Source organism: Triturus cristatus, chromosome 11, assembly GCF_964204655.1.
Source record: "Triturus cristatus chromosome 11, aTriCri1.1, whole genome shotgun sequence".
Lineage (NCBI taxonomy): Eukaryota > Metazoa > Chordata > Amphibia > Caudata > Salamandridae > Triturus > Triturus cristatus.
In genome coordinates, this window is record NC_140594.1 from 6,957,914 (window position 1) to 7,030,002 (window position 72,089).

A 72,089-nucleotide genomic window follows, 5' to 3' on the forward strand; every position below is an offset into this window, starting at 1 on the left:
GGGGCCACTGTCTGCGCTGAAAAAATGCTTGCTCTATCATCCACAAAGGGGAAGGGGTGCGAAGGGTTACCACCAACTTGAAGTTGGTGGTAAAATAGTAGGTGCCAGGGCTCTGACCAGGAGGCCACTGCAACTTGCACCACCCATCGCCCCTGTCATCATTGCCAAAACAACTACTAACCATCTCTCTTGCATGTAAATGCCACAATTCAGATTATTCCAGGTCCCCAAAGCTAAAGGAATGGCTGATGAGGCAGGTAATAGCAATTTTAATGTATATTCTATTCCTAAACTACTGTTGTTCTGCTCATCTCTAAATGAGATGAGCAGCGCCACCATGTGGTGGACTGTTCCAAGTATGGTGTTGACAATAAGGTGCCGGTGCGGAGCACCTGAAGCCAATTAAGTGCCGGTGCTTAACACCGGAAAGTCCCGGCTCAAATTAAGCATTGGGTGGGTGGAATTTTGTGGATCCACACAGATTCCAGAACTTTCCATCACAGAAATATGAGGAAAATGTGTTGTTTTTTTACAAAGTTTGAGGTTTGCTAAGGATTCTGGGTAACAGAACCTGATGAGAGCCACACAAGACACCCCTCCTGGATTCCTCTTGGTGTCTAGTTTAAAAAAATGTATAGGTTTGCTAGGTTTCCTTAGGTGCCAGCAGAGCTAGGGCTCAAAATCCACAGCTAGCCACTTTACAAAAAAGGGTTACTTTTCACTGTAAAAATGTGGCGGTGTCCACGTTGCAATTTGGGCCGTTTCCTGTCGGCGGCACTAGGCCTACCCATTTTTATCGGGAGACTTAGGGGAGCACAGAATTGTAGAGCAACTTTTATTACCTATTAACTTTCAATGTATTTCTGCCTCCCGAATGTAAGCCAATGTGTAAAAAAGAAGTCCCTTTGAAAAATATCCTATAATTCACATGCTTGTATAGGTACCCACAATTTTGGAGATGTGCAAATAGCTACTGTTTCTAAACTCTATATTTTGTTGCCATAGGGGATGGCGTAGCAGCGAAGGAGTTAAAGGGAAATGGGCTGCATCACAAAAAAATGTATGAAAAGTTTTCTTTTCATTTTTTAAGAGTAGGTAGTGATCAAAGGGACTGCTGCCTGCTCTTAAAAACAATTTCAGCCATATTCACAAAAGGGGAAAGGATCTCTTGGGGACCCTTTCCCGTCTGCAAATGGGTAACCACCTCCTCTACGGAGTTGGGAAATTATGAATGTTTTGTGCCCGCATTCTGGGCGCAAAACATTCATACATACCAGTGCTATTCGGTATTAGGAAGGGATGCCCTAAACATGCTTCTTCCTAAAACCGAATCGCAAAAGTTACTGAGTCGCAAATTCATTTTACCGGTCGCAAACGGCCCGATGGGCTGTTTGCGACTGGTGAAATGCTGACGGCTCGATGGGCTGTTTGCGACTGGTAAAATGCTGACGGCCCGATGGGGTGTTTGCGACTGGTGAAATGCTGACGGCCCGATGTGCTGTTTGCAGCTGGTGAAATGCTGTCGGCCCGATGGGCTGTTTGCGACTGGTGAAATGCTGACGGCCCGATGGGCTGTTTGCGACTGGTGAAATGCTGGCCCCAAAATCTTTTTTGCAGTCACCAATGTCTCAATTAGCAGATTTCTACAAATCGGGCCGTTTGCGACCACATAAAAGCTTGGTACATCTGTCCCATAATTCTTTGTGCTGATTGCTTAGAAGGTTATGAAGATTCATACTCAAGGATCTATTAAACTCAAACCAACTATTCAAGGTGTAAGTTACCTCCAGCCTCGCTATTGGCACCAGGCTCCAGGCAGCAAGCCATTGGACGGAAGCAGTGGCACAGGAGTTTTGAGAGGCACCTGACTCCAATGTATGGTATGAAGTTTGAAAGGAAATCCGCTCTACTGTACAGTTGTCTAACATCGGATGGTCAACATATTTTTAATCAGCCTTCTGAAAAGCAGGCAGATAAGGCACAGCTGGATGCTGCACATTGTTCTGAAGAGCCCATCGTAGTGGCGGAAAGACACTTTTTTTTAACAGTTCTTTTTATTAACCATTGGAGTTATCGACCTTATAAGTTACATACAAAGTAGTGGTGTGACCACAAAGATCAGACAATAGTGCATTACAGAGTACATGCCAATGGGACACAATAATGTATAATGATTACGGTGTTGGTGGTTCGTCAAAGGAGGGGAGAGCAGGTGGGACGCAAATATTCCCTCGATAGGCATTCCACTTTCCCCATACAGCAGACCATTTTTGGGGGCAGCCCCTCGCAACATTTACAGTTTTTTCTCTGAGCATACACCAGTCCATGTCCGCCTGCCAGGCATTGAGTTTTGGTGACACTTCCGCCCCCCACAACTGTGCGATATTTCTTTTGGCCACCATTAGTCCCAGAGTGACCCATAGTTTATCTTTGCTGCTTAGGTCAGTGGGTTCCCACATGTTTAACGGAAAGACACTTTTACGGTACGGTAAAAAAGCACAGCAGCAAGTACTCTCCTCCAGGAATGCAATGGTAGCCAAGGCTACAACACTCTGCTATGGCTGCAAGAGAACTTAGCAGGTCAGAGAATGCTGGCTCCTCTGCGTCTGTAGGAGCAATTAGTACCACAGAGCTCGAACAGAGGTGAACAAGGGAAAAGAGAGAAACCAGTGAACCAACAGAATGTGTGGTTCTTGTTATCACAGTGCAAGTTCCAGCAACTGCCTTGCAGTTTCTAAGGCTTGCAAGAAGGGTAAAAAGAACAGTTATTTTATTACCATGTGAAGAAATAGTCAGAAATTAGTTCAAAATAACAATATTCTACAAAAGAAAATAACACAAATTTACAATTTTCAGTGTTTTTAGTTGACTATGATATTCAGAGAGGGAGGTCTGGAACAGGATCCAACTTGTGAAAGTCATGTTATGTTAATAACACCTATAGCGCGCGAATACCGCTGGTCTCTTGCCGCTTATCTGAATGTTGTGAAACATATTTTTGCCAAGGTTCTTTACATAAGAAATTTTTCAGTCTTTTCTGAAAGGGGAGGTGGGCAGTTTCTTTCGTTAGACTTTCTGGCAATCCGTTCCACATCTGTGGTATCAAACCCGAGAATGTCCGGCCGCCTAAGGTTACTTTATTAAAGGGTGGACAGGTCAGTAAGATCAGAGGAGCGTTGGCAGTGACCGGGCATGTCGTGCCTCAGACGTTGAAGGAAGTGACCGGATTAGGGCCACCCAGGTCACTAGGGACCACCTCTCAGCCTTCCGTACAAATGAAATGTCGATCAGACAGTAGAGAATACAAACAAAAGTTGTTTATTAGTAATACACTCGAGCGGAGTCCAATCTGACCAGCCTCCTTAGAATGCTATAGGAGGACTGACCCCCATCCACACAGTAACACAAAATATACATTTCCAACATCTCTAAAGACTCGCCCAGGCTGGAATTTTCCAGCCTGGGCACTAATGAACAAAGGGGGTACAGAAAGACAAGCTACCATCTTGAGAACGGGTACATGCTATCTTCGTTTCAAACTTACTCTGCCCATGCCCGTCTCTCTGAGAGTAGGAGCAGGGCTTACCAAAAAGGAAAGGCATGCAGAGACAGAACGATCTATTCATTAGTGTAGTGAATCTCAACCTTGAAAATGATAAAGAGAAACTATCGACGCTGCTTTCTTCTGAGGCAAACATAGTGTGATGGAAGCTTATTTTCGATCATAGTACAAATTGGTGGCTGAATAGAAAATGGTGCCGCAAATGCTAACTTAAGTCGCACAATGCTAGAAGGAGTTGGCTAGATGCATTCTCAGTCCAACAGACCCTCCTTTTAGCATTTGCTAACAATTCTGTCTAATGCTAGGAGGGCGATAACTACTCACATAATAAGAAAATCATTAGTACATGATAATACACACACTGTTAATATTCAAATATGCCCTTGTCAGTAGATATCAAATTGTGGACGACCTGCATCATCATGGCTGAAGACTTAGCATCATGTATTAGTGCTTTCGGTGTGGGTGTTAACTTTTCATCACAATAAGCACAGCAAGCATGAAGGCAGTGTATGCATAGGCAACATGTAAAGCAAACACCCGCAATTTCTATAAGAAAAAGAAGAATTTTCCATCCCCAGGATGTTATTAAACCCCAGAACCAACCAGAAAGACTCCAGGTACCATTCTCTTGGTGGATGTCAGATGCGAGCCTATGAAGCTTCTGCATAGCAGTGTATACATTCGGAGCATGGTCCGGTATGTAAACACAGCAACTATTTCCAATGATGCGACAAGCTCCTCCCCAATCAGCAAGGATGACGTCTAACACCATCCTGTTCTGAAGAGCAACAAGCCTCGTAGCCTGGAGCTCAGCTGTAATATTTGTCAAAATCCCTGTCGTGGTATTAATGACCCCTTCCACAACTCTGGTGAACCGGCGAATGTTGAGGCTATTAGACATAGGACCTCAAAAGTTTATTCAAGTTTTTATTATGCGTGATTAATTAAAACCATTGCATACAGTGCATTAGCAATAAAATCAAGGCACATTACATTAGTACAAAAAATTAAAGTTTAAAATGAGGCGCATTTTTGCTGTACATAAAACTTTTCGAATAATATCGGGAATGCATGTGTCCCTAGCACTGTTGATACTAAATCTGTTAAAAGACAGTTCGTGTGGGATATCTATTTAAACTGACAAAATGTTCCCATGCGACAAGTAAGGCTCCCCGTAACCGCTGTTTTTAGCATCCTGATGTCATTGTAAGAGGCCGTTGTATGGGATTGCGGGCTGGCTCAAGTAGTACCAAAGACCGTGGCTGCTGAAGATTGGTTTTTCAGTGTTGTTGCAGTCAAATCAAGAAATGTTATGAGGCGTCAGTTTAGCTGTACTAGAGTAGGATTGAAGCACAGCATCAGTGCCTACAGGACCTAACACCATGCTGGTTGAAGAATGGTTTTCACAGCGTTATCCGTAAGTCCTTTAGCTTCTTACAGATGCATATAATGTGGATAAGGTTCTCCATGCCACTGGCACACAGACAACAAGACTGATCTCCATCCCTTCTTTCCCAAGGTGGTAAGAGCGAGTTGATCGAACCAACTCCCATATGGAGCATCAAGAATTTTTCCGTGGTCGCAATCTTTGTTCCTGCCTCGAGGTAGGGTTGGGGTTTAAGGACTTCGTAGTTATTAAGCACAACCCAGCCATGAGCACGTTTGGATAGTGCTTTTTTGTCCTCTATAGCTGATATTAGTCTTGTTGACTTGGTTACTAGTTTTTTGAAAGCTGAGTGGCCCATTGATATGTTCCAGGCGTCTGTCAAGCCTAGAGTGTTGATGGACTCCTGAAGGTACATGCTGGCTTGCAACTTTCCAGTGCGAGACACCTCTACCCAGAGATGATTATTCAATGACCCTATTTCTGCTGCTCTTATTTTATGCCACCTTTTTACAAAGGCTCCCTTTCTTTCGGTCACCTGGTTTTGGAGGCCGAATTCCAACCTAATTTGGGCCGGTGAAATGTATTTAGGAAGCTGGAAAATTGCTCGATAGGCAGTTGCTATTACACTGTTGAGGGTTGCTGCGTCTCTTCCAGTCAGCGATTCACTCCCAATTTCGCTCGCAGAACTTTTAAAAAGAAGTCAAGCGTTAGGTCCGGTAACATCTTTTTCAGAGGTTTTAGTGCTAAGTAAGTCATGGCTCCCTTCCTTCGCAGGGATTCCAGCTGCGGCTTGAAGGAGTTTTTATGATCTAGCAACACGCCCAGATATTTATAATTTGTCACTTGGTCAAGACGTTTACCGGCCAGATACCATTTAGGGTTTGCCTTCTTGTGATGATTTACTGCCAACATTTTTGATTTTTTTTAAGTTTATTTTTAGAGCACTCCGTTGCGAGAATTTGTAGGTTGCATCAAGAAGATGTTGGAGTCCGACGGGTGTCTGGCTAATCAGACTTAAGTCGTCGGCATATAGCAGGTTCGTCAATGTCGTACCCCCCAGCTTCGGCACATGCGAAAGGCAGCCATCCAATTCCCCATGTAGATCTGCCAAAAAAAGGCTAAAAAGCAAGGGGGCAAGGCCGCATCCTTGCTTTAAGCCCTTTGTAGTGGTGATTCTACCTGAAAGATGGTTCCCAGCTCCTAATTTAATTCTGATCCATGTGTTAGTATGCAGTTGAATGAGTTGATCCAAGAGGGGTGGTGGTATGCCCCAGCTGTCCAACTTTTGCCAGAGCTTGGTGCGATCTACGTGGTCAAAAGCTTCTGAATAGTCTATGAAGCAGAGGTATAGGGGATACTTGCCCTGCTTTGCAGCGTCCATGAGCATAGTTAGGGCCATGCTATTGGCCGTTGTGCCGTGCCCTTGGCGGAAGCCTGTTTGGGTGATGGGTATTATGTGGTTCGTGGAAGTCCACCCGGCCAATTCGTTTAGAATGATCCCGCAAAATATTTGGCCTCTGTATCTATAAGGGCTTTCAGTCGATAGTTGTTAGGGGCAGACCTCGCTCCTTGCTTGTATATTGGGCTGATTATTGAGCCTCTCTATGACTCAGGAAATGCTGTAGTTCTTAAAGCATGTCGTAACACTGGAACCAATGCATTGCTCCAAAATTCGGGGTCTTGTTTGTACAACATTGGTGGAATGCCGTTAGGGCCACCCCCCCCCCCCCCCGTCTGCTTCTAGCAATTTGTTTCCTTATTGCTATAGCCAGGGGGCATTTTGCTCGTCTTCTGCACTTAATAGGCAGTGAGGGCCAAGTGGAAGTGCCGTCTGCTGGTGCATAGGATTGGGTAGTCCGCTGTCCTCTCTGCTTGGGCAGTGTTGGTTTGTTTCAGCCCTTATAGAATTATTGGTGCAAGCATTACCTGAATCAACAAGGGGGGTGATGATTTCTAGATCTTGATCATTAAAGTGTTTGAAAAGATAGTCAACCCAGGTGGCTTCAGTGATGTTGGAGTCTATGCCAGGATGATTAGGCTGCTGCAATTTGTTGACTGATTGCCAGAATTTTGCTCTGTTTATCTGGCTTGCATCATAATAGAGCTTGGCCCATAGTTCGTTTTCCTCTTCTCTTTTGTTTGCCTATATCCTCCGCTTCAGTTATGTTTTTAGTGCGCGAAGAGTATCTTGCAGGCTCTGGTCATTTGGAAATCTGCATTGTTGCTTTAAATTTCGATTTATGGATCGATAGATCGCTTTAGTGTTTTTGAAACTGGGCTCTTTGCCAGCTTGATTGGGATAGCTGCAACTTTCCTCTGTTTCAGGCCTTGGCTAGTTGAGAATTTTACTCCTAAAGATGTAACAAACTTTTCCTAACTTTTCACGGGCTGGGCTAAGTTAGCGCCCCCTTGACTGTACAGGGCTTTGGCTGTCGATGTTATTTCTTCGATGTTGTCAGAATTGCACCTTATTCTTTTAAGGTTGCTGGTTCCATCCAGAACGATTGATTTACTAGTTTCTGGTGTTGAACAAGATTCAGCTCTTGTGGCAGGTGATCGCTGAATTCATTATTGCCAATCTTAAAGGTAGCAATTATATTGAACATAGTCAATGTCGTGAAGGTGTAATCTAGGTGGATGATACCGTAGTCGAGTGGTACGTGGCTGCTGGTGGGTTGTCCTCTTTAAACTGGCCATTTAGAGCTCTCATATTTAGGTGCTCCAAATCCCGGAGCAAATTTGTCGCAGTCCTTGAGGGCTTGATGGTCTCTATTACGCCTTGCATTGGGATACCCCATGCACCTGAGAGACCCTGCGTTGAATCATCGGCCTGGGTAGGTCCTAATAGGTGCATGTTAAAATCTCCGGCCAGAATGATGAGGTCTGTTGCCTCCTCGACCATTCTTCTCTGTAGCTCCATTAACAACTCCTTTGCTGTTTTAGTTTTTTGTTTGGGATGCACATAAACATTTATTATTACCTCAAAAGGACCTCAAAAGGGTAAAATACCCTTCATAGCATGAGTAAATTGCTGCAGTGTAGTATCTGTCTGGTCTATGTCTTCTGTGTTAATAAGCCTTTTTATTCAGAACAAATAGGCACTCCTGCGTTGCAGTCGATGGTCCCTATGATAATTGGACGCTGCTATATACACTAGAGGAAGGAGGAAAGAGAGATAGCGTACACCTGACCATCCTCTAGGAAGCCACACATAAGCTTGAGACTCAAAAACAAAGTAAATATTATGCGTTGGGAGCAGAGGCGGGCTATTGCTCGTGCTCAATGTCTAAGTATAGTTGCAATTACTCTCCCCACCTTTACCTTGCCAACAAACACAAAACCCAGCTGTTGTGTTGACTACCGGCAGCGGTATTGCCTCATCATGAGTAATATTGCGCATCTGGAATGAACTGACGTATTCTGTGTCATTAAATCCCTGAAAATCCAACATTTCATTTTGAACCCATGTTACATTTTTCTCCCTTTCATATACATTCATGCAGGCTGTCGGGGATAATGTAGCAGGGGTCCCTTGTGCTCCCGGAGTAAATCCTTCGTGAACACGTATATATTCTAACACTGTAGAATAATCGGCAGATGTCATATTCATAGCACAAGAGTGATAATGGCTGTATACCATAGAGAACAACTCAAACCAGTCCTGCGTGTGCACCTGCCTCCAAATGCCAACGGGCACCAGCAGACCAAGGAACATTTCAATGTCTGCAACTAGCGACATTACAGTCGAAGAAGCTGCCTCAGTCAATTCCTTATAATACCCAGTTGGATTTTTCCTAGGGTCAGGTAAAAGGGTCTTAAGGGACAAAACCTCACTCCTTTTCCACGGAGTGTAGACCCATTGTTCTTGGAAATGGGCCACTACTCTCTGTCTAATAACAGTATTCTGCTGATCCCGTAGCTCCGGTAGTTCAGGCTGATATATGGGGTGAACTTCCCTCATCAGAAACTGGGACACTGTCTTCGGGTTCTTCTCAAACAGCCTGCCTCGATAAGCTAACAGCGTTGCAACATTACCGAAAACCTCCTCAGGAGACATACCAGCAGCATACACATTGTCCCTGATTTCATAAATAATCTGAGGTGCTGCAGCGTTGAAGCACTGTTCCCACAATCCAATCAGTGTATCCGACATGTGCTTCAGGACATGCTGCTGCACGAACTGCTTATACTCTCTCATCACAATCCACACATCTTCCATACTAGAGATGGGGTGACGAGCCCACTGAGCTGTCTGATTGGCTACCGCCTTTTTCTCTTCATCTCCCACATCCGATCGTATCAATATCCGCCCCAGTCACTCCCTAGCAGTCGCCCAGTCCCGCCCCCCACTCCCCGTACAGGAGTCCCGCTACCCAGTACCGTCGGGAAATGAAGGACAAGGGAAGGAGTAGTGACAGAAGGAACAGGCACTAATGTCGGCAATGGCTGTGTCGTGGGTGTTAGGGTAGGAGAGAGAAGAGACGCTGACACCATAGGAGTAGCAGGGAGACTCACAGTTATCGCAGGCACAGAAGGCGAAGCCACAGAACCTGCGGGAAGCACGGCGGCCAAAGCAGCTGTGTCAATAACAGAAGAAACAGAAGCAACAGGGTCAGAAGAGACAGACGACTGGGGTTGCAGTACAGCAGGGTATGTTCTCTAGAGATGTGTACAGCTCCCGCCCACTGTTACCACTTGCTTGGCCACACACAGACCACTGTCCTGCTTAATGCCAAGGCTTTTCACTGCTGGTCCAGTGCCCGGAGGGGAGCTCAACTCCTGGGGCCAAAAGACTATCCGTCCAGGGGTTCCCCTTTGTCATGATCCAGCACTTTGGTCTTGTCTGGATTCATCTTCAGCGAGTTGGCTGTCATCCAGATCTCAGTGAACCTCAAGATATTCTGCGCATTCAACTGCGACTGCATGGAAAATGGCAAGACCTGCTGAGTGTCGCTCGCATAGTTGAACAATCAACAGTCCAGCTGTACTGGTGCTGCAATCAACGGCTGAATATAGATGTTGAATAGCAATGGGGATAACACAGAGCCCTGAAGGACCCCGCTGGAGACATGACCACCAATCTGTACCCTCTGTGATTGGTCATTCAGGAGCGACAAAATCCACAGAAGTACAGACCCTGTTGTCCTGCCATCCGTTAATGGTGCATGAGAAACTGATGGTCCACCACATCAAATGCTGCTGAGAGGTTTATCAAAGTCAACTCAGAAGTGTTCTTATCTGCTGCCAACTGAAGTGTGTCCAGTTCAGAGAGAATCACCAGCTCAGTACTATGATGGGCCCGAAAACATGATTGGTGGGAGTGAAGCAGTTGGTGATCCTCCACAACGTCTGTGAGGATCTTAGTTACATGTCGCTCCAGAGTGTTAGCCGGAAATGGCAGCAAGGACACTGGGAGGTAGTTCTTTAAGTTTTTAGGGTCTGCCCCCACCTTCTTCAACAGAGAGCTAACCCCAGCCCTCTGAAACCTTGACGTAACTATGCCAGATGCCAGATAGGTGCTTAGAAGAGACAGAAGCTTTCCCCCTATCACTGGGAAGGTTGATCTGAACACCTCTGGTGAACAAGGGTCCTCTGGCGAACCAGATTTACCAGCCGCCAAAAACGAGGCCAGTGTCTCCAAGCTCAGTAATAGGAGTGCAGATAACTGCAAGCCCTGATAAGGCGATACATCCACCGGTACCAGCGAGCAAGGACACAGAGGGGTGTTCCTTATTTCATTCTGGATATCCCTGATCTTGGTCATAAAAAAGTCCTGCATCCGATTACAGTTCTCTGGATCAGCTACCGGGCCTTATCTTTAGTCTGGCTTAGTTCTTTAAGCATCTTGAAGATCTTCTTTTGTGGTTCACTAACTTCAGTGATCTTCGAGTTATAGAAGGCTGCTTCAACATCCACAATCGCCCTTTTATAGGCGCCCAGCTCAGCTTTATAATTACTCAAAGAATCCGGTTCATAGTGCTTACGCCATTTCCTTTCATACTGACGAAGACTCTGTTTCCCATCTGAAAGTGAGTGGGCATACCAGGGGGCACACTTAGCCCTCTCTCTTACTCTATCCCTATGCGCTGGAGCTATCCTGTCCATGTTGTCCTGAATCCAATTCATGAACCACACACCTTTTTGTTCCACATCCTCTCCCCTATTTGAAGGGTGCTTTGAGGCCCTTAAGGCCTCCACTAAATGAGCCTTATCTATTTGAGACCAACTGCGCACTGTATGCCAGACTGGTGGACAGTGTGTGTACTGAGCTGGCAGAGAGATAGCAAACCTGATCTGAAAATGATCTGACCAGCCGCAGGGTTCAATCACTACTAGCCTGGCCATCGCATGGTTGGAGATGTTCCAAAAAGTGTCAATAGAGATTCTTAGACTCCCATCATGATTATTTCTGAAAGATTATTTTATGAAGAGTGGTCTGAAGCTTCTAATACTTTCTAATGTAAATTACTGAACTTATGGTGGGAATAAAATTGATATGATATGGTATTAAAAAAACATAATTGCATGCAGGGACAGGAAAGTTTTCACTGAAATCTATGTTATAAGGAAATGTTAAAACATTCTAGGATGGAGTTAACACGGCACAATTGGCGTGGCATAAGGCCAGGGAGTTATTTTGCCATTTTTTTGGTCCCTTGTGAGAACCATGTACTCAATAACATTTTAAGCACACATGCTAATATTTTTGGGTCAGAGGTCACTTACAAGATAATCTTGATCAAGTAGAAATGGTTGGTGTAATGAAGTCTGTTGATTCAGCTGAGTGGATGGCTACCATTGTCTTGGCCTACAGGTGGTCAAGTGAGATTTGGTTGACCGTGGATCTCCGGTCCTAAAACAAAACGTTCAGGTGAATTGTCATTTGCTATCAAAAATCTTACAGATTTCTGCACAACTAGATAATGCTTGCTTTGTTTCCACTATTGACCTGCAATTGGCATATCACCAAATCGAATTAGAAGAAGAAGCTTGTTTCTTGACAACTTTCATTGCACACTTGAGACCTATTGATATTTAAGGATGCCTTTCGGACTAGCCTCTGTAGCGTTGGTCTTTCAGCAGCTGATGTTTAGGTTGTTCAATGGTGTAGAAGGGGTGAATGCTTCCAAAAATATTATCTTGGGCCAGGGTTTGCCCGGGAACGCCCGCGTGCGTCCCGCGCTGCGGGAGCACTGGCAGTGGTTTAAGCGCCTTCGGGCGCGAAGGAAGCTCGTCGGCAGCGTCCGCACCACAGAGCAGGCTGGGGCTTGTGGTTCTTGGCCCCCCACAGGTTGAGGCAACAGCGGTTCGGTCTCCCGCGCTGCGGGGGCAATGGCGGTGGACAAGTATCTCTAGACCATATACTCTTTATGGCTTCCCTGTTCACAGATGCACTGGACAATGTAGGGTCATATCTGCTCAGGCTGATTTGCCCACACATAGGATATAGTGCACCCTGCCTTAGGGCTAAAGGCCTGCAGTTGGGGAGACTTGCCTATATCTGATGCAGTGTATGAGTGGCATGGCACACAGGGCTATATGCCATGTTAACTCTTCTGATTTTCCTGCACCAAGGCATGCAGCCTGGAAGGCAGAGCACATAGCCTTGGTGAGGGCACCCTGGGGTGGCACAACCAGTGATGCAGCCCCAGTGGACCCACTTCAGTACGCATGGCCGAGGTACCAGAGCTACCATTTACTAGAGACTTACAGGGGTAGCCGAATTTCTGCCAAACGTGGTACAGTGTTTTGGGAAAGAGATCTGGCACCGGGAGCCGGGTTAGCCGGGGCCCTGTGCACTTACAGTTCGAAATCACATCAGGCAAAAAGTGTGAGGTAACCATGCAAATAGAGGCACTTTCCTACACCGCCCCAGTCCCCATTGGATGTTGGGCATGAAAACATCCTTCAGATGGCAAACATCACACGTCCTGCAGACCGAAGAAAACTAGCAGACCCAACAAATGTCTTTGCAGCTATCACTCAAGTTGACTTGCTGAATATATTATCATTGCTGAAGAGTCTGGTTGTTACAAGCTGCTCACTGTGTTTACCTGCGTATACAGTGTGACATGTCTCGCTGACAGGCAATAAAACTAGAATCCAGATTGTACCTGTAATTTTGCCAATGAAAATGACATGTTTGATCAAGTACTACCTATGCGGCCTCCTGCCTTAAGTGCATAAGGAGTAGAATGAGTTTTTAGAAAAGGGCGGCATAGCGGGCGCAGAAGGCACCCTGGCAAACCTGGTCCTGCCCTCCATGCATACCTAAGGACGTGCTTGACCCACTGCTGTGTCATGAGCTGGCTGCCAGCAGCTATGAAGTTGCAATGAGGAGACCCCACCACTGTCTGCAGGTCTCGCCCCCTCAGGCACACATTGACCTGCGCCGGTCTCTCAAGGAGGCTGAACAGTCATCTCTTCATGAGTTAGGCTTCTAGCTGCACTTCTGTACTGAGACATTTCATGGGAGCTGTTTACCAGGTGCCTTTTATTGCCATTTCATAAATATCATCAGGTGACAGGGCTCAGTCATTGTATGAATCATCAAGAGCTCCAGAGCAAACCTGTTCTCTTTACACGTCTGTCAAATGACATCTGTTCCTGTCATCGTGGCTGTGAGTAGGGATCGGAGAGTCCGAAATGGGTATGCAGTGCAATCCCATCCGTGACGCCAAAAGAACTGGAAATAACAATTAATTACTGAACTACCCTGAACTACCCTACCAGCGGCTCCCTACCCCACCATGTCCCCCCACCCACACCCACCTTGAGAGTCAATACAATATGAGAACCTCCTTAATACTGGAGTTCATGAGAGCTGGATTAAGGGATCCATAGGACAGGTACATCACGTGTGTGTGTAACCTGCCTGCAAGTGTCCGTTCAGGACCACGTAGAGGAATGGGGCGAGCGTCCAGATGCAGGTCTAAGTGCACCCCTCTAGTGGTCAGAGACCGGCACTAGCTTTACGTGCCTTAACTGCCACGTGAGGCGTTACAACTCCAGACATTAAACTCAAGTAGTGACCCTGGAGAGCAGGGGGAAAACTCTCTACATGTCAGCCTCATCGTTTTTTGTTTGTCAAACAACTATTGCGGCTTGTTGTAAAGTGACAGTGGATGCCAGGCTGGCTCAAAACAACAAAGTGCCTGCTAGACAAAGTCTTCTGCTGCCAGAGTAAGTGCTTCAGAAGTGGGTGCACTAAAGGCAGCTATATTCTTGGCAGACAGGAGGGCATCCGCTGACCTGGTGAACCGCCAGTCAGGATATAAATAAGGTCTTCAAGAAGAGTGCCAGCTTGGAGCCAATCTGCTGAATCCCAACTCCATTCCCACTCTGGGTGGTCTGTTGTGTTTCACCTCCTCATATGATTCTACTGAGGAAAACTGATTACACAGGTCTCCCATCCACCTGCGCGTGCATCCAATGTGAGCTTCTAAGAAGTAGGGTCAGGAGGCAATACACCCGGCAGCGCAAACCTCCAACCCCACCGGTGCGGCACAAAACTCATCTCCCTTGAAGGACGTCATTTAAGGTTAATCCAAAAGCGTAAGTGTTCGTAAGACGTGGACCAGGTACAAAGATTATTTTATAACTAAGATTCATTTTGTTATTTTTATTCCAAAACTGTATCAGATTCCAAGACAGCCAACACGTGTTTCAAAGAACACACACCTCTTTTTTAAGGCTGTGACAGACAGATAGATAGATAGATAGATAGATAGATAGATAGATAGATAGATAGATAGATAGATAGATAGATAGATAGATAGATAGATAGATAGATAGATAGATAGATAGATAGATAGATAGATAGATAGATAGATAGATGGATGGATGGATGGATGGATGGATGGATAGATAGATACATTTCTCAGAGTCGACACCTCCTCTCAGAATGGAAGAGGCGGAAGCACCAAATAATAAACAAAAGAAAACAGTAAAAAATAAAAACGAATAAAAACAATCTCCCGTCTCAAACCTGGAGCCGTCTCACACTCCATATTCCAACCGACTCTCCTTTTTAGAGAAAGGATATATAAGTAGACCTTTCAATCCACGGTATAATCCGCTTTCCGAATATAAACTCTCTCATTATCCCAGATGCAGATGAACATGTACATATTATTTAAAAAAATCTCAATCCTAATCCATAATGCATGGATGACTCGGAGCAGAGAGGGCGCGGGGCTCCTCTTCCGTTAGTGACTCCATTAAACTGCACTGGTGGCTTATTTGTCAAAACCGTAACACTATAAAGCGCAATTTAATGTAACAAAACCTCCCCGATTAAGGACTCGCCATCAACATTATCAGCAATGTGACGACATTTCTAATAATGAATCCACCCGCATCGCATTCAATAGTTTCTCCACCACTATTTGGGATCTGGAAAGTCACATCGATAAAAATATCAAATTTAATCCAATCACAAAGTCTGCAAAACGCTGCCTGAGGAGCCACCGTAGTCTCCGGATTGGATCCACTCAGCAGGAGATGCCTCTGAAAGACACAGGAGAGGATGGGTCAAAGGTCGCACTCATGTGAATCCCTCCGCCATTCTTTGGGCACTATTTATACTCCTCTCAAAAAGCCCGCCAAACGCAGAGCCACGTGGTATAACCCGGAAGAGGGAATCAGGCTCTTAGACACACCTCACAGGTGTGACTGCCAAGAGAATGCCCAGACTGGTCTGGTGCACGCAGTGATTTATCAGCACCGAGGTGACTGGACAGATGTCCAAAGGACGCGGTAGAACCTCTGAGTGGCGGTTCGTCCATTGGGGGCGTTGGGGCGTGGCCCCCCCCGCCCGTAGTTCCCTCGGCGTTTCTAAACTTAAGTAAACTGAATCAGTTTACTTAAGTTTAAAGATGCCGAGCAGCCGAGGGAGAACCAACTGGCAATCATGTCAGTCAGCATGACGTTGGACCGCCCACCCCCTTCAGAGTCTGAAGGGGGTGGGCGGTCCGGCGTCATGTTGACTGACATGATTGTGTCAGACATGGGGCAACAGGCAGCAGCACAAGTGCGCATGAGTGGGGAAGGTGAGCGGATTTTCACCCGTGCCAAGTCATGCGCACTTGTGTTTGCACTGGCTTGCGCATGCTCATTAGGAGCCCCTCGGTCTCCTAATGGGCAGGCGGCGGGCGTAGCGTAAGCTGTGCCGTCGGCCAATCCTGGCGCTGCTGGCAGCGCCAGGATTGGCTGAGAGGGGTTGGTAGGCCCCTCCAGTGCCGTTCGTGAAGGCGCCCAGGGGAGCAGAGGTCTGAGAGGTGGCGTGGACCCGTGGACCGGCTGTGAGGTAAGTTTTTTAAAAAATATTACATTCCCCCCCCCCGCCCCCCCTCCCCGCAAGCCGCGACTGGCATCATGATGGGTGTTGTTAGACCGCCGCACACAGTCTGTTTTAGGTAGGGACCCAGGTCAGTGGTTTATGGAATTCACGTTTATTTAACAGAACGAGGGGGTGGGATGGACAGAACTGATGTACACATGGTTGAAATTAGTTACATACATGCCTGCCCATTGAGTCAGCTGTAACTTCCGTCAGGGTGGGTCTACCTCTCACAAGTGACATAGTTGTTGTGGATTTATGTATGAAGCGGCACATATGATGCAGAAAGTCGTGTAAGCTTAAAATGCCGAAGAAAATGTTCCCAGAGAGGATTTCCAATTGCTTCATCCTCACCAGAGCGGCAAAAGAATCAATCGAATATGACATTTGTAAATGTACTTATTTTCTTTAAAAGGTTATTATAGCGCTGCTGTACTAAGTAGTACTTGCGCACTTTGCATCGTTACAACAAAGTGCAGTCCTCTAAAAAAAAAAGCATTTGGTAATAACCGTCAGAAATAGGACTGAGGTGTGATCTGCACTTTTCAAATGATAATAGATATTTTATTTTATTTGGTAAATATAAGTAGAAATACATTGATGGAGCCAGCTTGTTTATGTGTGGGTAGGTACTAGTGGTCGGGAGCTGTCCAGCATGCATCCCGGTGGTGTTACTACAGGTGACCAGGGATTGGAACCATCTACCTTGAGTCCTTTGAGTGAATTTGCCTATGGATTAGGTGGAGGGAAGCAGTTTCCTGGTTTAGCTTTAGGAAATGATCTCACCACCGCTTTTGTAGTTTTTGACCCTCATTTCTAGCGCGGGATGCCATGAAGCAATATTGTATGTGTATTGTGTGCATATTGGTGGGTTCTGATTCCTGTGTTTGCTCAGCGGTTCTAGGTATATGTTCAAAGACGCTTGGAGGGACTGCACGAGTTACTCTCATCTGGTCCGTGGAAAGGATGGCAGCTTTCACTATTTGTTACCAATGTGGCAGAAATGACGTGAACCAGTTTAGGGCTACGCTATGGAAATGCCTGGAATTGAAAAGACAAATGTAAGACATATAGACAAGCAATTCGTTTTTTTGCATTGTTTCACCTAAGTATCAGGCGGAGAGGTCACTTAATACACTGTTGGTTGAGCTTGGTTTGACAGTTGACAAAAAATGCAGCTTTCTTACCGATACCATCCTCCATTATACGAAATATAAATGTCACTTATGCTGATCTTTGCAGAATAAGCAAATCATTGTAGGCCATGGCAAGACCCTTCAACTGAACAACAGAAATGCCTGCAAATTTTGCCTTTTCTGTTTACACTACACCAATTTTTTTAAACATCGTGGCTAAAATATAGTAGCTCATTTTCTCCATAATTATTTTCCAATGGCAAGAAGGTGGTAAAGCATAACAATGAATCAGCTACATACTGGCTCATTGATAGGTCATTACTTTTGATAGTCGAGCTCCCAATGTGTCACTCTGTAAAGAGCCCATGCTATAGTTATTGTAGTTTACACTTTGAGACAATACCAGCTTTCTATTTTCAATAATTTAAGGAGATTGTCCACCGTGGTGGCAATTTCCATGATCAGTCCACGATGTTGCATCTACTTTTTTTGGTCTCCTTGTCTATGGTGACACTCACAGCCCTACAGTGGATAACACAACACAGCCTTGTTGTTAACTACCTATGTGCACTTCTATATGTGTAGATTTCTGTGTTTATCACTATATATTTCTTCCCATTCTAGGTACCCTAGATTCAGTAGATTGTATATAGACCCTTCACTAATGTATATCATTTTAGTTGATAAAGGATTTCTTGATTGTGCACAACTTCAGCATAAATACTCTTTTTGGTCTGTAAGCAAGAGTACCAGCCTTACCTCATTTCATGGGAACTTAAGCAGCACACATTGCTGACCAGGAAGGCCAGGGCACAGACTATTGTTATGGCGAGAGTGCTGAACATGTAAGCAGATGTTAGAAAAATGTAAACAGAACCACGGCAAGCAAAGATAGACGGTTTCATTTTTATTTTTACATATTTCACATTCGAGTTAATCATTAGTTTACGCAGAAAAGGCTTCTGTAACAGGTTTTGGGTTAACGTACTATCTGTTTTAATGTTTGGTGCTTTTCACCTATTCGTTGATGCTTACAGATAAAATGAGCACCACCAAGTGGGGTGATAGCAAAATGTGTGAGCCTGAGGCAAATGTGTGCTTTATTAAAACATCTGGTGTCATTAGTCAAACACTTCGTTTTATGGATAAAGCACTAAGTGAAGTGGCCAGTAGAAGCGACATGTTTCACTTGCTGATATTTTGTTCCTACTGCTATGGTCTTAGCACTAGAAGTCGAGGGTAAAAAATATTTTAATATTTTATGAGCTTCTGGTATACTGACTATGGCTTGGACAATGCTTCTTTCGCTTGGATACTAGTATATGCCAGGTTCCTTTGTTGTCACTTACTATCTTTAGAACTGAAGCAGAATTTAAATAGATGCTGAACAACTGGAGACAGGACTGCACAGTCATGGAGTTTCCTTCCTAAGAGCTGTCATATCACCGGTGTCTGGTGGTTCTGCTGTTGTTTGCAGTTGTCTTTTAATCATTGATAGGTCGATTAGTGTTATTGCTGTGGCCAACGTTCTTGTCGAAGCATTTGGCTGGTGTTCTGGTTTCTTGCCTTCCCATTTCCTGGCATGATGTGAGTACATTAACTCTCCATCAGCACAAAACATTTTTGCTCCCTCTGTCTCTTTGTCATGTTCTTCATTATGTTGAGTCTCAAGATGTGCCTGTGTATGTCTGTATGTGTGTGTTATGGTATGTATGTCTGTATGTGCGACTGTGTGTGTGTATTTGTGCTTTATTGTACGTGATTCTTTTTTTGTTTTTACAATGTGCTTAATGCATGTGTGGATGGTCTATGAATGTTCCTAATTTTGTCTGAAAATGTAATGAAGAAACAGGATGGGGAACTCATTTTCTGGGGATGACTCTCTTTGTTAAGTGGGGAAACTGAGATTATAATGTTAATGCATTTTAGTTTCAGCAGGACTTCACCTAAGAACATACCCTCTGCAGTGGGCTCTATGTGTGTTTGCAGCTCTAGTCTCTGTGCTTCTCAAATTTGCTTGAAAATGCACCCTTTACCCACTTTTTTTTCAAAATTTTCTCGGGGGCAAAAACCCCCCCGAACCCCCTCTAAGGTGGTCGAGCTCGCTCGCTGCGCTCGCTCGCCACGGTGCACTCCGACTGAAAGTTTACGCCCACCACTTTCAAATGTCACCATCCGCCACTGCTGGGTGCCACTCTGAACTGAATCTTATGGACAGGGTGAGAGGAAAATCTCTCCCTCTGTCTCCCTCTCTCCTCTCTCTCGCTCTCTCCTCTCTCATTCTCTCTTCTGTCTCTATCCCCCCCTCTCTCTCTCTCTCTCTCTTCCTCCTTTCTCTCTCTCTCTCCTCTGTCTCTCTCTCCCTCTCTCTCGCTCTCTCTCTCTCTCTCTCTCTCCTCTCTCTCTTTCTCTCTCTCTCTCCCTCTTTCTCTCTCCCTGTCTCTCTCTTTTCTCTCTCTCTATATCACTCTTTCTCTCTCTCCCCCTCTGTCCCTCTCTCCCTCCCTCCCTCCCTCCTCTCTCTCTCTCCTCTCTCTCTTTCTCTCTCTCTCCCCTCTCTTTCTCCTCTCTCACTCTCTGTTCTGTCTCTCTCCCCCTCTCTCTCTCTCTTCCTCCTTTCTCTCTCTCCTCTCTCTTTCTCTCTCTCTCCTGTCTCTATCCCTCTCTCTCGCTCTCTCTCTCTCTCTCCTCTCTCTCTTTCTCTCTCTCTCTCCCTCTGTCTCTCTCCCTGTCTCTCTCTCTCTCTCCCTCCCTCTGTCTCTCTCTCCTCTCTCTCTTTCTCTCTCTCTCTCTTCTCTCTCACTCTTTCTTCTGTCTCTCTCTGAGAAGCCCCTGGACACCTCCTCTGATGGATTCTCTCCCCCTCTCTCTCTCCTTTACAAGGAGCAGTTGGCAAGTGCTTCTTCAACTCAACACAGGTGAAGGGGCCTGTTCGTGAGTGTTTATTTTCTGCCACCATTGCCAGTTCAGGGGTGGAAGTCACATCTGCGCAAAGGGGTGCAAACTGGGGGGCCCTCGAAAGCAGAGCACAGCTCCAGTGACTCAAAGGCAGTAAACTGAACCTCTCATGAGCGTCAGCCTCACTGGGGACACAACTTACAGGGTTCTCCAACACTGTACAAAGCCTGGAAAGTGCTCCAGTGAGCTCTGCATGGGGCGTTCACCCCAACCCGGCCCACCCAGTTCACGGCTAGGGTGTGAGGAGCTAGGTTTGTTTTTAGGTCGAGTCTGGGCAGCGCAAGCGCTTCTCTGCAAGGCATGTTGCATAAGGTATGGGCGTGAAGCTCCGCCCACTCTCCGCCCAGTTTTTTAATTGGCTTGTGTCATTGTGTATTGTAAACTGTGGCTTTTCATTAGCCAATAGCCATAGTAGTCCCTCCTTAGTACTGCCGTGTCTCATTTTGTAACCTCCCATGGCGACCCCCCCTGTTACATGTGTTGTTACTCTGTAGGCTTTAATTACAGCCTCCGAGCACTATTTTCTCAAATAGCTTTGTCCTGCATGCTCTTGCGGGCAGGAAAAGGCAGGACACGCTCTCTCCTAGCACATTTGCAACGCAAAAGGTCTCACATTTCTGAGAGTTTGAGCTATTGGCGTTGTAAATGACAAAGCCCTTTATTTATCTGTTTTAAAAAAAAATACATAAGTAAAAGGCATTGTCATTTACAATGCCAAGAGCTGAAACTCTCGTAAATGCCAGACCTATTGCATTGCAAATGCTTGTTGAATTTGTAGCTCTGCCGGGGTTAGGTACCATCAGCCGTGGGAAAGGACAGTCATCAAGCTGTGTAACTCCAGAACAGGCTGTGGTGGCTGGCGGTCACTCCCTGGGGGAGTGCCGCGAAGACCACCTCCAGGGGTTAGATTACACAAAGAACGGCCCCCAGTGTGAGCCTGGTGAGTGGGCGGGTCCTTCACAGGGTGGGCTGAGCAGAGAGAGGCTAACATGTGAGAGGCGGGCGGAGAGCTCACTCCTTTGACACTGACAGCTCAGACCCCACACCAGAGAGGGAGCTGTCAGTGACAGCAGGGTCAGAGCAGGATTCATGAGTGCCAACAGTCAGACGTACCGCCGCTCTGGGGGTCTTGGGTAGTTAATACTCGATGTAGGCCACGGCTCCGGTCTTGGACTGAGCACCTAACGGGCATTAGTGAGCAGTTATCCTAAACTAACCAGGCGTGAGATGGCTTCAGATGTCAGGTGTTGGCACTGAGTTACAATGATCAGAGAAGGTCTGGAGAGTTGGGAAATCCTCCGCAGTGATGGAATATTGATCGCTGTGGGAGGGTGGGCGCAGGTGTGGGTAGGGCTGGGGCCGCAGCAGGCTCAAGAAGTGCTTGCGTCACGCAGGGCTTATTGTTACTATCATTGGAGTGCAGCAAGGCAACAGCTGGAGGAGAGAGAGGAACACAGCAGCGTTAGGTACCAAAGTAGGAACTGTAGACATCAACTTTAACTTGAGGGAATAACAGACTGAATGAGCTAAGTAAAACGGAAGTCAATACCAAGGAAGAGAGGGGGGGAATGAGCTTCCTGGTAGACTGCAGAGAGCTCAAAAGATGGTACAGCGCCTAGACCTCTGGCACTATCTAAATATTTGTATTTTATTTTATTTAAACTGTTTGCAATTTTATGTAGCGCGGACATGGCCCGAAGGCATCCGAGCGCTTTACAGCAGTAGAATGATACAAGGGAACAGCAAGTTACAAATACAATGATTATGTTCAGACATATTGCATTGGGAGCTGTGACCAGGACAAATGCAGGCACCGGACAAGGGACGCCCACGGTTCAAGCCTCGATTAAGATGGTAGGGACACACAGTGAAGGTAATTTGTCTCCTGGATCGAGTACGTAGGTATGTTCGAGGGTAATTAACCCGAGAGTCTGTCCAATAGGAAGAGTCCGAGGTCCATTTTTGGTCTAGCCTAGCGCTGCAGCGCGAAAGCGTTGCCATCGCTTTGCGAGGCATGCAGTATACACTATACTGGGGGAAGCTCTGTTTAAGCTCCGCCCATCTTTTGGATTGGCTTAGATTGTAAATTCTGCCTTCTGATTGGTTTTTAGCTTGTTAGTCCCTCCTCCTGATGGCCATGTTCTGATTTGTATCCTTCCAGGGCTATCAGCCCCTTTACTTTAAAAACAATTTTGCTGCTGTGGCTCACCCCCTTCCTTTTTGCAGTCCATCACTTCTGGGGCCAACTCCACCCTCCCCCGCACTCCCGTTCATGCCTTTTGCCCCGCCCGCACTCCCGTTTTAAATGCAATAGGACTCGCGTAAATGCGAGTTGTATTGCATTGCAAATGCTTGTTTTTAAAGTAGTCCCCTCAAATGTCAGCAGCAGTTGCCTTTGTGGGCGGCAGCGCGCGTCACTTCTGCCTTGCTCGAGCCTCCCTGGAGCCCACACCTTCCTTTAAATATACAGCGGCTGCCCGGCAGCGTTGAAAGCGAAAGCGCTTATTATGAACACAGCACTTCCTGTTTGTCCTGTTTGTGGCGCGCATGCGTACTATGTACGGCATCGCGCAAATGGTGAACATACTTGTGACAGACACCCCCCAAGGAAACAGCCTCAGATTTTACTTCTGGACATTCACATTTGAATGTGAAGTTTATCGCTTCTAGGCACGTAGAACCATTGCGTGCTTGCAAATTGCATGGATTTGCGGCGGTGATGAGTTTGATTTTTAATTCAGCTTACTGATTGGAAGGGGGTAAGGCATGTGCTATGGTTTGAGTTAATTAAAACCTGGTGCCCGCAGCTTAGGGTGTGTCACACACATATATCTCAGTAATTTTCAAATAAAAAACGGCTTAAAATATTCCCCGGTTCCTGCATTCTCTTTATAAGGCTTTTTTACCCAAGTAGAAATGCACACGGTGGCTGTCTCAGAGCTATAAACGCCCTTCAAGCTGTAAGCAAATAAAACTCATGTACTAGATTAGGCATGCCAATTCAAACGTGTTTTTTTGCGTGTTCAATGTAATTAATGATGTTAAATAGTTCATTTCGATTTTGAAAAAGAGACAATCGTGTGTCCTCTTGTTTCTCTCTCCTTTCCGTAGCATTTACCCATCCCTCCTTTCATTCCCCGATGTTCTCATTATGCCTCTGTCACCACTTTCACCCTAACCTTGCCTTTTTTAACTCTTCTCTTACATTTCTTCCCCCACTGTTCTGCCTTTAGCTCCGGCTTCTGCGTCAGCTCTTGTATTCTCTTTTCTACCACTCCCCGCGTTTCTCTTCACATGCAGCTTCACCCTCTCACACTGCGTCTCTTTCACTGCTGGTTTATCTCGTCCTATACTGTTGCTCTCCTGCGCTATTACCTCACTGCATCAGTCACTCTTGTTTTTCTCCCTGTCCTTTCCGTTGCTCTCCCCCCAGCTCCCCATTTGCCTCTCCTTTTGCTCCCCCCACTGCTGTTTCTCTGTCTTTACCTCTAGTCCGCACGTATGTCTTTTTGCCGTTTTTATATAGTGCAAAGTCAACCCGAAGGTATTGGAGCGCTTTACATGAGCACCAGTTCCAAAAGCAACCTCTTTGCCACTACGCAACATCTTCGCTCATCTTGGGGCATATCAGCAACAACCGGCGATAATTATCGCTCCGCGCTCTTAGCGCTAGGATAATTATCGCCGGGTAACGTGGATTTTTATTGCTGAGATAGCGTGCTATTAGCAACGCGTATCTCCTCAGCGATAAAAATCCCAGCGCTAACTGCCTAACGTGAGATTATCTAGCGATAATCTCACGTAGTGTGGCGTTAGCTTGGTGATAGGGACTCACAAACTTAGCCATGATATCCACCTTCCATACGATATCATGGCTAAGTCAGTCCTGAAGCAGGCGTAAGGAAAGTAGCGATAACAGGGGTTATCGCTACTTCTCCTGCCGCTATGCTTCATAGCGTGGGGCTTGATGATAGGAGAAATGTCGCTTAGCGACATTTCTCCTGTCATGTTAGGTCAGGAACGCCCACTTTGCATCTCATTAGAGATGCAAAGCTGAGCGTTAGGAATCCCCATGCTAAAGCAAGGTTTCACGCGTTAGCGTGGCCTTGCTAATTAGGCGATAAAATTATCGCAATGTTATGTTATGTTATTAGAGTTTATAGAGCGCACGATTACCTTGCGGTGTCCTGGCGCTAAACACTGATAGCCTGCACTGGAGTGGGGGATTAGAACTGAGAGAAAAACCAAGTTTTAAGGTTCTTCCTGAAGGAGGTGAGATCTGCTGCATTTCTCAGCATGAACGGAAGTTCATTCCAGACTTTAGCTGCCCCGTAGGTAAAACTCCTTCCTCCCCAGTTTGCCTTTTTTATGCAAGGAATTTTCACTAGCTTGGCTCCAGAAGATCTGAGCATTCTGCGTGGAGTGTACCAGGAAAACTTATTTTTGAGAAATTCGGGAGCTGTCCCGTTCAAGGCTCTGAACACAATGCACGAAGCCTTGAACCTGGCTCTCAGGTGGATAGGAAGCCAGTGCAGTCTCTTCAGCTCCTCTTTGACTGATACCCATCTAGGAGTCCGAGTCAGGAGTCTGGCTGCAGCGTTTTGGATGACTTGCAGCCTGTTTTGATGTTGTGACTGCATGTTGATATAGAGACTATTGCAATAATCGAGTCGAGATAGAATAAGTGCAGTCACTACAGTGCGGAGACACCCCTCAGTAAGATAGGACCTGATTTTCCTAATCATTCTGAGTACCAAGGAACAGCCTGAAGTGACCCTGCTCACCTGGTCCCCCATGCTAAGTTTTTCGTCAACCACCACTCCCAGGTTTTTTGCCTTCCTACATGGAGTGGGGCAAAGCCCTAATGAGTCTGGCCACCAATCAGGAGTCCACATACGAGGGTTTTTTCCAAACCTCACCACTTCTGTTTAGGCAGAGTTCAGCTTAAGGCAATTAGCTGACATCCACCTGGAAATGGATAGCATGCATTGCGAAAAGCGATTACCTGTTTCGTTTTCAGCTCCCTCCCTGACCGACAGCACAATTTGCGTGTCGTCAGCGTAGGAGGTAAGCTGGAAACCAAATGATCTGATAATGTCAGCCAGGGGGGCCACATAAATATTAAAAAGAGTGGGGCTCAGTGAAGAGCCCTGCGGCACCCCACAAGGCAGGGAAAAGGCTTCTGATGTAGTGTCATTTAATTCGACTGTTTGAAGTCTATCCTTTAAAAAGGACTCAAGGAGCCTCCAAGCTTGTCCTGTTATCCCGATCTTTGACAACCGATTTACCAAAATTTTGTGATGTACGGTGTCAAAGGCCGCGGATAAATCTAAGAGGATTAGCATGGCACTTCCTCCTTTGTCCATAATTTCTCTGATCTCCTCCGTCGATTTAATGAGCGTCAGCTCAGTGCTGTGATAAGATCTGAAGCCAAATTGTGAGTGATCCAAAGAATCATTCAGCTGAAGAAAATCGCTGAGTTGCTTGTTCATAGCTCTTTCAAGCATTTTGGCAGGTAGAGGTAGTCTGGAAATGGGGCGATAGTTAGAGGGATCTTTAGGGTCCAGGGATTGTTTCTTTAAAAGAGGAAGTACTGAGGCATTTTTCCAGGGAGTGGGGAAAGTGGCAGTTTGAAATATGTTGTTGAAGAGGAGTGTTAGAACCCTGCAAGTGGTGGGGGGCAAGATGGCCGCTGTAGCGTTGTGCTGAGAGAACGCATCCTTTCTCTCCCGCACTGGACAATGAGTCACTGAACAATATGCTCTGTTATCCACAAAGGACTGCCCCTGATGGAGTGTGCACGACTGTGGCATAAAGGCTTCTCTGAAACCCAGCACGTTAGGAGTCAAGTGCTTCGGATCGGGCAGCTTTTGCTTCACCTTAAGAAAGTGATTACGAGGTACCTAGCTGGACATCCCATTGCTCCTAAGGTACACACTCGTGCCGCAAATCAGGAGAGAGGGAGCGAGAGGGGGGGCAAGACATCTGACCCTCCAGCAGTAGCAGCGAAGACAGCTGGTAGCTCCAAAATAGACATTATCACGGGCGCGATCAGGAAAGTACCCCCCCCCCTCTGATGGAGAAACTAAAGAAAGTGAGGAAGGGAGATGCACGGAAGCCGTGCGCGGACACCAAAAACAGGAATCATGACACGGGGATGCGGCAGCCTACCTTATCAGAGATGCTGTCTGCGAAGGTTCCCGAGATTCCCGAGACTTCAGAGACTCCAGAGCCATTAGACCCACTGGATCCCCTCCACGGAACCAACGCTGTCTCTTCGGCCATGGGAAGCGTCCTCGAGGACGCAGCGGAAGACTCAGAGAGTCTGGTTGCTAGGCGACGAGCTGAGTCAGTGTTGGAAGCGTCGGAAGCGCCGAAAACGGAGCGGAATTCGGCGGAACCTGAGATACCGGTGACACCAGTGGAAGCAGGTAGATTGAACACTGGAGGTGAGCAGCAGAATGAGTTCGAAGGCAGCGGTGGAGGGGAGTCTAGAGGGGGGGTGGCTATCAGCAATAGGAATCCGGGTGGCACGACTGCAGACATGCTGGGGGCTATAATGCTTGTTGAAGAAGAGCTGAAAGCATCCAAGGAAAAGGAAAAGGTTGGCTTCGGGGGCAGCAGGGACAGCCTTGTAAATCAGAAATTTATGGGGGAATTAAACACGGGCAAGAACCCTCTGGAGGGAGGAGATTGTACCTCTCTAGAAGGGGAGTTTTTTTCTGTAAACGAAGACTCCGGGTCAGTTCCCTCATCAGAATCTAACACGGAGGAGGAGGATGATCTGGATGACCAGGATGGTACTGAGTCGGATATTAGCACTCCAGGGAAAGAATCCACAACTAAGAAAGGGCATGCAAAATCAAGGAGGCAGGAACCCAATTTGTCCAGGCACTCAGAGAAACGGCTACTGTGGGATTATTCTGCGACCTCGCAGGTATACCAGGAGGAGGACAACTCTGGCAATATTACGGAGATTGCGGTAGCAGGCGGTACCCCCCCCCCAGGGGGGCCCCTTTCATACCTTGTTTACTACTCTCAAGCAGATGCAAAGTGAAGCAAGAGCTGAAAGTCGCAGAGCGAGACAGGCATCAAAGAAAATCCAGTGTAGCTTGAAGAAGGTTAATAAACTATATGATGAACTTGTGGACCGTGTAACAGAGGTTGAGGAGCGCACCGGCAAACTTGAGGATGATGTTGGGAGATGGCATTCTTTCAAGACAGAGCAGGAAAAAATGGCAGAGGACATGCGTTGGAAGATGGAGGATTTTGAAAACAGACAGAGGAGGAACAATGTCAGATTGCTGGGTGTGGCAGAGGGGTCAGAGGGGCAGGATGTCAGGCAATTTGTGATAAATCTTTTGAAGGGTGCCTTCCCAGAATCCCAGTGGCAGTGGGAAACAGAAATACAGAGGGTACACAGGTTCCCTTTCACAATGAAGAAAGCTCAGGCTACAGGAGGAGCAGGGAGGGGCGGTCAGCAAAATCACCCGAGGGCAATACTAGTCTATGTTGGGAACTTCTTGCTTAGGGAGGAGATTCTGAGCAAGGCAAGAATAGACAGTAGGAAGACCTTTGGAAGCAACACTTTTTTTGCCAGGCCTGACTTTTGCCATTTCACCGTAGAGAGGAGATGGAAGTTAAGGCAGGTGATCGCTCCCTTTCAAGCCTTGGGGTTGGAAGCATACCTGCTGTACCCGGCTAGGCTTAAGGTAATTGTGAGGGGGAAAATTTGGATGTTCAACTCTGAGATCAAAGCTGAGCTTTTTTTGGAGGAAATGAGGAAGCAGAGGGGAGGATAGGGGATATGGGGATCTGCATACACAAGAGTACCACCAGAGTATAGATGATTGTGTTAGAGATAAGAAGGGATAAAAAGGGTAACGCAGCATAGGTAAGGTACTTGGCGGGAGAGGGATGCGACTAGTGCAACCAAGGCGGGCACACATAGGTCTGCTGACCTATTTGCCTGTAGGAGGGAGGGGGGTGGGGGGAGCAGCGCAGGGGGGGAGAAGGAGGGGGAGGAGGCAGGGGGGGGGAAACAGCAACAATTGAGATTTTTAAAAAAGAATGTTTGGCACATTGTTACCTACGTAGGAGATATTCGATGTACACAAGCTGATTTGAAGATGGTGAATAAAGGTTATTTTTGGCTGGATCTACGAATGTCAATGATATGGCGTGCAGGATAGCATCAATTAATATATGTGGTCTTAACGAGCCGAGTAAGAGGATGAGAGTAGCAGCATATTTGAAACCTATGCGATTAGATTTGATATGCCTTCAAGAGACTCATATAGAAGCAGGGAGGACATATCTTCTGGAGCAATTAGGTTTTAATGTATTGGCTTGTACTAAGCAGGGGTCTAGGACCAGAGGGGTAGCTATTCTGGGTAGGCAAAGGGATGTGATTGTAGGGAAGAAAAAGGAAGATCAATGGGGGAGATGGGTTATTCTAGAAGTATGTTTCAGGGGCCAGAAATTTACTCTTGTTTCGATCTATGGCTCTATGGAAGACGATCCAGACGTATTCCAGTTTCTTGATATTGAGTTAGCTCAGTGGCCTGAGCCCTTAGTATGCTGTGGAGATTTTAATATCCATGATCCAGAGAGTTCATTTACACTTCCAGATGCAATATATCGGGGTAGGAAGAAGAAAGTATTTAGGGCATTAGCTGATATGGTCATACATAATGCTTTGATTGATCCCTGGGTGAAGCTGCACCCCCACTTAGATGGTAGCACCTTCTTCTCTGCTCCACATCAGATTATGGTTAGGCTGGACTTCTTTCTGATCTCTAATTGTCTCCTCTCTGGAGCACAAGTGGAGAAGCTACCTAGGCTGATGTCAGATCACAGTCCGGTTATTCTCACTGTTAAATTTAATCAAGCACCCAAAATGCCTTCGCAGTGGACTTTTGAGAGAGACCTGCTAAAAGATCCTGTATATAGGGAGCATATGACAGCTTGGATTAAATTCTTTTGGGATATTAACAGGGGGACAGCAGCTCCAGGGGTGGTCTGGGATACTTTTAAGGCAGGAGTAAGGGGAGAAACAATTAGTTTTGCTTTAAGAAGGCAAAAGAGAGAAAGAGACAAGAGAGAGCAGATCGGGCAGAGACTATTAAGAGAAGAAGGGAACCTAAGCAGGGCCATAGTAAATAACTTACCTTCAGAAGAGCATTTGATCAAAATTATTGCCTTAAAAGCTGAAGCAGTGGAAGGGTTGGCTAGACAAGCTGCGGACCAATTTTTGACAAAGAAGGAAAGGACATATGAATTTAGTGAGAAGGTGGGTCGAGTCCTGGCTAGCAGAACTAGGCAGAGAGTGGCTGCAGCGGGAATAAAAGAAATCAGGGATGCATGTGGAAATATGGTTATGGACTCTGATCTAGTAAGGGATGTGTTTAGAAAGTTCTATGTAGATCTGTATACCCCAGAGGGTCCAACAAGATTACGAGAGGTGGAAGAATATCTGAGAGATATCTCTCCGCCGTTAATGTCCGAAGAGGATAGGGAGTTATTAAATGGGCCCCTACAGTTGGAAGAATTTAACGAGGCCCTTGGTAGCTTACCAACTGGTAAAGCAGCAGGACCAGACCAGATCCCGCTTGAGTTTTACCAAATATTTAAAAAAGTGCTTGTGGCAGATATGTTTTTGTTAATGAAACAAGCTCAACGAGGGGAATCCAGCCCGGAATCATGGGGAGGGGCTGACATAATTGTAATTTTGAAAAAAGGGAAGCCACCAGAAGCACCAGGATCATATAGACCAATCACACTAATGAATTCGGACATTAAAATATACTCTAAAATTTTAGCAAAGAGGTTGGCTGGGATCATCGAGCAGCTGGTAACCCCCATTCAGCACGGATTTATTCCTGGGAAAGGGACAACGCAACACGTCAGGACTGTTGTTACGATGCTCGACTCTGCAGGAACCCTAGGGGACCCTGTTGCAGCACTTTTTCTAGACGCTGAGAAGGCATTTGACAGGGTCTCCTGGGATTACCTTTGGCAGGTTATGAGGTGGTGCGGTATAGGGGAACCCTTTGTTAAAGCCATAGGGATACTCTATAGTAACCCAATAGCGAGAATTAGAGTGAACGGAGGGCTGTCAGATACAGCTAAAATTGCTAGGGGGACCAGGCAGGGCTTCCCCTCTTCTCCCCTCCTCTTCGCGTTATATCTCGAACCACTACTGCGACGACTGGAAGCTAATCAGGGGATACCGCCGACGCGGGTAAATGGCAGTATGATAAAGACTTTAGCCTACGCAGATGATATAGCTATTTTAACGCCGAACCCCACTTTAGCTATAAAGGAAGTGGAGGCAGAGGCCCATGTGTTTGGACGGATATCGGGCTATAGTTTAAATAGATTAAAAACGCAGATTATAAAAAATACTTACGCTATATGTAATGATGATAGGGTGGTTAACTCGGCAGTGTATTTAGGGATATCATTAGTGGCGGATTTGGATAAAATCGTAGAAATGAATCTGACCCCCCTGATGGATAAGACGAAGAGGGATCTGGAGAGGATGAATAACTTACATCTCTCCTTGCTGGGATGTATTAACGTAATTAAAATGCTGATCTTGCCCAAATTTTTATATCTTTTTCGTTCTGTCCCTCTGGTCTTTGAAGCCAAATGGTTTAACATGCTAGAGAGAGTACTAAACAGGTTTATCTGGGCGCATGGGAAAACCAGGCGGGCCTACAGATTTATGACCCTCCCAAGAGAAAGAGGGGGATGGGTTGCCCCTGATTTTAGGTTATATCAAATGGCTGCAGCATTACAGTATATGCAGGGGTTAATTGGGGGCGGGGGGCTAGACACAGGGGTTACGACCATGTCTACAGAAATCTATTCTATAATACTGGGGGCGGAGGCAGAAAATAATTTCTTAAACAGGGTTGAGTTTGGATACCATAAAAGGACTAGATTTAAGACTGTAGTGGCAGCATATAGGATATGGAATGCCTTTTTTAAAAAAATGGGACTCGGAAGATATAACAGATATACAAGGCTGTATAAGAATAAGTCCTTTCCTACGGAAGTATTCGCTGATTCAATAATGGCAAGATAGTCTCAAAAAGGGATAGTACAGATTGGAGATTTAATGGACGAGGATGGGATCGTACAGTTTGTAGACCTCACCCTTAAGTATGGTATTGAGAGAAGGGACTTTTTCAAATATTTACAGTTAAGGAGTTTTTTTTGTCGTAAGCAGGGTGGCAGTATGGGCTTTGATAGTAATGAAGTACTGGAGAAAATAAAAACAGGAAGGGACTGTACAATTAGATCTTTTTATGCATTTTTAGTAAAAGGAAAGATGGATGATATGGAGAAAGTTAGCAATAAGTGGGTTGGAAAATTGGGGGGGGAGCCCGGAAGTTTTCAAGAATCTTTGAATATGGGCTGTTATATTTTTTGTTCGGGACCCTTACAATCGCAGCACTACAAGACTTTATTTTCACTGTATCATACCCCCGCTAGAATAGCTAAATGGGGAGGCTCCACTGGTACCACCTGCCCCCGTTGTAATGCAGGGGATGCAGATATAATCCATATGTTTGCTACTTGTCCCCAGCTGTATAGTTTGATTAAAAATGTGGAAGATTTTCTTGCTAATACTCTTGACATACGAATAAAATTGACACCTTTGAGGATTTTGTTTGGGAGAGATAACCAGGATGGACCTGAATATAAGGAGTTTATGTTTATGGCCACTGCAGTTCTGAGGTTAACGATAGCAAGAGCATGGTTAGAAAAGATCCCCCCGGGAATGCAAAGTTGGTTGGCAAATTTATTAGCTAGCTATAATCTTGAGAAAGCAATATATGCACGCAAGGGGAAGAAGGTTAGGGTTAAAAATTTGGGAACCAATAGGGAAGTGGAAAGAGACTATGGTGTTATAGGGTACTGCAACATAATATGCAATATAGGCCTATTTGCTACCTGTTTTTTAACCTGTGTTCTTTTGTTAGCTGATATTGTTTAAATTTCAAATCAGATAAAGTGAAATTATGGATGTTTTTTCAAAATTGGCTGGAAAATGTACAAATGTTAAATATGTAATACAATGTGTAAACTTAGAAAAAGGGGCAAAACAATAAATTAAAAAAAAAAAATAATAAAGTAGCCGGCCACAATAAAAAAAAAAAAAAAAAAAAAAAAAAAAGAACCCTGCAAGTGGTATCTGCTAGCTGTTTGATAATCCAGGTGGGACAAGGATCGCTGGGCGCGCCTGATTTAATATTATTCATGAGATTCTTTGTTTCCTCTAAGTTCAACGGAGTGAAGTGATCCGGGGTATTGGCCGAGGAAGAGGGGATGTTGGTATCTAAATCCTCATGCTTATTGTTGACCATGTCTGATAGAGAAGAAAAGATGGTTTCCACTTTAGATTTGAAGAATGCAGCGACTGTATTGCAGAAGTTAGGTGCGATTGGACCTTTGGGCGTCCTGGGGTTTGAGAGTTTAATAACAGTTTTAAAGAGCTCCTTCGAATCAGATTTGGCTTTAAAGATTTGGCGTGAGAAATAATCTCTCTTGGCTTCCAGGAGAGATTGTTTATAAATTGCAATTGTTGATTTAAGGTCCATTTTATCAGCCGTTGCGTAGTTTTTTCGCCACAATCTTTCTGCCCGCTTGCATAGAAGTTTTTTTCCCCTGAGTTCTTCTGAATACCAAGGAGCCGTGGGTATGGTCCTTCTCGGTATCCATTTTCTGGGGGGGGCTACACGAAGACACGCCTCATCCAACCAGTTGTTATACCGTCGGCTTGCTACTTCAGGGTCGGGCGAGTCTATAGGCATTTTATCCAGGAGGGAAGATTCTAGATGTGTAACATCTACTTTTCCCCATGCTCTAGTTGTGATTTCCTTCTTATCTTTAGAGTTTGAAGGATCCCTCGTAACATGTTTTAATTCAAAGGTGATTATAACATGATCCGACCAAGTAATGGGAAGAACAGAAGTGTTACCCAAGTCACAATTATTTGAAAAAATCCCATCTAGGGTATGTCCTTTTATGTGGGTGGGGAAAGAGACCAATTGTTCAAGGCCTCCTAAGGCCATAGTGCTATTGAGTCTAGCCGTATCAGGGTCCTCCAATTTTTCCAAATGGAAATTGAAATCACCTAGTACGACAAAGGATTGTTGAGTCAGACCATCTTCTAGTAGTGTGTTAAGAGAGTTGAGAAAGTCGGTCTTGCCTCCTGGAGGGCGGTAGATAAGAATGCCTTTAAAAGGTTTACAGTTTAAAGACGTGATGTTGAAAGAGAGGGCTTCACAACCTTGATCGTACACCGGTTGGAAATAAGGGGTTAGTGAGTCGTGATAAATCACTGCAAGCCCTCCGCCCCTTTTGTGAGTTCGGTCTAGGGAGTAGCAACAAAAACCAGTGGGGGTGGCCTTCACCAGGTCAGGACCCGAAGTGCTGTCTAACCAAGTCTCAGCGATAAATGCGAGTTTAACATTATGGTTTTCCAAAAGACGAGCACATTCCACTGAGTGTTTGACAAGCGATCTTGCGTTAAATAAGACACAGTTAAGATGATTATCCCTTCCTACAGCTTTGTCCTTTTCGTGACCAGGTTTCCTGTCTTGAATGGGAAGATTAAGTAGGGTCGGGAGCGGGACCAAACACATCCTGCATACTGGGGACCCAACCGTTCTGTCAACAACCTCATTAGCATCGAGAATGGAGCTAAGGGAGAGCTTATGACATTGGAGCCCTTTGTCACTGTGGTTCAACAGCTGGAGATCCTTACCCGTGTAGGTGTACCTTCCTGCTGGTGGAGAAAAACCAGGGGTCCTAGCCCTGGGCCCGGCCTGAGCGCGGACGGGCGCAGACGGGCTTGCCTTAGGCGCACCAGCGGCGCGCCAGCAGCGCGCCCGCTGCGCGCGTCCGCTGCGCGGGCGCGACAGCGACTTCCTAATGTACTCCCCCATGAGCCACTAGACCGCTAACCGGCGGAAGTGGTGTTTTACAGGCTCCGTAAAGTGCAGTGCATAAAATAGCAGCAATCAGCTCCACGCCCCACAAGAACCAGTTAAAATGAATAAAATCAGGTAAGAGGCCACAGAATAAAATAATGTAAAAGGTTTAAAAAAGTTTGACTCAGCATACAGATTTTAGCAGTTCGTTTCCACAGAGCGCCACAGCGAGCATAACACACAGCTTCGCTTAGGCTGGCAATAATTTTCTATTGCCAGCTTGTAAATATGCCCCCTTCTCTCTACTTTTTCCTCCTAACTCTCCGTCTGCTGTTTCCCTATCCTCTTAAAATTCCGTGAGCTCCTCTTCGCTGCTGTTTCTATATCTTCCCTGTTACTGTAGTTTCCCTCCCATCTCTCCGCGCCGTCTCGCTCTGCTGTTTCTTGCACCCTCCCAGTGCTGCTTCTTGACCCATCCTCTCTGTTAATTCGCCCCCTGTTCTGCTGTTGCTCTTCCTTTGGCGCCCGTCATCTGCTCTCTGTCTCCTCTGCTGGTACCCTTTGTGGGTCCTCCTAAGTGTGCCATTTGATTGGTAGGAAAAGGCTTGAGGGACGTATCAGGTGGCGTATTGTGTTTTCTTTACGTTGGTGTAGGCGTTTAGTTGAGGAGGAGTGGCAAGGGAAGTGCTACTGGCTGTGTGTGTACTCGGGCTAGTAGTTGGGCTACTGTGTTGCTTGTTTGTGTGATGCTCTGTGTAAGGCTCAACCGAGTCCGTATACGAGCAGCGGGTGGAGAAAGTTTTGGAACTCCCTGCAAATCACGCAGTTTGGTGCTTATTTTCCCTCCATGTTAAAGAACAGTAGATGTTTCAGCACCCAGGCTAATGTGCTGCAAAGCTAAATGCATATAAGGTCCCAAAGGCGAGACCAATTGCATTGCAAGTGCTTGTTGAAGGTGGCTTTGCAGGTTGTTAGGTGAAGAGAGGGAGGTGAGGAGTTCCAGATTCTTGTGGCACTGCCAGAGAATGACTGAGACATGTACCGTTCTCGACTGAACCTATAAGGATTTCAGTTATGAAATAAATAATTTTATATGAAAAACCAACTTGGACTTAAGAGACTAGTCTCGTAAAGGCAAATGACCGAGCTTTTAAATCCACATTTTTAGTTCACTCGGTGAAAGAAGAAATCATACAACACGTGTTTCGTGGCATTACAACATCCGTTGACACTTCATAAGGGCTTAACTCCAACATTTAAATTATTCTGCAATCTATCAGTGTTCTAACTCATAAATGTATATCTTCCACTCTAAACAAACTTAGAAATTCCTGTTCTGCGGGATTTTGTTTATGTATTCTGCTTAGGTTTAATGATCAGGAGCCTCAGGTAAAGACCAGGTATCAATTGATAGGAAACAGCATGATAAACGTTTCATGGTGAAGACATTCACCAACACCATGTTATGCAGTTTTAAACAGTTTTAAACAATGTAGAACTGTTTAACACTGTCTAGGAGCACGCAACATTATGTATGTATTAGAGGATACGGCGCGTTCCTGTCCTTCTCCCCTGCACCGGTGCACAAACAGCAGCCGTGCGCCAACGCAGGTACCTTTGCATCATGGTACAAGGGTGCCTGCATTATCTTATGGTAACAGGATTTATACCGCGCACAGCTACTCAGAGAGTGACCCGGTGGTAGGTCAGGCAGACCACACCCACAAGGATTGTCTTATATGGATTCTTGAAAAAGCCATGTCTTTAATTTTTTGTAAAGATGAGAAAATTGATTATGGAACGCAGTTTGAGAGGAAGTTTATTCCATGTGAGAGGCCCAACTTAGGAAAAGGATCTGCCTCTTGTTCTGGCCCGCTGAAATTCGGGAACTCTCGCCAGATGCTTATAGGAGGCACGGAAAATTCTGGAAGGGACATGTTCATGACTCCTCTCTCTCAGGTATCCGTCTCCTGAAGCAAGCGAAGCTTTGTGAGCAAGGACCATGGACTTAAAAGGGATCCTTTCTTTATGGGAAGCCAGTGAAGAGCTCTCCGATGCGAGGACATATGCATTCTCAGAGGGATATTAAGGAGAATCCATGTGGCTGAATTCTGCACCACCTGGAGTCGACAACAACAAAAACAACAACAACAACAACAATACTCTATTCGGCTTTTGTAAAAAACATAAAAGTCAAGCGTACAGGGTATCTCAAAAAAGGCAATTTCTGTGAAACATTCGCCATAAGACAAACTGCTTCAAAATACATCACATCAGGTCCGTCCGTGATCCACCCTCGGCAGTTAATCACAACTGGATCGAAGCCTACGGCGGACTTTAACCCCTTCCATGCTCATGACGGAACGGTTCCGTCATGAGCATCGGTTGAGCTGTGCTCATGACGGAACCGTTCCGTCATGGCCCCGCCCGCGCTCGAACCCTTCAGCACCGCGGAGGAATCCGCGCAGCGCTGAAGGGGTTAAAAGCTAAGCAATATTCCCTGTAAGCATTAATAAGGAAGTGCAGGCGGGGTGAACTTCTTTAAAATTTGCCTTTTTTTAAACAAGGATGATGTAAGTCTTCCTCTGTAGCTCATAGCAGCTACAAAACACACCAAATGGAGCATGTCCTGTGTAGACATGCTCCACAGGACATGCTCTATTTCCAGCCGCAGGGCAACACATTCTGACCTTTATTCCACCCACGAGGGTAGGCGAGAAGGAAATGGAACAGGTCAAAACGGAACCTGGTCAATAAGAAACGATCGTAAGAGCTAGAAAGCCCTAAGAGATATGGTTCTGTGAATTGAACCTTTTTCAATATGATGACTCTACGTACACTGGGCTTCCTTAGTTCACAATCCTCTCTGTCTGCCACCCGCTGTCTCAAAAGGCCTCTTTATCCCAGACCAGGTCCTGCCTGCAGATTGATTCCGGATTGTCAAAGAGATCTACACTTCCGAGACTCCTAAAACCCTCCTGTATGTAATTGAGCCAGAGAATATAATGAGCATGTTCGAGGGTCATCCAATCCTTTAAGATCTCTTTATTTGGAGTGGTCCCATTACCTAACCACATTTTAATCAATAAGAATAAGGGGAGGAAGGACAACAGGTCAGAAAGATAAGCCATGCCCAGCTCTTCATGTACTGTGAAAGTAGAGGTGCCCCGGTGTACACTTAGGAGTCGTCTCAAGAAGTTGTTTTCGGCTACATGTATCGCATCGTGAGTGATGCAACCCCAGATTTCACTACCATATGCCACCAAAGCAATGTCCTTGGCCCTATAAATCTGAAAGAATGTCCCTATAGGTCTTTTGCCCAAATGGGAGGCAAAGTTAAAAATAGCACCATTTGCCCGTAAAAGATCCCCTTGCTTTCTGCTCTTTAACGGCCCCCAGTTCAAATTAGCATCTAACATAACCCCCATATAGGAAAAAACCCTAGTCTTTGGGACTGGAATGGACCCACTTTGAAGATAAAGGACTTACTAGTGCTCTGTCCCACCAGCATCACATATGATTTAGAGTTGTTAACCAACAGCTCCCGGCCTTCCATAAATTTCATGAAGGATCTAAGTAACGTTTGCAGCCCCCTCGCGGTCCGGGCCATAAAGACGGCGTCATCAGCATACAGCAATACTAGTAGACCACACCGTCCCACCTGGGGAAAATCCACCTTTGTATCCACTAGCACCTTCTCCACATTGTTAATATATAGGTTGAATAAAAAAGGGGCCAAAATACAACCTTGCTAGACTTGTCTCTGGATTGGAAACTGTTCCGTGACTTTGAGATCTTTGGTGTAAAGTACCTCCGCTTTAGTGTCCCTATGAAGATCTTGTAAAAAGAAGGCTACGTCATTATCCACCCCCATGGTTGACAAAGTCTCCCACAGCTTACTTCTGTTCATGCGATCGAACGCAGAGGACATGTCCATAAAGGCCAGATAAATGGTACCAGGGCGGGCGACTGTGTACTTATTAAGGATCATGAACAGGTTCAAGCAGTGATTCACTGTTGACCTCGCCAGGCCGAAACTATATTGGACATCTGCTAGGGTGTTATTTGCATCTGCCCAGTTGGTCAAACTGTCCAATAAGATGCCTGTAACCACCTGGACCACTGAGTCCAGCAGGGAGATTGGCCTATAACAGTGGGTGCTATCTCTATTACCTTTTTAAAAAATTGGGACGATGGTGGATGTAGCCCACGTACCAGGAGGGTCAGCTCTAATAGCTGCATTGATAAGTGAGGTAAGGACTAGCGCCCACAACTGCAGATTGCAAATATAAAGGTCGGGGGGAACCCATCGGGTCTGCTGGGGCCCAATTTTCTATTTTCCATTTATCTCAAGAACCCACTCTGGTCGACTGAACCTTTTTTACTTGCCTAATAGCGTGGAGGGAGCAAACACAATTATCAAAGAATATTTCCCGCAATTTGACATAATTGAAGACTCGGGAGCCAATTGCTGTTTCTATCGGGATTTTATTATCAGAAAGAACATCGGCAGATACAAGCACCTTAACACAAGGCTCAACAGGTAAATGGGTACTAATACAAATGCCACTCTACGAAGAATCCGCATACGGCTGAATATGAACAACAATACAGCTTCTAAAAGCATGAGGTAGATAACTACCAAGCTAATGTCGATATTAGGAATCATTAAACCAAAGCATTTCTGTCCCTACTCTATGCGGGATGACGTCCCTGCTAAACATTCCCTTAAGACCCAAGAAATCATGAAAAGGTGTCAGAAGTAAACTTCCTAAGAAGTCTTCACTTGGAGAGCTTGATCTAAAACGCTCCTTCTAGCTCCTCGCCTACCTCTTCTCTCTGCTCTGGGCTGCTCTCTTCTCCTCGGGCTATCCTACTCTCAACTGCTCAACCCTCGGGGCGCTGTCCCTAATACGAAACCCCAAAACATAGAACACGCCCTCTGGCACACCTCCTCGACCAGGTCTTCTTCCAGTGATTTTCCATTCGGCTCCGTCCATCTTCCATCGTCCATCAGCTTGGCCTTGAGTCCCAGACACCGTCGGCACGAGGAGTTGCGATTGGCACATTCCAATGCACTCCCATGTCTGGCTTTCTCCATAATTCAACTGTTAGACAAAGACCTTTTTACTAATGAACCAACTGTCCTTGCATCTGCGGTGAGATCATGGGATGGAGAAATACTTTGCATCTTTTAACTTTGCAATTTACTGCAGCCCAAAACCTCTACTAGAATAAATCATGTGCGGCCTACCGCATGCAGCTAACATAAGAAATACCAGGCCTTTCTCTTTAACGATATATGTGACTCCAGGCCTCTACTAGGTTAAACACACTATTAAATTACATTCTAACATTAGTGCTTTTACTTTCACATACGTGGATAAATGACATACATGAATTAATTCAATAGAGTTTACACGTTTAGTCTAATACATTGCACTGAACAGAAACTTATCATTATACATTTTGCTAAATACATCTATTATACATTGTCACATCCCCTAACGCTTTTACATGACGATGTAGCTAAAACATTTCTTAACACGTTCAAACAGAAATAAAGATACACTCAATATATTCGGGTGCCAACTAACAGTGAATATGATGCACCCCTACAATTTTCAAACTTTTAAGCTCTACATCAGGTCCGTGTGCCATATTTCTGGACAACCCCATAACACCCTTTCGTACTTCCTCAACTGCAATAATTAAAGCCAATTTACCTTCTCTTATTTCACCGGATGCTCTCACGTCTGGTGGGCATTGGAACATTTCCTCGAAGTGGCTTACCCATTCATCCTCTGTGATGTGCGCATCAAGAGCCTGTGTGGCATCTCCTGCCAAAAAAGGACTCATTACAATTCTCCAAAACTTGGCGCTGTTCTTTAGGGTGCTCGCCTTAGAGAGCTCGCTCAAGGCCACCTCCCTCAACTCTGCCTTACGTCTTGCTGAGTCGGCTTTGTACTGCCTTCTAAAGGACTTTACCAAAATCGGGTCACTTGGTTTGGTGCCCAGTGCTTTCCTCAGTTTCCGAGCTGCATGAGCGCAATTGGATCAAACAATCATGGAGCCCGGTCTGGGACCCGCAGAGACGGAGCCTTTAGTAGATCAGCTATAGTGCGGGAAATACCAGCAAAGGCCTCCAAAACATCCCCTGTCTCTGCCTGCACGGTTGTACAGATTACTAACTCCTTGTAGCACCTAACTGAAAGGGACTCGTAATAAAAGTCCGGGACTATTTGCGCCCACCTTAGCCTTCTGCCCCCATCCGTAACTTGCAGTATACCCCTACCTTCTGTCATCCTAATTTTAGCTAATGGAGGCGAACTGATCTTAATGCACAAAGGGTTATGGTTACTGAAGATACTTTCATTTATGGAAGAGTCCGATATAAGGGAAAGAAGGGGGGTCGAAACAAAAATAAAATCAATAAACGAGTCACGTCCTCTCCCTGTAAAGGTGGGGATGATAGGCCTCCGCCGTGGTCCAACTTGCACATGGCCGAGGTTAGGTCAAACTTGTCTACTAAGATATTAAGAATATCTCCCTTTTTTGTTTATTTGAAACGTGTACCCGTCAGGCGAGGACAGCCCATACCGTTAGTATCTGAACCGCTCGGATCCCCATATAGGTGGATGTAAGTCTCCTGCAAGCATATGGTTACTATAGCGACGGGTATTAGTGTTCATGTTTCTTAAAAAGGAGCCAGACACAGAAATATTACAAACATCAGGAAAGGCAGAAGTAGCATTATGAAAATTCAGATTCAACAATTTGCCTGACCTGGAGGTGATTGACAGGGCCTGCAACCAATGATGATGAGTCGGCAACACCACCAATCTACTTTGAACTGCTAAGGAACATTGGCTACCAAACCCCCCTTGGGCCTTCCCGCCCTCAAGGGGGTGGCAGGCACAAAATAAGACTTGTATCCCTCTAAAAAAAAGCTGTTCTTGATAGCCAATGTTTCTTGTAGGCATATCACGTTGAGTCTTTTTATAAGTAGGCACCAGCCTTGGTCAGAGAACTTAATTGCCAACCCGGCTATGTTCCATGATGCAAAGTTACATGACTTGCCATCCAACTGTCCATCTGTGATCTAGGGAGTGATGGCAGTGTGTTTGGATCTGTGGTTCCTGGCTTATGGCTACGGACTTCTTACTACCAGGCGTGCTCCTGCCACTATTTTAGAGGGGTTATGGCATGGTGACCAGACTTCGGAGATTTGAAAAACTCAAAGGAAAGACAAGATCATAAGCCAAGATCATAAGAACGTGGGGAGCCCAGGGCCAAGGTCAAAAACCTTCCCCAAACTTTTCCCAGGGATGATGACTGGACTGGAACTGCCTGGTGACTCCGGAACATCTGGCTCACCTGATGAACCTCTCGGCACTATGCGGGCACCTTGCAACTTATTGGCTCTTGTGCATGTGCTGTGGAGGTCATGGGATTTTCACTGTCCCAGGCGTACAGGAATCCTGAAATCCGTCACTTGAGGACAGCTTTGTTTTAGACCAGAAAAGGGCCTCCATCCGGCTAGAGGCTTCAAGTTTTTGGGGAAGCTGCTGTAACTTCACACCATGAATAAAACATGGGTCCTGGGTCAAATGCCTAAAAATGGGGACCTTTTGGCCTGGTTATTGGAACCCATCTCTACTGACTTTGGACACGGGACCTGGGGGCCTGGTTTTAAGTTCTTTGTCTGGCAGCTGCCCTGCCTCCCTCATCAGACTGTCCTCCCCGTGGCGTGTGGCCAGCCACCCCACCCTGGGGATCAGCAGCAGAGTGGGCCTCGGCTCCCCAGGCCCCCTTAATGACAAACTTAGTGAGGATGCTCGATCGACAGAACACATACGACAGCCCCGAATCCACAGATGCAAATAAGAGTTTGTATTCCCAACTTTGTCTCATTGGTCCTTCTTTTGTCTTTGGTACAGTTAATTCTTGAGATGTGGGTAATAGGTGGTATTTTACTCTGGGGTTTAATCTTAGCTACCCCTCTCTGCCGAGGCTGTTGCCCCGGTCCAATGTTGGGCTGGGCGCCCTGTCTGTGGTTACTGTTGACACATGTTTTTCTAACTACCTGATCCCTGTTGCGGGGGTACGGAGGCTAACTGGCCTCTCTACGTCTAAAATTAAGGTGTATTTGGGCTTCACTGGGCTTGGATTTTGTGGTGGCTGACCCTGGCCCATCGATCCCTGGTCATGGTATGTCTTTAACTGTCATCTTTCTGCCAGTTGGTCCATCCTGAGGCAATATTAATATTCCCTAGGGTCCAGATGCGGCCAGCCTGCCATACCTACGTTTGCAGTAGAGCCCTTTTTAAGACAGATGCCATTTGCACGCGTGCGGCCAATAGGGACCCCTCGAGGGCGATCTGTTTCAAATTGTGTTGAACAAATTTAACAGTGTCTTTCTGCGCTTGTTTCTGTTTGGGGTCACCGAATGGGAGGTCTGTGTGGCTGCATGCTCGTGTCACACTCACCCTTCCTTTCCCAGCGATCAGCAGGGACATTTACTCACAGTGAGCTTCTGTCTCCCTTAAGCGCAGAATTCTTTATGATAGCTACGCATTCAAGTATCGTATTTGACAGCAGAAAGGGGTCCTCAGGCAGGGCAGATGCATCCCATCATGCAATGGAGCCTCGTCGTCATTGCATCCAGGTGTGCAGCGGTGCCATGCGATGGCATTGACTGAGCTCAGTTTCAAAAGGTGCTTCGGATCTAACCATTCTGGCCCTTACCCCCAAATGTCTTGTTGCTTTGTTCCAGGGGACCTGTTGGATGCGTGTGTAGCGTAATTATGACTCTCTCCCTCCTTAACTGTCCTATTCGTTGCAAAAGTTTTTGTCCTTTTAGCTGTCTCAACTAGGAGGTGGTGTGTGCAACGTGCCCATTGTCGAACAAGTTCGCTGAAACCCAAGAGTCCCCTCATGTATGCCAAGACCGCCTCAGTGAAGGTGGTCTGGTTGGTAGGTGGTGTCTTTGCTGGTATACTTGTGCTGAGGGGGTGTTTCAATGCTACGGATCCTAGGGTGGGAGCCCCTTGGGAAGAGCTGGCCATGGTCCCATCGTCGGTAAACTGTATGGTCATTCTTAGTTTGGCTAGCATATCTCCTCCTAATAGATTTGTTGTGGATTATAAGAAATATAATAACTGTCCTCTCACTTGATTTCCTCCTACATTTAGTGCGAGGGGATTTGTGAAGGGGATCCTTGACACTGTACCCGAGAACCCCGGTATAACAGGTGTCTTTCAGTCGGGGGACGGTCCCTACTCTTAGGCATGACCTTGCCACCCCTGTGTTTATTACAAAGTTTTATGATATATTATTCACAAGTGCCATGAATATTGGTTCTTCCTCTGATCAGCTAGTGGTTGGCAGTGCAAGCAGGTGTCATTGTGTGCCTCTTCTGCCTCGAGGATCGACTCCGGTCTTTCTCCCTAGTTTGACTGTAAAAGTCCTGTAGTCTCACCCTCGGCATAGGTCCCCGGGAGACTGGGGCCTCCTTCCGCACACCCTCTAGCTGTATGACTGTCTAGAACCGCTAAAAACTTCCCTGCCACTCGGGTGTGCTCACCTAGACCAGTGGGGGTGCGTGTTCTATGCGCCACTAGGGTTCTATGTGTCAGGCGTGATGAGAGGGGAGGGGTTGAACTTCTGGGAGCCCTTGCACCAGACTGGGGATGCTCTGTGACTGCCTGGGCCTGCTGGCCTGTTAGTCTCTCATGCCTGGGCCTAACTGTTGTTTGGTGGGCAGCCCGCCAAGATTTTCAGCTGGTGGATTGGAATATCCTAATGCGGGGAAGGCAGGAGTGGGGGTCATATGGTGGGGGAGGTGCTGACGCCTTGCTCTCTGTAGTGTAGGACTGTCGATCTGGGCTTCCTCGAACGTGGCCCACAGTTCTAATAATGTCTCTCTCTTATCTTTCTTTTGACCTGTGTTTTTGATTTGTATGTTCATTCTCATGTGTTCAAGCATGTTAGTATTGAAAGTTCTCTGAAGTGGCCAGGGAAATGTATGTGCCTTCATGTGTGCGTGCCATTCCTGGAAAACCTTATTAAGGGCCTCATGTAGGTAGCGAAATACCGGTCGGTAACGGCCGATTTTCGGTAAATATGCCGTTACCGACCGGTATACAGACAAGTGAGATGTAGGAGTCCAAAAACCACTTTTCGGTAAATATGAGGCGGTAAATACCGATTCATAGTTACCGAATACATAATTAACGAATCGGTAAACATGAAGTGGTAAATATGAAGTGGAAATAATTAAAATGACATGTAGGAGCACTCGGTAAATAAGAAATCCAGGAAAATCGGTAAATAAGAGTCGGTAATTAACACGGATTGAAAGCAGGTGGTAACCAACAGCAGTGCAGCTCAGCAATCCCAAAATGCAACAGCGTGGACAGCCTGGCAGCCATGCACGTCATTGCAATGCGCCTACGTCTACAGGCAGCAGGACTGAGGGTTTGGCGACGGAAGGAACGCATCCACAGACAGCGCATCACACTATTCCAGCTGACTGATGCAGAGATACATGAGAGGTACAGGCTACACCCCGAAACCATCATGGACTTAAGCAGGGACCTACACCCACTCCTGGACCAGCCAATAAGAAGGGCGCACGCCATACCCCCACATGTGCAGGTGCTCTGCAGCCCACATCTGCTGGCATCCGGCATTTCGCAGGTGGTGACAGCTGCGGTGGGTGGTGTATCCCAGAGTTGCCTGTCCCGTTCCTTCAGGAATTCATTCCCCCATTACATTGGCTGCATTGATGGGACACACATCCCACTCTGTCCACCAGCTGACACAGAGCACATCTACAGGATCAGGAAGTCCACCCACTCCATCAATGTGCATACCGAATGGAATGTTATTGTGAAAGGTCCCGTGGGTGGCAGAACCAAAAGGTGCGCGTATGCTATTTACAACGAGGTCTGCAAGTTGTCGCACAGTGAGGCGGCTTCCACACTGAGAGCCATTGACCAAGCGAACATGGAGAAGGCCTAAGCCGTTATAGATATTAGCACTAGCACTCTCACTCCTAGGATTCATGCATGAGACAATGGGCACATGCAAGTACACGGCGCATGCAATGTACAAGCCCCGATTTCGGCGTGCGTCCTACGAGGTATCCCAGTGCCTGTGATTACACCTTCTTTCACTGTGCTTGCAAACGGTATTCATTTAAATATGATAAATGATGTTTGCTGCGGGATGTGAGTGGTAATCCCGTACATAACTGTCTCGCATGAAGTTGTCTGCTGCAATACTGTTCTAATTCCACCCCCGCATGGGCGGCGGGATGTTTCCATCTGACCTTCGATTCCAACCTTGAAAGCAGAGTCCAACTAGTTGAGCAGAATAGAGCGCCATTGTCCCACAAACAGGTGCCTTTGACTTCCCTCGTGAAATATTTGTCCTTCACGTTGCTACTACGCGCACTGAGGAACAGGCGCTTCTGAATACTGACCTCCCCCTGCATTTCGGCTCTTTGATCCAATGTATTATCAATGCCTCGTCCACGACCGGCCTGGCTCAATTTGTGTGAACATGTGGGGCTCGGGTCTCGTGACCTCCTTCCACACTATTATTTGTGTAATTTCGGCATTTTACATTCACTGTTCCCGAGCATCTTTGGAGGTGTACCGCTGCATCTGGCGCTGGTGGAAGGTGTGCTGCTTTTACTTTTCATACTACGGAATGGCTGCTCCTTCTGTGCCACACGAGCGCCTGTCCCGTCTGCATCTTCTTCGTGATAGGATGCTTGACTTCTATGGTACTTTGCCATTGGCGACTTTGAGCCTGGCTTATGGATTATCCTTCAGGTATTCCTACTTCACCTGCGTACAACCTGTATTGCACTGCCTGGATTGTCCCTTTGAATGGCCTCTGGATTTGTGCTTGACCAACATGCTGTCTCCGGTGCCGGATTTCGATCGACTGATGCGGCCCTTAGTGTCTCACGAGTTGTCCTGTTATGGTGTCCGGATCATGGAGTGTGGAGCGGCGCTTGGTATCCTGGGTAATTGGGACATCTCAGCGGCAGCCTACGACTTCTTGTCCATGAGCTATTTGGAGGAACATTCCGGGTGCCCTCAGATTGTGCTAGAGGCTCCGTTGGTTGGAGCACACGTATGTTCCTTTTCTTTACTCAATTGGATGGCCGAGACTTTTAGTGGCCCTGAAAACGATTGGCTGTTGGAAGCCGTGGCCACATATGCTGCCTATACATTCATGGATTGACTGGATAGTCGTCCATTGCGCCTGTGCTACTGGACAGCACCCTGGCGCGACATTCATTTCTTTTATTTCTCGTTTTTCTCTTCCTGATGGTCTGCTTGAGTTGTTTACTATATATGCATTGTGTTTTTTACAATTGTATGCTGCAATTAATTGGACTGTAGGACTTTGGCGCTGCATTGGTTATGCCCTGTCCTGCTCTGACCAAACTGAACTCTGCTTTCTCTCTTTTCTTGCCTATTACATATTGCTTCGCTCAAGGGGGCGTGTAGTGAGTTCTCCCTGCATACGAACATGCATTGTTCAGTTGGCATGACCGCGTTGAATGTTATGTAGCCATATTTGTGTCTTTGCACACGACACTGCGTTTACATGTTCTTTCTTGAATAAACTGATGACTCGAAAATTCCTTCAGACGAGTGCATTATGTTGTTCCCATCCCAAGCACTGCGCAGCGACCTTGGTCTGTACATGCTGTGACACACAGTCTGGAATTTTACACAATGCATGTTTTCCACTCTGGGTTGTTCGACCCACGATTTAGCCATGGCACACGCGCAGCTGACCATACCTGAAAGTTGGTGCTTTTAATATCACAGACATCATGTATATTGTTCAGACCGAAGGCGAGCCTTCCTGCGAGGAGACTCCTGATGCTCCTGTGATGTGATTTCACTGAGCTGATCTTTGAGGTATGGGGTCCCCTATTCAAGCCTGAGAGACCTTCTATGATGGCATGATTGTGATATTGGCTACTTGGTTAAGGGTAGGTGGTAGTATCCTCGGTATTTTCCGAATCGCTAAATACCACCTCGGTATTTACCGAATCGGTGGATTCCACCTCGGTATTTACCGATTCGGTGTATTCCGATTCGTAATTACCGAATGTTACCGAATCGGTAACTGTTACCGAATTTTTACCTACATATAACTTACCGATTCTAATTTACCGATTCGGTACGGCTCGGTATTTACGAACCGGTAAAATTTATTTACCTACATGAGGCCCTTAGTCTTTTAACCTGTGTGGGGAACCGGGTTTGCATGTGTTTTAATGGTGATGGGTTTCGAAGTTTTAGAGGATACGATACCTTCGCTTCTTTGTTTCGGGTGTCTGGTTTTGATCTGAACTGTGGGGAAAGTGTACACAGAGTTACTGCTTCTAATTATGTGACTACGAGCTCAGAGCTATTTGCAGATGCATCAGGAAACAGCCTTTACAACCGAAGCGTTACAACGCATGCCATTACCCCGCTTGTCATTACAACGCGAAAGGCTTGTTTCAGGGGGTAGAAGGTGTTGGATTTAACTCCAGCACCTCCCCTACAGTTGCACACACTGGAGTTGGAATAGTAAATTGTACTATTTCAACTTGCAGTGCACCCGAACAGCTAGTCGGGGTAAAGGTATGCGTTGTAACGGCATGCAGGGTAATGGCATGCGTTGTAACGTCATACAACCGATGCATCAACAATTTAACATGAAAATTTCATCAACGCAAATAACAATGCACATGAAGTGTTGCAACATAGAAAAAGTGCAATTTGTCAATAAAAACAGTATCTGAACAATACTGAATCCTGGAATCAAATATGGTCCGTGAGAAATGGCAGCATCTTCATATGGAACATTAGACCATCGACAAACGCACTATACTGAAGACAAAACACATTTTGCAGTGATTAACAGTACCACAACATCACACACATACCTTACATCAACAATCACACCCTGTATCATACCCAGGGGCCAATCGACAAACCCCCCCAAAAAACTGAGAGAGAAAAAATTATGACTTTGGCAAACATTCCTTTGCCCACTCCTAGCGCATGCTAGCCTGTGACCAGGGCAAACTCTGCACGGTGCACAGGACTGAGCAAGCCTGATAGTCTCAATATCAGCTCTGGGAGGAAGAAAATAACAATAGTTCATGGAAAAAAGATAATAACTCAAGAGCCACAGGCCCGTCTTTGCCAAACACAAGTTACACCTAATCTCCCAGGTCCAAATCTTTTTCCCCAAATGTACGAATCACATCCTGTATAACACCCAATGGCTGAGCGTACCGTCTGTGTCATGCACAGTGGTCCAACCAGATCAGCTGTGTCACCCCCAGCGGAAAAAGATTACCTTCTCTGGTATGTTCAGCGGCCCAAGCGACCAATACCTCTCACTTCTTTCAGATACCAACGGCGTTGAGAGATCGGTGGCACTGAGAAACCCTTGTAGACTAAAAATATGATTGAGGTGTCAACTCTGATGATAAATCCAATAAATATTCACCTTTCCTAGCGTGCTGACCATTGGAAAAAAGGTGACTTCCTCAGGATTGTCTCTGAGGCCGCCATGCGACTGCCCAACTAAGGCATATAAAAGAGGTAATATGCCAGATTTCTGTCAGCGGGAGGCGCTCAGGTTATCTTTTTACGCTTCTCCCTAGTTTGCCACAGGCCAATGTTTTACAAAGGTTCTGATGGAGTCTCTTACCCTCTGTGACGGCTGCTTCAGGACGAACCTCCACCGAAGGATTCAGCAGAATATCCAATCAACTGCGATGTCTCATCAGCTTCCTTGTTGCGCAAATGTGAATCCCTCCAGAGGGGGGTTGCCTACCTGTGCCTACAATCGGGTTTGAGACACCTTTCAACTCCGATGGTGGCTCTCCAAAATGTTGTTTGAACATAAAATGCCTTAAAAACACAAGAAGCAAAACTGGAACAGTTCATTTAATTAAACAATGAGGGGGGTGCTGAGTCACCGGCATAGGGTCTGAGGGCTGTCTCAATTTACAATTGGTGTAACACAGACTTTTATATAGTTCATTGAATAAAATAGTTCTGAAGATCCTTTTTTGGTAAGGAATGTGAACCTCTGTCTTTGGAGCCATAAATTAATGTATTGGAAGAGGAATCTAGGTGGGAAACAATATGGCCTTTGGGTAACATGTCCCGATGTCCGGCATGGGGAGAGCGTGATCACTGCATGTGCTATGTGTGCTTTGTCCTGATTGGCTAAGTGTTCATGTGGCATCTGACTTTATGGTGTTTTGGGAACGCGCGCACCCGTCCAGTTATGTGTGCTTTATTGCTGCCAATCTCCCTGGACCAATGTGGTGCTGCTGCGCCTATCAGTGGGACTGATCTGGGATTTCCTGTTTGTGCCTTTATTTGCTGGCTACGTATCACCCCACCGGTGATCTGTCAATCAGTGACCTCGGTTGACACTAATCAGCCTGACTTTAATCCACGCCAATCCACCCCCCTTATCTCATACCGATCCGCATCACTCAATCCAATCCACCCCACCCTACCCCAGACCAATCCAATCCAACCCACTTCAATCCATTCCACGCACCCCCAATTCAATCCACTCCAACCCACCCCACTCCAATCTGCCCACATTCCAATTCGCCCCACTCGAATCCAAAACAATCTGCCCAACTCCAAAACAATCATCTCCACTCCAATCCAAAGCAATCTGCCCCACACCAATCCAAATAAGTCTTTCCCACTCCAATCTGCCTCACTCAAATCTAAAACAATCTTCCCCACTCAATCCAAAATAGTCTGTTCCACTCCAATCCAAAACAATCTGCCCCACTCTAATCCACCCCACTCCAATCCAAAACAATCTGCCCCACTCTAATCCACCCCACTCCAATCCAAAACAATCTGCCCCACTCTAATCCACCCCACTCCAATCCAAAACAATCTGCCCCACTCTAATCCACCCCACTCCAATCCAAAACAATCTGCCCCACTCTAATCCACCCCACTCCAATCCAAAACAATCTGCCCCACTCTAATCTACCCCACTCCAATCCAAAACAATCTGCCCACTCCAATCTGCCTGACTTCAATCTATTCTACTACAATAGTCCCCACTCCAATCCAAAACAATCTTCCCCACTCCAGTTCAAAACAATCTGCCCACTCCCAATATGCCCCACTCCAATCTACCCCACTCCAATCAGCCCTACTTCAATCTGCCCCACTCCACCCCAATCCCCTACTTTTTGTGAAAAGACACCTGTCCAGGGACGGTTAATTCCGATAGATGAAATGCTTCAGCAGAAGTTTAAGACAAGGAGTCTCCTGTGCCGGGAATCCGAGACGGGGCAGACAGCTACACAAGCCTTCTTGCCAGGGTGCTGCCACCTGAAAGAAATGCAAATGTGCGCAACTGGTCAATCTGCAAACGGAAAGGGTGCTTGGAAGTCGGTATTGGCTTCAAATGATGGCATCACTTATATCTTCCTGATGACACATATTTATTTTTAGATTGCAGGGGGCTACCAGCTAAGATGTGAACGATGTGCTTTTAAAATACAGTTATTAAAAAGAACTGCATTACCCACAGTCTGAAAAAAAATCTATATTTTGGAAACACTTTTCATCTTAAACCTTTTGTGAATTTTGTAGCAGCCTATCTGATACTATGTGTAATGCAAGTTTAAAATAATGACTTACGTATTCACAGTGCTTTGTCACATACTGAGACCTTGTTGCACTAAACATACACAAGTCACTGGATTCAATTCCCGGCTCTCTGGTGCATTAACAAATAGAGGTTTCACAATGTACGAAAATGCATTTCCAACTGATTAACATAACTTGCATTTCATTTTCATTTAAGCTGTTGTAGGACACAGGCTCTCTATATACTGCACTTACACGAAGTACACTGCGCAGAGAGTGCAGTGGGTCCCTTATTGGTTCACAGAGGCAAAAGTAGTTAATACTAACGCTCTCTTTGGGGCAGCGTGTGCGAGCAGTTAGGCTGATCATAGGGTGGTGCTAAGCATTTGTTGTACTCACAGAGGGAATATATGTGACACACACTCAAGAATATATCTGAGATCAATTTATAAAAATAATATTCATTTTTATGTCATTTTTAAGACCAAGAACTTCAATTTAAAGTAAGAACTTATAAAGTTACGAGTTCACAAAATATATCACATTTGTGCACAATTACGCACTGTTAAAGTCAATGGAGAAAACTAGAAAATGCTTATAAAATCGGGCGATGCTTTCATGAAGTTCACCTTCTCATTTTAGGCTTATAGCAGGACCAGGTCCAATGTTTTAGCAGCAGAAGATCCGGAGCGTCCTGTATTTGGCCAGGAGCAGGGTGCTGAGGTAACTGTAGCTGGCGCGCTACGACAAAGGGGGGCACCTGAAAAGACACTGCACAGGAGGACTTAAAGGTATGTCCGTGGGGTTCCCACTTGAGGGAGGAGGTCACAAGAGTGTAAGGACCAAAGAAGCACAGCTGGAGCCTCGTTATTGGGGCTGGTTTAGGTCATGTGCAGAGCGGATAGGTTAGCCGGGTGCCGTGCGTCGAGGTGCCCTCGCCGTTAGGAGCAGGCAACTCCGAGAGGCGATTCTGGGACAGCTGGGCCATTCATAGAGTGGGCCTCAGAGGTTTCAATGACCCTCAACAGATGCTAGCTTCTGGGGTAGTTGGAGTCCAGAACAGACGCCTCATCTGTTTGTTGAAGGGGTCCGGTACCCTGGGTATTAGTACTGTGTGGCTCCAGCAGTTCCTGGTGTCTCCAAATTTAGTGGGGTGACAGATCTGACCTCCCAGAGCTGATGTACCTCTTCTGGTTTGGGTGCTGCATTGGAGTCGCCTGGGAGCAGCAAGTTGACAAACCGGACTTAGTGGGTATAGTGCCTGCAATGTGCAGGGGAGTGATAGCCTCACTCCAAGGGAGGTTCTTAGCAATGTTTTTGAAGGCAGGAGGAGCTCTGTGGTTCTAGGAGGTCTCACAGTCGCAGGACAAGACAGCACGATAGTTGAGTTCTTAAGGCAGCAGGCAGGGTTTGGCGCTAATTTTCTCTGCAGCAGTTCTTTAGTTCTTGGGCATCTGCTTTTTGCCCATATCTATTTCTTGTCCATCAAATCTAAGGTGCAAGGTCCAGGGATGATACCTAAATACTACATTTCGGGGTGTTAAAGAGGGAGGCAGGTAGTAGCCGATGGACTACCTACCTTTAGGGTGCCTGCACTCTCTAAGCGACCACTTCCTGTGTTAAAGGGCACTATGCTAGCCCTGATAGGTTGTTTACCCACCATCTCAAGATGGTGGATTTTCAAGAGAGGACATTGCCTGGTGCTGGCTGAATGTGGACACTCCTCCTCATCTAACTAATTTTCCTGATTGTCCGCCCACCAAATGTGGAGCAGGACAGGGGGATTGGCACCTCCCACTCTCTGGGGAAGCCTGGATTGCACTTTAATGGCAGCACCGCCTTTGAAGCTTCCCACTCTGGAAGACCATTCCAGCCTGAAGGAGGTGTGAAGAACCTCCGCCCAGAGCAGGCTTTGTCTCTGGCCTCTAGGAATGTGGGCTCTCACCCCATGAGGTCAGAAACACAAGTGGTGGTGGAAGGCTGGCAGTGACTACTCAGAGACCACACCAGTGCTTGGTAGGTTTTCAGGGTCTCCTGTGTACATTTATTAATAAATCCAACACTGGCATCAGTGGGGATTTAATAGGATGAGATGTTTGGTACCAAAGATCTTAGGGTAAAGTGAAGCCATCGTGGAGCTAGGAAACTCGTAATGACAAGTATCCGACCTATGCACTCTCTATGGCTTCCCTGTGAACTTACAGTATCCAAGAATGGCTCAGATATTGCAGGGTTGTATCTGCTCAGGCAGATATGTCCACACGTGGGATATAGTGCACCCTGCCTTATGGCTATAGGGCCTGCACTAGGGCTGACTTCCCTATATCTCATGCAGTGTATGGGAGGCACAGGGCTGTGTGCCATGACGACGCTTCAGATTTCTATGAACCAAGACACGCAGCCAGCAATGGTAGTTTGCATGGTCTTGGTGAGGGGTCTCTGGGGGGGGCACAATTGGTGCTGCAGCCCCAGTGGACCCTCTTCAGTACCAACGTCCTAAGTACCAGGGGTTCCATTTACTAGTGAATTTCAGGGGTGGCTGAAGTTCTGCCGATCGTGGTACAGTTTTGGGAAAGAGATCTGGCGCTGGGAACCTGGTTAGCCGGGGCCCTGTGCACTCACAGTTCGACATCACATCAGGCATCAAGCAAAAAGGGGGGTCTAGCCATGTCAAAAGAGGCACTTACCTACAGCTGTGCATTATTTTATAGGTAGTTACCAGAAGGTGGAAGGCCGAAAAAAGTTACAGGATATTTTGTTATTTTATCCAAGCCTTTGACTCCGCCCCACACTCACTCACCCCACCCCGATCGCACGCAGCATCAGGGTTCCCACACTCACTCACCCCACCCCGATTGCACGCAGCATCACAGCTCCCACACTCACTCACCCCACCCCGATCGCACGCAGCATCACAGCTCCCACACTCACTCACCCCACCCGATCGCACGCAGCATCACAGCTCCAACACTCACTCACCCCACCGCGATCGCACGCAGCATCACAGCTCCCACACTCACTCACCCCACCCCGATCGCACGCAGCATCACCGCTCCCACACTTACTCACCCCACCCCGATCGCACGCAGCATCACCGCTCCCACACTCACTCACCCCACCCCGATCGCACGCAGCATCACAGCTCCCACACTCTCTCACCCCACCACGATCGCACGCAGCATCACAGCTCCCACACTCACTCACCCCACCCGATCGCACGCAGCATCACAGCTCCCACACTCACTCACCCCACCCCGATCGCACGCAGCATCACAGCTCCCACACTCACTCACCCCACCCGATCGCACGCAGCATCACAGCTCCCACACTCACTCACCCCACCCGATCGCACGCAGCATCACAGCTCCCACACTCACTCACCCCACCCCGATCGCACGCAGCATCACAGCTCCCACACTCACTCACCCCACCCCGATCGCACGCAGCATCACAGCTCCCACACTCACTCACCCCACCCCGATCGCACGCAGCATCACAGCTCCCACACTCACTCACCCCACCCCGATCGCACGCAGCATCACCGCTCCCACACTCTTTTCATGCATTTCGACCACTGTCTGTAAGTGACATTTGTAACTATGAGCTGTCAATCCCAGAAGAGCTGTTCATGTGGTTGATGGGTTCATGTCAAAGAAGTAACTAGGAACCCTCCCCCCCTGGAGCCTGGACAAATGTCCTCCCTGTGTCCTGGGCCATTGAAATGTCCCTGAAGGACCAACTAAAAAAATTTATCTTTTTTAAAACTCTGCCACAAAGAACTTGGTAACGAAGAGAAACAAAGAAGTAGATCTATTCTGCTTAATGGCTGCATTTTAAAACATCTTACCAGGTTAAGGTACCTGCTGCAGAGATCTTTGTGTGGCCAGTAAACCTCAGGTAATATTAATAATGGTAAGATAGCTCCGGAGGTCAGTGCACCTGCTGGAGAGATCCGTGTATTGTCCAGACCCAGTTTTGAATCAAAGTCATATAGAGCGTTCATGTGTCTCCTGCGAAGCTCTTCATGTAACATGCAGGTGAGAGATGTTTATTTTATGCAGACATGTAATTGGGTTCATGCTTTTAAAAACAGCGATCCTTTTGTTGCTTGCAGCTCATAACTTGTAATCTGAATACAGCACAGTGAGGTGTGAAGGACATGTGACTCCTACACCTCGTAACCCTCAATGTCGCGTGTAACACACCCCGTACACTGATTTACACACTTGCTTGATTTGTTGTCAATGTGTTGTCTGCGTGTGCTGTGACGTGCTCTGACATCCTGCGCTGGGGTGAGTGCGCTATAAAAGAAATAAATCAGAGGTATTTAAATTCTCATTTGTGTACACACTGGGACAGACCAACACATCTGACATTCTTACAGTGCACGCCAATCTCTTATATGCAGGGACCGAACAATGTCAAAGGCTGCCTCTCTTAAGTACCTGTGAAGTGATACCAAGCTGTGTGTCTTTGTGTCGCTGTGTGTCTTTGTGTCCACTCCGTTAACAAGCTGTGTGTCTTTGTTTCCACTCCGATAACAAGCTGTGTGTCTTTGTTTCCACTCCGATAACAAGCTGTGTGTCTTTGTGTCGCTGTGTGTCTTTGTGTCCACTCCGTTAACAAGCTGTGTGTCTTTGTTTCCACTCCGATAACAAGCTGTGTGTCTTTGTTTCCACTCCGATAACAAGCTGTGTGTCTTTGTGTTGCTGTGTGTCTTTGTGTCCACTCCGTTAACAAGCTGTGTGTCTTTGTTTCCACTCCGATAACAAGCTGTGTGTCTTTGTGTCGCTGTGTGTCTTTGTGTCCACTCCGTTAACAAGCTGTGTGTCTTTGTTTCCACTCCGATAACAAGCTGTGTGTCTTTGTGTCGCTGTGTGTCTTTGTGTCCACTCCGTTAACAAGCTGTGTGTCTTTGTTTCCACTCCGATAACAAGCTGTGTGTCTTTGTGTCGCTGTGTGTCTTTGTGTCCACTCCGTTAACAAGCTGTGTGTCTTTGTTTCCACTCCGATAACAAGCTGTGTGTCTTTGTGTCGCTGTGTGTCTTTGTGTCCACTCCGTTAACAAGCTGTGTGTCTTTGTTTCCACTCCGATAACAAGCTGTGTGTCTTTGTTTCCACTCCGATAACTAGCTGTGTGTCTTTTTTTCCACTCCGTAGCATATGAATCAAAGCATGAGGTACCAGACCGCGGCCAGCCTGGATACAGGAACACAAGGACATCTGATGACCCCTTATTGTGGCCCTTTCTCTTCGCCCAGCGGGAGGTGAAAATAACAAAGGCCCCCCCCTTACCTACACGTTGATGCTGGGAAGGGAAAGCAGAAAACATACAGGAGCTGCTGAACGTGTCCCGGTGACTGAAAATTACACCAGGACAAGTTCTGCGTATTTCACTGGGGCCCACCTTCGTGGCAGGGAGAACAGCGTCTACCCGGTGAAAATAGTGGGTAGACGCCGTCTACCCCCAACTTGTGCCCTGAAGAGAAGGATGGATAAATTGTGACAAAGGGAGAAAGCAGGGATGAAACAGAAGCTGAGAGTGAAATAAAGGGCCGGAAGTGAGTGGTGTAGGATAAAAGAGGCATGAGGTGGAGTCAAGACTATGCATCTTGGTAGTAGGCACCCCGACAATCGACGCGCCAGCTGCGGACTTCTGAGCAGAACTTTGGGCCCTGCACTTATTGCTTTACAAATTAAGCACTGGTTTAGTGTGTATTTGAGTTTGAGCCTTTCTGCACTCCACCGACTTATATAAACACCCACACATACTTACATATGTCTTCCAAATACAAGATCCGGGTGTGGTGCTTACTCCGCTCATGAACTGCAGCTTCTCACAGGCACTCAAGAAGCACAGCTGCAACAAAGTGGAGCACTCGACCTACATACACACGCACATACATGCTCCACAGTGCCCAGGAGTCAAATGAGTATGGTAGTGTGTGTGTGTGTGTGCATGCGTGCGTGCGTGCGTGTGTGTGTGTTAAATATGGAAATGAATGCATTTATCCATGAAAATGATATCTCATCCTTATTAACAGATTCGCCCATTGTGAACTCTACATCAACCCCGACTCGCAAATATGTAGTCAAACAGGCCCTCTGAGCAAAGCCCGAGATCGCTGATTGACAGTTCACAGGTGTGAGGGTGCACAGCTGGCAGGCTAATGCTCTGTCAGGAAACTCCTGATCAATCCCACAGATAGGTGCAGCGACAATATAGAGTCAAGGGAGTTTGCCCCGATAAAGCACCCACAGCTGGAGGGAGTACATGCATTCCTAAAAACACCATAAAAGTCAGGCGCCACATGAGTTAGGAACACATAGCCAATCAGGACCTATCACACGTGTGATCACGTGCTCCCCATTCCGGACATCTGGACACGTTCACCACTGGCGACAATGTCTCCATGCGAGGTAGAGACCCACCTGTGGTAACCAATAGATAGTTAACTATATGACTCCAAAGGCAGCAACCAACATTCCTCACCATATATGGTACGCTGGAACTCTTACAACCTATTTGTATTTAAGAAGGATGGCAGCAGTATGTACATTGAGACAGTCCTCAGACATTGTGCCTGTAACTGTTCTCCTGGCTGCACTGTTTAATTAAACAAACTGTTTCTGTTTTGTCAAATGCCTCTTGTCTTCTGTTTTTAAGGGATTTCAAACTCAAGCAACAGTGTGTGTTTGCATGTGTGTGTGTGTGTGTGTGTGTGCAGTGTATGTGTGCCTATGTGTGTGGATGTGTGGTATGGTGTGGTGGGTGTGTGTGTGTGTGCGTGTGCGTGTGTGAGTCAGGCTGTCTGTGTTTATATGTTCAGCCTCTTTTACTCAGGACAGATATTGGATTGTCATCAGTGGACATTTTGAATCTTAAGACCTGGTCCAACCCCCTCCCTCCTCTTATCTCAGTACTTCTCCTGTAACTTAACAAACCTTACATTGGCTCCTTCGTGCCTTCTCTTCTTCGTAGGTCGTGGATCAGGGAAGGCTCACCCTTTTCTCCATGATTGTGTTTCAATTTTTGTTTGAGACGAGGAATGGGCGGGACTCTCACAGGATCCTGTGACCTCTTTGTGCTGAGACAGGGAACCCAGAGATGGCTTCGACCAAGGAGCAGAAACCTATAGAGTATGTTTTTGTTATTTGTAAAAACCTGAAGTTGCACATTTGTTTATTTATTTGTACATTCCTACATACATTCTGTGCATTGGTGAGCCCTGGGCACACACTATATATGCACACGGTTAGTTACCGTACAGTAGAGTATGGTTAATTACACATTGGCACAGAAAAGACAGGGCTCGCCAGTTCTTGTACAGGGCTCCCATAGGGGGGTCTCATTCTTAGGAGCAGAGGGTAAACATTCCTACCCTGTGGGCACCACCAGTTTTTTAGGTCTCTATGAGCCCAGCGCATGCGCTGGCTCGGAGAGACATTTTGTATGTGAGTTTTCAAAGTGCTGCTGGCTGGCCTAGCGCTTGCGTTCACGTGACCGTGCACGCGCGAACCGCTAGCCTTCAGCAGCACTTTAAAAACTCCTGCGCGATCGCGATCACTTTCGCTTTCAGAGCGATCGCGATGACGCACGCTTTCAATGCTTGTTACAAATATTGATGGGATGGTGGTGTTTGCTCAGCCTCTTAGGAGTGACTAGAAGCCCCTTCCATTCGACTCACACAATGTAAGTCAGCACGATCAGTATGTGAATGATGCAAACCGTGCCCCTGCTTATCCTCTTGTTCTTCAGACTGTCACCGGTGCCTGTTAGAAAGTAAACGAGGAGCCTTTTGTGGAGGACACTGGAAGTTTTATGATCCAATCTAAATTACAGTTACCACGGAAACGAAGCAGATTCATCATACAAGCGCAACTGTTAGCTATTCATAGGCAAGCTCTTTAGTTACCATTTCAGGGTTTAGTCTAATGCCGTTTTGGCCCATTTTATAGCAGTGTTTTCTACTCCACCAGGCGATCCAGGGTTTTTGTCTTTAAAAAAAATTAAATGATACGCTCTGGCGTAAAACCGGCCCAGACGATTTATTAATGGTCCCGAGTAAACTGGATTTTCGTTTTTCTGTAACGCACAATATATCGCTGCACTTTTAAAAAATATAGGGGCATATTATCAAGGCAGGTGATAAAATTAACGCCGCTTTAGAGGCAGAAAACTGCCGCTAAAACGGCGATAATGGGCTTGATAATATGCGCTATGGAATTCCAATTGAAGCCCATGTTAACTGTGAAGGACGTCTAACCTGAGCTTCAATTGGAATTCCATAGAGCATATTATCAAGCCCATTATCGCAGTTTTCTGCCGCTAAAACGGCGATAATTTTATCGCCTGGCTTGATAATATGCCCCATATTTGCTGCAGAGGAGGGCAAGCAGTGGATGCTCAGTTTTCCATGGATTCTAGATTGATCAATTTCACTCGAACCACAGCTGGTAATTAAAGTGGCAGATCATGGCAAAAATGCGGCCCACCCTCATAAATCAGAGCGGCTCACGCACCGACAAGCCGCATTGTATTTGTAGGCGAATATGCCACCGATAAGTAAAATTTAGTGTTGGTGCTTTAACTGTGAGACAGCAAGATAGGTGGTTGCGGACGGCTGCCTTCAGAACTGCAGTGAATAGATATTTAAACATTTCTTATTTTTAACCCAGGGTTCACTCAATCTAAATGGTGATTTATATAATAAATTATGCACCAAGGCCTAGGACGAACAGCCGGGTGACGCAGCTTTGTGTTCGCACATGTTCACAAGGTTGTTTTGTTTTCATTAGACGTGTGTGCCGCAATCATGGTGTCACGCCTCGGTGGCGCTCTCTGACAGCGGTACATCACAGCACTGACACGGCGCCCTCTCTGTCAGACGGCTTGACCCTTTGCCACAGGAAACATATGTTCATTATTTCAGCCCTGAACAAAAGCATTTTACTCCTATTATGTGCTGGACACTTTACATAATCACACATTGTTTTGCCAACTGGTAATTCATTAATAAAGAGCTACGATTCGTTGATTTCTAGAGTTGCATTAGCGCGACAGGAGCGACCCATGCTGACATTTTCTTTTCTACACTCGATGATGTTAGTTGCGGCTTTCCATGCATATGTATTAGTCTGTGGTTATTGCTGACGGTATTGTGGATTATCCTTGTCGTTATATGGTCTTGTGCTAAGTCTTACATAAAAGCTAAACTCTTTTCTATATAATACAAGCGTGGTGTCCATTTGTGGTGTTGTCACTAAGTTACTGTATGTGGTCACAAATGCTTAACCTACAACGCCTCTGAAATAAGCCTTGACTGCTCGCGCCAAGCTACATAGAGGGCGAGCAGGGGTTATTTTGAGGGGGTAATCCCCTTGTCCTGACTAGAGGAGAGGGTCCCTGCTTGTCACAAGTACCAACCTGTGCCAACCAGAGACCCCCAAATCTAACATTGGTGGTCAGCGGTGAGGATCCTGAATTTGCATTTGTGATTCATGTACAGTGATTGGTGAACACTACTTAGTGAGTTCAGACCATAACGCAGCCACGTACTGTTTTGATTTGCGTTTTACAAGAGATCTCCATTTTTGAAAAGTCATGCCTGGTGCAGTCATTTTTGAGAAGGCGCCATCTGTAGTCTCTGAAAGCGAAGAAGTAGAATGGGAAGAGGAGAGACTAGAGAGCTACACCAAGGCCCAGCTGAAGGGCTGCTGCAAAAATTCAAAGTTCCCCATGCTGGATGCAAGGTCAAGAGAGATCTACACAAGGCGCTGAGGGCCTGGATTGAGTCAAGGAAAGACCCTGAGGAGTTGGTGGAAACTGAGCAGGCAGAGGGCAACAGTAGCTTTGGCAGAGGCCTGTCGCCAGAGGAGTTGGCAGAGAGGAAAGAAACCAGGATGCATGAAATGGAGATGGCAAAGCTCAAATTGAATGGGCAACTGGAGCTGGAAAGCAAGAAGCTGGCTCTGGAAGAGAGAAGAATCCAAATGGAGCATGAGATGGCTTTGAGGGAATTGGATCTAAAGGCTAAGAGTTTAGAGCTTACTCCCTCTGGTGGCAGCACACCGCCAGTGCAGGTAGAATCAAGAGTGTACATACCAAAGGAGGTGGTTAAAGATTTTTTTAAGAATGATGACATAGGGCAGTGGTTTAAGGCCTATGAGGTAGCCATGTCTTCCCACCGGGTCCCTGAGAATGATTGGGGAGCGGGGTTGTGGGGACGGTTCCTGAGTGAGGGGCGGGACACACTGCTGGATTTGCCCTCAGACGTTCATAATTCTTATCCCCACATGAAGGATGCTTTGATGACCAGGAATGGGTTAACTCCTGAGTTGTATAGACAAAGGTTCAGGGGTTGCGCAAAGATTCCTAATAGTACTTATGTTGAGTATGTAACTTTTTTTTGCAGAGCACTGGATGGTTGGGTGAAGGGTAGCAAGGTTGATGATTTTCAAGGGCTTCTTGATTTAATTGCATCAGAGCACTTGTCCAGTAACTGTTTTCCTGAGCTATGCCAGCACCTGATTGATAGTAGGCTGGCTAACCCTAGAAAGCTTGCTGAGGAGGCGGACCGCTGGGTCACTACCAGGGTTCACAAGGGTCACGTGGGAGACTCCCCCAAAGGTGGGCAGGGTCCCCAGCAGAAGAGTGGGGGGGACAAAGGTAAACAGAGGGAGTTCCCAAGAAGGCCCCAAAGTAATCCCCAAGGTAACCAAGGGAAAGGTTCTCAGCCTCCCCCACCCCAGAAACCGACCGTGGCCCCGACAGGTACCCCTGTTCCAAGAGGGCCCCCAAGGTGTTACAAGTGTGGTAACCTGGGTCATTTTGCCTCTGATCCCAAGTGTCCTCTGTTTGGTAAACCAGCACCAACTGGTGCTCCACCCCGGCAGATGGCTAGTGTAGCCTTAGGGGAGGAGATGGAAGTCCAAGGTGGGTGGGGTCCTGCAGAAATGTCCCTTGTCTCTTTAGGAGACCGTGAGGTGGTCCCTGAGAACCAACTGCCCAATAAGACTAAGAAATATGGGCAGCGGGTGACCATCAATGGCCAAAGGGTGGGAGCTCTTAGAGATACAGGAGCCAGTGTGACAGCTGTCAAGTGTCACCTGGTGTCTCAAGAGCAGGTGGTCCCACATGCATTTTGCTGAGTTGTGAACGCCGACAACACTGAGAGTCAGTGTCCAATGGCTCAGGTTCCCTTTGAGTGGGGGGGGGGGGATCTCTGGTACTCTTCAAGTAGCTGTGAGAACCACCATGCCTGTTGACTGTTTGTTGGAGAACGATTTGGAGAGCTCCCCTTGGGAAAAGGTGGAGAAGAGTGCTCACCTGAGGATGGTGGGCCTGCCTGACTGGGCATGCGTGACCACCCGGTCAATGGCAGCCAGTAGGGGTGCTCAAGAGGTCCTGGAGCCTGAGAGGGAGGCCCAGGGACCGACCTTAGAGAGAAGAGGCAGGGGGCGCGAGAAACCGGCCCCTGTCGTTCCCACGATCCAGGAGGAAGCAGACCTTGAGGGGGATGCCCTGGAGCCTACAGGGGAACGGATAGCTGAACTGGGGGACCTGTCTGAGCTGACCCATTGGCAGCAGGAAGGAGGCCCCTCCAGGGAGGAATTCTGCAGAGGGCAGAAAGAATGTCCTTCTCTCGTGGGTCTGCGGCAGCAGGCTGCATACCAGGCCAACGGTGATCAGTCTGGAACACATTGCATTTACTGGGAGAATTACCTATATTCAGAGCCTAAGGGTGCTGAGCCTGGGTCAGCCCATGCGCTGGTGGTACCCCAGAGCTTCAGAGCCTTCCTACTGGGGCTGGCTCACGATGTACCATTAGCAGGACATTTGGGGCAGGAAAAGACCTTTGAAAGGCTTGTCACCCACTTTTATTGGCCCCAAATGCGCAAGACCTCAGACGCTCATTGCAAGACCTATCAGACTTGCCAGGCATGTGGAAAGAGTGGGAGGAAGCAGAAGGCTCCTCTCCAGCCATTCCCTGTGGTCAGTACCCCATTCCAGCGAGTGGGGATTGACATTGTGGGGCCCCTGGACCCCTGGACAGCCATGGGCAACAGGTTTATCCTGGTCCTGGTGGACCATGCCACCCGGTACCCGGAAGCCATCCCTCTGAGGACAGTGACGGCCCCCGTGGTGGGACGTGCACTGATGGGAATTTTCTCCCGAGTGGGATTCCCTCTAGAGGTGGTGTCTGACCGAGGTACCAATTTCATATCCAAGTATATGAAATAACTTTGGCAAGAGTGTGGTGGAACCTACAAGTTTACCACACCTTATCACAACCAAGAAAATGGGTTGGTTGAGAGATTGAACCGTACCCTCAAAGGCATGATAATGGGTCTGGAAGAACCCATGTTGCGTAAGTGGGACGTCCTCTTTCCATGCCTTCTCTTTGCTTACCGCGAGGTGCCACAAAAGTCTCTAGGGTTAAGCCCCTTTGAGCTCCTGTATGGCCACCCAGTGAGAGGACCTCTAAGTCTGGTCAAAGAAGGCTGGGAACAATCTCCCAGGAAACCTCCCCAGAATGTATATAGCTACATGCTGGCCTTCAGGAACCAGACTAGGCGTTTCAGGCAACTTGCCGAGGCAAATCTGGAAGCCAGCCAGGAGGAGATGAAGCGGTGGTACGACCAGAACGCCACTCTGGTAGAGCTTCAGCCTTGACAGAAGGTGTGGGTCTTGGCCCCAGTGAAGCCTTGTGCGCTCCAGGATAAGTGGACCAGCCCCTTTGGGGTTGTGGAGCGCAAGAGTCCTGTTACCTATTTGGCGGACTTGCGGTCTCCCAGGAACCCCTTAAGGGTCCTACATGTCAACCGCCTTAAGCCCCACTTGGAGAGGTCTGAAGTGGGCATCCTCTTGGCCACAGATGCTGGAATGGAGGAGGAGACTGAGCCTCTTCCTGACCTCGTGGCAGCCACAGAGCAAGATGGGTCAGTGGATGGAGTTAGCCTCTCTCCCACCATGACCCCTGAGCAACAGAATGACTGCCACCAGTTGCTGGGACAGTTTTCTGATCTGTTCTCCCTGGTTCCTAGTATCACAGATTGGTGCGTCCATGATGTGAACACAGGAGACAGCTTACCTGTGAAGCACAAGGCTTACAAAGTAACTGACAGGGTCAGAGCTTGCATCAAAGAGGAGGTCTCAAAGATGCTTGCACTTGGGATGATTGAATCCTCCAGCAGTCCTTGGGCCAGCCCAGTGGTCTTGGTCCCGAAGGCTGCAGCGCTGGGTGCCACACCCGAACTCCGGTTCTGTGTGGACTACAGAGGACTCAATTCAGTCACGAAGACTGACGCACACCCCATCCCCAGAGCTGATGAGCTCATTGATCAGTTAGGGGCTGCCCGGTACCTCAGCACGTTTGACTTGACGTCTGGGTACTGGCAGATCGCCTTGACTGATGGGGCCAAAGAGAGGTCAGCATTCTCCACCCCAGATGGGCATTTCCAGTTCTGGGTTATGCCCTTTGGGATGAAGAATGCCCCTGCCACCTTTCAGAGGTTGGTCAACCGGGTGTTAGTTGGGCTGGATGAGTTCAGTGCCGCCTACCTGGATGACATTGCAGTGTTCAGTGTCACCTGGGAAGAACATCTGCGCCACCTCTGGGAAGTGTTGTTGGCACTGCGAAAGGCAGGCCTCACGATCAAGGCGAGTAAGTGCCAGATCGGGCAGGGTTCTGTGGTGTACTTGGGACACCAAGTTGGGAGCGGCCAGGTGGCACCCCTCAAACCAAAAAAAACCAACATCCTGAATTGGGAGTCGCCCAAAACAAAGACAGTGGTGAGAGCCTTCCTAGGTCTCACCGGGTACTACAGGAGGTTTGTCAAGGGGAATGGCAACATTGTTGCACCCTTGACAGAGCTGACTTCCAAGAAGCAGCCCAGGAAAGTGATTTGGACTGACACCTGTCAGAAAGCTTTTGAGGCCCTGAAAACTGCCATGTGCACGGCGTCCGTGCTCATGGCCCCCAACTTCTCCAAAGCGTTCATTGTGCAAACAGACGCTTCTGAGCATGGTGTGGGGGCTGTTCTCTCACAGATTAATGAGGAGGGCTTTGACCAACCTGGAGCCTTCATCAGTAGGAGGTTACTTCCACGGGAACAGAGGTGGAGGGCAACTGAGCGTGAGGCATTTGCTTTGGTCTGGGCACTGAAGAAGCTGAGACCATACCTGTTTGGGACTCACTTCCGGGTTCAGACAGACCACAGGCCCCTCAGATGGTTGATGCAAATGAGGGGTGAGAATCCAAAGCTGTTGAGGTGGTCCATTTCCCTACAGGGTATGGACTTCACGGTGGAACATCGCCCTGGCACAGATCATGCCAATGCGGACGGTCCGTCCAGATTTTTCCGCCTTAGTGATGAGAACTCCCTGGGGTAGGGTAGTTCTCCCCACATTTCAGCTGGAGGGGACACGTTTTAGACCTGGCACCTGGAGATCACCCAGGGGGAAAGCTACAGAGAGCAGTACATGTAGAGGATTTCTGGCCACAACGGAGGACATCCCCCCCATCTTGATATAAGGTAGACCCCTTTTTTTTTTTTTTTTAAACTGACTTTGTTTGACATTAGTCTCGGGACTATTGTTATTTCTATTTCTAAGTGCCAAGATGGGAAAATTACTAAATGCACGTTTAAAGGCCAAAACACGTCGAGCTCTTGCTAAAGAGGCTAAAGAGGAGACTCGAATGGTCAACAAGGAGAAAGCCTGTAATCATGCAGGCACAGATATTTCCAGCTCTGAAGAGGAATCACTCCTCGATGTAACATCTACACCAGAAGCCTTGGTAGAGATAGCTAAGGAGGCAAATTTGACAGTAAATAATGGTGCATTTCAGCAGATTGCGACGCCTCCGGAAAGCTCAAAAACGCTAGGCGAAGCAAAAGAACCAAAGCAGTTTGCGCTGCTCTCTAAAAAAACATCTTGCAGCCCTCCCTGGTATGTTTAAAATCACCACTAAAATATGATGGTATGGAAGGATCAAGTTCAGCATCAGTGTCGACAGTAGGAGCCATTTCAAGGGGGCAAAGAGATGTACAAGGCACCCCGCGGGACAACTCTTTTCCAATGGAAAGACCATTTGTAGATAGATTTAAGATCCCAACAACCTCTGCGCTTGGGCTAAATGAGAGAGGCTCGGGGGGAACCCTAGCAGAAACAGCAAAAATATTTGAAGTGCTGGAACAGACCGCCAATACCCCAGATTTTCTTGGCAATCCAGTTCTTCCGGATGACAGTACCACTGAAACACTGTGGCATGATCCTCAAATAAACTCTGAGGTTAATAGGAACAATACCGTAGCGGATGATAGTACCACTGAGACATTGTGGGAAGATCCTCAAACAAACTCTGGGGTTAATAGAAATGATACCGTAGCCCACGACCTATCTCATCTGACTGGTAATAGTCCTAAGCGGCAATTCATCGGAGAAGGCAAAATGGATTTTAAGGATATGCTAAACTTGATATTAGAGGAACTCCGCAAGCTGAAAACATCACAGAAAACCAAGCTAAATATCGTCCATGCCCGTCTGGAAAAAATTGAAGAAGCAATGTTAGGCTTTCCAATCAGACTCCAAGAGGCGGAGGCAAGGATTTCGGTACTGGAAGATCAAATGACGATTGTAATGAAAGAAGCCAACGCTGCAGTGAAGAGCAAAAAATTCCTCGAGAATAAAATGGAAGAATTAGAAAACCATTCACGGAGATCTAATCTCCGATTAGTCGGGATTCCAGAAGGAATGGAGGGCTCTCAAACTCTGCAGTGGGTTGACGCATTTATAAAACAAAAAGTTATTCCAGAGTTTGAGGGTGACCTCACTATTACAAGAGCCCATCGAGTCCCAGCTCGCCCCTTCCCTAATTCCACGATGCCACGTACCATACTGCTAAATTTTGCTGATTTTCGAATCAAGGAAAAAATATTGACTAAAGCAATACAACAGAGGCAGTTTTCAGTAAACGAAAATGTAAAATGTCGTATTTTTTCTGATATGACTGCGACCGCGGCTCGGAGAAGGAAATAATTTGTTAAGATGCTGTGTCTGTTTAAAGTCAGAGGAGCTCAAGCAACCATGGTTCAGCAATCCAAATTGAGAGTATTGATAAGGGGCAAGTTTTATATGTTTTCTGATTTGGGGGAAGCACAGAAATTATTGAATGAAATCTCAGAGGGTCCTGCATCTTAGGCAGGATCGGTCTAAGTTTAAAACGTACTCTTTGATCCAAGAAAGAAGGGAGAAAGAGAGGAGAGGAGGGAAGAAAGGAGAAAAAAAAAATTATGAAAAATAAATTTGCTGGGATAGCCGGCATGTGTGATCACTCGGGTGTAACAACAGGACACCCAGAGAAGAGGAGGGTGGGGGATGTGGTTAGCGTGGTTGGTGGGGAGGATTCCACATTCAGAGGGGGCAATGAGGGAAGGGTCAAAGAGTGTGGGGTATACAACAGGAAAAATAGAGCAAGTGCAAGTGCAAAGTGGTAATTTTTATTACAATCAGATGTTTGAGATGAATGCAGAAATACAGAATTTCAATGGCAATTAATAATTGCAAAATCTTATCAGTCAATATCAATGGGATGTTAAACAAACAAAAGTATGGGGCCCTGATGAAGTGGTTGATATCCTGCAATCCTCAAGTAATATTTTTTCAGGATACCCATTTAAAATCAAACTCTCCCAAAGTATATATACCCAGATATTTCTCATATGCATTTTTTGCATCGGCCTGCTTGGCCCAGAGAGTTGTAGCTATCTATTTTTCAAGAAAACTATCCTGGGAAATAATAGAAGTCCAAAGAGATATACTGGGGAGATGGATAGAGGTCTCAGTTAAGATACAAGGGCAGATTATCAATTTTGTAAATTATTATGGACCAGTGTCAGACGATACGATCAGTCTGGTCAAAATAAATGGGCTTCTAAGAGGAGTTTCGGGGCAGCTTATATTGGGAGGGGATTTTAATTTTATACAAGATTTAAAGAGAGATACTACAAACAAAAATAAAAAACAACTAAAACCAAAAACTTTGAAAATCATCGAAGCCTTGAAACAAGAATATCAGCTAATAGATCCCTGGCGCGCTAAAAATCCGGAAAAGACAAAATTTACTTGTCATTCATATCGTTTTCAAACCGCTTCTCGGATCGATTTCTTTCTGAGATCGAGATCCCTCCAAATAGTTAAAGTAGATAATAGCTGTAATTCCTTTTCAGACCATGCAAAGGTCGAGCTTGAGATTCTGTTGGAGACCGGGAGCAGAGAGCGACCCAGGTGGCAACTGGATCGCACTCTCCTCCAGGATCAAAAATGGGTCGAAAGTTTGAGGAAATGGATTGTAGATTATTTTAAAATCAACGAAGGAACTGCGGAACCTTTCTCTATATGGGGTGGATTTAAGGCGGCTGTACGTGGACAGATTATCGCCTATACTGCTGCTCAGGCAAGGAATCGGAGATTAAGGATAGATATATTAGAAAAAGCGGTTGAACAGGAATATGCTCTACATTTACAACAGCTTCCTAATAAATTTGAGCAGGTGAGAGCTGCTCTTAGAGATTTTTTTTTATTAGAGGAAATCAACAGCTCAAATATGTATCAGCAAAGGGTATACAAAGAGAGTCAGCTGGTAGGAAAACTTCTGGCTAACGCTACGAGGAATAAGCAGGAGGCAGCAAAAATAGTGAAGATTTGGAATCCTCACAACGGCAGAGTAGAAGAGGATAGAGATGAGATTGCACAGATTTTTCTACAACACTTAAAAAAAATCTATTCCACAGAGTATTTAGTGGGGGAGGAGATAATCCGAGAATATTTTGCAAACATACAGCCTCATGCATCAACCCAAAATCCAGTCGGTAAAATACCGATTCGGTAATAGCTCCCGGTATTAAGTAAAAAATACCCAATCCCAATGCATCAACCCAAAAGCAGAAATCGCTATTTAAGGAATCCTTAAATAGCGATTCTTTAAATAGGGATTCCTTAAATACCGATTCCTTAAATAGCGATTGCATTTAAGGAATCCCAAAGTGAGATTCCTTAAATGCAATGCATCAAAGTTAAAAAATTAGCGATTTCGCTAATAGGGGGAGCAAATTACCATGAAGATGAACTGCATGGTAATTTGCAAAAACTTTGAAAAATGCACTTTTGTGCATTTTTCAAAGTTTCATGTTGCGCACACACATGCCCTTAGAGCATGTGTGTGTGCAACATATGTGCACATATCATTTTCAGGGGTGCAACAGGGTGTCCTTTTGACACCCTGGCACCCTTGAAAGTGCTCCCGCTATTAGCGATTCGGTAATACCGAATCGCTAATACAGACTGGCTTTACATTAATTCCTATGGGCCTCCAAGCCCATAGGAATGAATGGGTAGGTATTCCTTATTACCGATTCGGTATTACGGATTCGGTAATAAGGAATATTAAGGAATCGCTATTTGAATAGCGATTCCTACATGCATAGCCTTTTGCTATTCCTTATTAGCGATTCCTTATTTTTCGCTAATAAGGAATCGCAAATGGCATTGTTGATGCATAGGCCCCATAGATCTTTGTAAACTTACAGAAAATCGGATAGAGCAACTCGGAATGGATATAAAGCTAGATGAAATCTCAATATCGATAAAAGAAACAGCGGGCGCGAAAGCATGTGGGAATGATGGATTCCCTATCGAATTCTATAAAAGTTTTTCAACGGAACTATTGAAACCCCTGCAAAGGCTATTTAATTTTATTAAATAGGGAGGGTCAATACCCACAAGTTTTAAAGAATCAATAATTGTGTCTTTTGTAAAAAAAGATACAAATCCCGAAGATGTAAACTCCTATCGGCCAATAAGTCTTTTAAACTCGGACTATAAGATTTTTAGGAAAATATGGGCAGAGCGTCTTTCCTTCGCTGCTCAGGAAACAATTCACGTAGACCAGACAGGATTTATAACAGGAAGATTTATGGCAGCCAATACGGAATTCCTAATTCAAGCCCTGGATTATTTTAGTACTACCCTAACTCCAGCATGTATCATAATGGTAGATGCTGAAAAAGCATTTGATTTAGTTAACTGGTCCACTTTATTTTTAGCCCTTCGATATTTTGGCTTTCCAGCCCAGATAGTAAATATGCTACGAAATATTTATAAGGGGGCGACGGCCCAGATTTTAATAAATGCAAAACAAGCCGGAACAATATCAATAAATCGTGGGACAAGACAAGGCTGTCCCCTTTCGCCATTACTTTTTACGTTTTTTATTGAGCCTCTTGCAGTCAAAATAAGAAATAACACTGCAATTTTACCCCCCATTCCCCAAATGACTAAATTGAAGTTATTTGCAGACGATATAGTTTTATATCTGAAGCCCAGTAAGGATAATATAGAGAAGGTTTTAAGAGAATGTAATAAATATGAGCAAATCGGGGGGTATAAAATAAACTCAAATAAGACCGAAGTTTTGGCTGTGAATATAGACATGGATTCCCTTCCTCCAGGCTTGAGGCTACAAGCAGCCAAACTAGATCCAATTAGATATCTTGGGATCTTCGTAACTACTCAATATCATCAATTATTCCATCTAAATTATATTAAAATGAAAAATAAAATCAAGTAGCTATGAGATCAGTGTCTGCTTATCCCCCTCTCGATTATAGCCAGGGTTTCATTAATCAAAATGTCTATTGTTCCGCTATTAGTGTTTCTATTCAGCAATCTTCCTATTAGAATTAATATATCTTTTTTTAAAGAAATAGAGATGATGTTTAGGAGTTTTATCCGGGGAAATAAGGTATCTAGGGTTAAACGAGCAGTGGTTCAACTCCCAATCGCCCAGGGGGGGGCTTGCCCTACCGGACATAAAAACATATTATGAGCCAACCTTCCTAGATATAGTGGCAGGACTGATAAGACCAAAATCCAATAGAGATACTTTTTTTTTGGATAAAATGATGTTGGAAGCCGGCTCTCAACTTCATGTATTTTTAAAAACCTCTAAATGTCCAAAGAAAGTCAGATACAAGACAATCGGAACTTATTTATTCAGACCTCAGTCCTTTTTTAAAAAAGAGGGCTCCTCGGGGCTGCAATATTTGAGTATTGGGGAATGCTCAAGCTTAGGTCTTCGAATTAAATGCAATCATTTAATAAATTGGGCAAATTATGGATTTAAGGAGCTAAGACACTTTATTACCCAAAATAGATTAGTTTCATGGCAGGAAGTTACAGCAAGAGCTAAAAGTCCCAATCCACCGATTTTCTTCGAATATTTGCAGATTGTTCATTTTTTGAGTAGTATGGAAGGCTTTATTAACCCAGTAAGCAATCGGGTGATAGCCCTGTATGGGGCAGGAACGAAGGGTATGGGAAAATGGTATAAACTAATGCACAATCAAGGCCATACACAATTAATCGATAAACATTTAGCCAAAATAGCTAATGAAACACAATGTGTTTTGTCGATTAGAGAGTGGGAAAAAATCTGCCATCTTGGAAATAAAACTCTGCGTGCAGCTAATTTTAAAAAGATGGCCTTTTTATCTCGATGGCTGGCCTATCTGACTCCAGAAGCTTTGGGGAAACGGTATGCGGAAGTTGAAAATCGCTGTTTTAGGTGTCATATTAATGGTCAGGGAGGTTGGCATCATATCTTTTATACATGTTCCCAAATCCAACCCTTCTGGGAGGCAGTCTTTTTAGATATAAATTTGGCAATTGGAAAGAGACTACAGCCCGAAAGAGAATCAGCCTTGTTTGGTATATCCAAGGAAAATATGTTATCGACCAAGGCTGAAGAAGTATTTTTATATATCTCTTGTACTGTAGCTCGATCATTAATATTGCAGAACTGGAAGTCCAGAGATACACCCTCCCCATTGAAATGATATAATAAAATGAAAAGGATTTACAAATTCGAAAAAGCATACGCAAGCAGAGTAGGAGCTCTCAAAAAATTTGAAGTGAATTGGAGATATTTTGAAAATTTAGAAAAGGATAAAGGGGATTAAAATGAAAATGTTTTATATGACTATTTAAATGGACTTAGCTACCATATTTATAAGCATTT